General features: G+C 50.0%; 1 protein-coding gene and 1 non-coding gene across 2 annotated transcripts; both read right to left on the reverse strand.

Moving 5' to 3' along the window:
* Nucleotides 1-7,193: 7,193 nt before the first annotated feature.
* Nucleotides 7,194-7,338, reverse strand: LOC136156572 (U4 spliceosomal RNA). Its single transcript, XR_010661078.1, has one exon. It is a non-coding gene; the product is annotated as a U4 spliceosomal RNA (small nuclear RNA).
* Nucleotides 7,339-22,600: 15,262 nt separating this feature from the next.
* Nucleotides 22,601-47,493, reverse strand: A4GALT (alpha 1,4-galactosyltransferase (P1PK blood group)). Its single transcript, XM_065924090.1, has 3 exons — nt 47,294-47,493; nt 25,333-25,474; nt 22,601-23,860 (listed from the first exon to the last, which is right to left on the reverse strand). Exon 3 carries the CDS (start codon nt 23,818-23,820, stop codon nt 22,753-22,755), a length of 1,068 nt encoding a protein of 355 aa, XP_065780162.1. The 5' UTR covers nt 23,821-23,860; nt 25,333-25,474; nt 47,294-47,493; the 3' UTR covers nt 22,601-22,752.
* Between the last annotated feature and the right edge of the window lie 11,702 nt (nt 47,494-59,195).

Here is a 59,195-nt window from a genome sequence, read left to right on the forward strand (position 1 = left end):
AAGAAAGAAGAAAGACAGTGCTAAGTCTGACTCTTGCGATCCCATGAACTGTGGCTTGCCAGGCTCCTCTGTCCATGGGATTCTCCAGGCAAGAATACCGAAGTAGGTTTCCATTTCCTTCTCCAGGGGAATTTCCCTACCCAAAAATTGAACCCAGGTCTCCCGTGTTGCAGGCAGATGCTTTACCGACTGAGCTACACAGGAAGCCCAGACAAGCCCAGACATTCTGTATAATCCCTGCCCTAGTTCTAGAATCAGGCATTTCTCCAAGGAGACCAGGTTCCTTTTATTGGAGAAAGGCATTAGAAGCCAAGATCCGGCTGCGTGATACTCCATTGTATGGATAAATACTTTATTTATCCACCCATCTATTTATGAACATTTAAGCTGTTTTCCACTTATTGGCTATTATGAGTAATGCTACTATGAACAGCATTTGTGTACAAATTTTTCTGCGGGCATGTTTTCATTTCTCCTGGTGGCATACCTAGGAGTAGAGTTCCTGGGTCATATAATTCTATGTTTATCTTACTGAGGAACCACCAGTTTGCTAAAGCATTTTCCATAACCAGTTTGCTAAAGCATTTTCCATAACCACCAGCAGTGTAGGAGGGTTCCAATTTCTCCATGTTCTCACCAATGCTTGTTATCATCTGTCTTTTCGATTATAGCCATGCTCGTGGGTATGATGTGGTATTGACTTGTATTTCCCTAAGAGCTGATGATCTCAAGGGCCTCTTTTTATATGCTTGTTGGGCTTTTGTGTACCTTGGAGAAATGTCCATTCAGACCCTATGGGTGGTGTTCGTTGCTCAGTTGTGTTTGACTCTTTGCAACCCCACAGACTATAGCCCACCAGGCTCCTCTCTCCATGGGATTCTCCAGGCAAGAATCCTGGAGTGGACTGCCATTTCCTTCTCCAGAGGATGTTCCCAGCCCAGGGACTGAACCTGGGTCTCTTGCATTGCAGGCAGATTTTTTACCGCATGAGCTACAGGGAATTGCCCACTGTTAACTGGGTTGTCTTAATCATTGCTTTTGGGCACCCCTTCAATTTGGGGCCGGAGGAGACAGCCTCTTTGGCTTCACCCAGTCCTGACCTTAGTTTTAAAGAAACGAATGGGGGGGGGGGGTAATGGACTTGAGTGAGGGGCCATCTCATCCATTCCCAGAGGTTTTGGTCACCAGACGTGGGATGAGAATGGGGCAGTCACAAGGATGAGGAGTCCCAACTCCGGGGGTGGGGGGTGGATGCCCCAGTGTGTGTGGGGAGGAGGTGCTGGAGACCTCACTTGGCCCATAGAAAGGGAGTGGGAACTATCAGCGCATCTGGGCTTGAAGAGGTGACACAAAACAGGCACAACCTGCTGGCTTCTCTGGCACCCCTATCCCTCCATGCCTGCAGGTCACCCCCAGCTGAGCCAGCTCCAGGATGTCTGTCCCCAAACCGGTTTGTGCCTGTTGAGTCCTTTCCACTGTAACCCTTCAAGTAATTCAGTGTTACATAAACTGCTGAAACTTGAGGGCTAACAGAAGGATTATGGGAGTTTCTGTGAAAACAAACTTGAATCCCATGGAAAGGTCTGATATAGGTAACTTGCATTAAAAGTTTCTGCAGGATGGGAAATTCCCTGCTGGCCCAGTGGTTAAGACTCCATGCTTTCACTGCAGAGGGCATGGGTTCAAACCCTGCTTGGGGAACAAAGCCCTGCATGCTGCATGGTGCAGCAAAAAAAAAAAAAAAAAAAAAAAAAAAAACCCTTCAAATCAGGTGGGTGAAATGACTGCTTAATTCTGCACTCAGAAGGCTTCTTAAATCTCTGAAGATTTGAGTTCTCCCTGGGAGCCAAGCCTGGAGTCCCAGATACTGCCTGGTGGGGTTATTGTTGTTTAGCCACTCCGTCGTGTCTGACCCTTTTGCAACCCCATGGACTGTAGCCTGTCAGGCACTTCTGTCCATGGGATTTCCCAGGCAAGAATACTGGAATGGGTAGTCATTTCCTTCTCCAGGGGCCCTTCCTGACCCAGGGATCGAACCCACATCTCCTGCACTGGCAGGCAAATTCTTGACCACGGAATCACCAGGGAAGCCTCACCTGGTGGGGGTGGGTAACACCAAAAGCAAGGGCCTGTCTCCAGGGCAGCTCCAACCTCCAGAGACGTCTGGGGTCCTCATCAACAAATTCCGAAGGGATGTCCACTCACAGCAGTTAAGGCAAGCTGCTTAGACATGCATGCGCCTCTGAGTCCATGAGCTCCTTCACTAACAGACCATCCCCGTCCCACCAGGGAGAAGAGGGAGCCTGACCACGTGATGGCATCCCGTGTGGGGGGATGGATGGGAGAGACCCAGGGTCCGGGAGAGGAGAGGAGCTCGGTGGCGGCTGGGTTTCAGTCTCAGCTTGCCCACCGCGTCCCTGGACCCACACTGCAGCCCTGGGCGGGCTACAGACAGAGTTAACAGCCCAGTTTCCTGGGGCCATGACACGCCCACAGCAGGGCGGGAGCGGCCCCACCGCTGGTGTGTGGCCTGGCATTCGGGGCTCTTTTATGCTTCTGGCTCTGGCTCCAACCTTGTGGGGACAAGCACAGCATAAAGAAATGAGTCCAGGCTTTCCTGGTGGTCCATTGGTTAAGAATCCGCCTGCCGGTGCAGAGGACACGGGTTCGATTCCTGGTCCGGGAGGATCCCATCTAACTAAGCTTGTGTGCCACAACTTCTAAGCCCAAGTGCTGCACCTACTGAAGCCTGCTCGCCCTGGAGCCCAGGCTCCGCAACAAGAGAAGCTCATGCACCGCAACGAAGAGAAGACCCCACTCACCACAACTAGAGAAAGCCTGTGCACAGCAACAAAGACCCAGTCCAACCAAAAATAAATAACGAAATAAAATTTTAAAAATTTAGAAATGAGTCCAGAGAGAGCCCAGGGATGTGGGTCCTCCAGGAGACGGTCTCCAGGATTCAGAGCCTCAGTACAACTGGGGCTTGGATACAGGAAAGAACTCAGGTCTGGTGTCCAATAGACCCGGGTTCAAGGCCCTGCCCCTCCATGCACTGGCTGCGTGGCCAGGCTGGAGTCTCCCCCGCTGCCGCATGGAGACAATGACACATGCATCCTCTGTGGGACACCCCTCCTATGGGTCTGTGCTCTCTCCTCCACCGGGGGTACCTCTCAGGAGCCCAGTGCTTTGGCAACAGAACTGCTGCTCAGGCCCCTGACACCCCAGGGCTTTGCCATCCCAGACCCCAAGCCCAGGTACCAGCCAAGGTGTGGGTTCCTGGCCCCATGAGAAGGGGCCCAGGCTCTGGGATGCCAGGTGTGGGCAATGGGGGAAAGAGGGAAGCAGATCCCCACCCAGTCAAAGAGCTTTCACTGTCATGGTCACTTCGCCGCTCCAGGTCTCAATTTCCTCATCTGTGTAAGGGGATGATACTTCCTACCTGGTGGTATCATGGCTCAGAAGAGCACACCTCCCATTTCCCAAACTCCAGCCATCCCAGGGCCTGTGACAGGTTTGTTCCCCTGAGCCCCACCTCCTCTGTTAAGTCCTTAAATCGACTCGCTTTTTTCCTTAAAAAAGAAACTATGTCATCACAAGTAGAGGACAAGGATCCCTTGTCAGAAATAGAAAGTAACCATAAAGATAAGCACAGCGGAGATTATGGAACCACATTCGAGCTGTGCGCTGGGATGACCAGAGGCCTGAGGTGGGCTTGCTGTCCTCTGGACAGAAGGTGCTCAGAGGCGGCCAGGTGTCCTCGCCCTGAACTGAGCTTTCTCCTCCACAGAAGGTGGGAAAGAGACTTGAAAAGGTAGGTGCTTTCTATCCACAACAGTCCACATCAGTTAATGCCTGCCACAACTTGTCGTTGTTCACTCAGTCGTGTCCTACTCTTTGCGACCCCATGGGCTGCAGCACGCCAGGCTTCCCTGTCCATCACCATCTCCCAGAGTTGACTCAAACTCATGTCCATTGAGTCGGTGATGCCATCCAACCATCTCATCCTCTGCCATCCCTTTCGTCTCCTGCCTTCAATCTTGCCCATCATCAAGGTCTTTTCCAATGAGTCGGCTCTTCGCATCAGGTGGCAAAAGTACTGGAGCTTCAGCTTCAGCATCAGTCCTTCCAGTGAATATTCAGGACTAATTTCCTTTAGGATGGACTGGTTAGATCTCCTTGCAGTCCAAGGGACTCTCAAGAGTCTTCTCCAACACCACAGTTCAAAAGCATCAATTCTTTGGTGCTCACCCTTCTTTATGGTTCAACTCTCACCTCCATACATGACTATTGGAAAAACCATAGCTTTGATTATACAGACCTTTGTCAGTAAAGTGATTTCTCTGCTTTTTAATACACAGTTTAGATTTTGACTCAAGGACCCCCTGGCCCCAGTGGGCCGTGCCCACACTCAGGCGAGTCCCTCTATGTAAACTAAAGTGTGTCCTCTGTGTAAACTAAGATCTGGCTGCTCTAGGTTCTTGGTCAGTTGTTCGGGGTCTGGTTAATTGAAAGTCAAGTCCCACAGTCCACCCCTGCTGGGAATGCCAGGGGCAGAGGACCCCAGGGCAGCCCCCCTGAGGTTTGGTCCTGCGGATCCCTGTCCTGTCCAGACATACTTCTTTACCATGCTGTTGGTGCACCCCGCACACTGCAGGGAGACCCCTGTGGGCCTGCCTTCGGGAGTGCAGGGATGGGGTGCAGGCTCAGAAACAGGTGTGACAGAGGGAGATGGCGGAGGGGGGCACCAAGGAAGGCCAGGCAGCTCCCGCGAGCCTGTGAGCAGCCCCGGGAGGTCACCTGCGTGGGCCCTCGGCTTTAAGGCAAAGATGGAGAAGGAAAGGGAGGAGTAAAGGGGAGAAGAAAAAGGAGTTCCGGTGATGGAGGAGGTGAGGGGGCAGGGCCCAGGGCCTGGCTGGCCCGGTGAGAGGCCAGCGATGGGGCCAGACCGCCCGCGTCTTGATGTGTGACCTTGATCAGCACAGGCCAGGCCTCTCGCACTCAGGGCTGGGGAGGGCGAGCAAAAGATGTCACCTGGGGCGTCTCCCTCGGCCCCTGGGCCGGCGTGGAGGAGGAGCCGGTGAGCGGAAGCAATAGGGGGCAGTGGGGCCCAGAGCGCTCTGCAAGGCTCCCTTCACAACCTTGTTATCCGGCGCCCCCAGGTGGAAAATATGAGAATGACAGGGAATCCTGAAATAAATGAGAGAAAAGCCGCATTGCCCTCCCTTCCCCGGTGGGACAGCCACAGGCAACCCCATCTGAATCCCATCTCCACCTCTTACCTGTTCTGGGTTTTAGGCAGGCCACTGTAATTCTCAGCTTTGTCATTTGTAAAGTGGGATTCAATCCCAGGAGGTCATCAGCTAATTGGCTATCCCTCCCTGCCCCCCTGACGCCGTGTTTTCACTGGTGTGAACAGGAATGCAAAGGTGACCTTTCAGGTCCCAGAAAGTCTGCAGCAGGCTGGACTTCTAACACCCCTGCCACCACCCTCCCTGAATAACCCCAGGTAAGGATTGTGTAAGTCCTATGTGAAGAAAGATTTAAATAAAAAGACAGGCTTTATTCTTGAATGAGAAATCTAGTCAACATCATGAAAATGCCCATTTTTTTTTTTCTGAATTACTTGTTTAAAGAATCCAAACAGGATATTTAAAAATTAATCAAATGACTTATCTAGAAGAGTAAATGTGTGAAAATAGCTAGGAAAACCCTGAAAAGAAAGAGTAATGAGGAAGAACTGACTCTATTCGCTATTAAAAGATGTGATGCTTGTTATTATAATTTTCCACAGCAACTGAGCACTTAATGTTTCAGGCCCTTTTCCAAGGGCTTTATAAAGACTAAAGCATTTGATCTTCATGGCAACACTTGGTGGAAGTAGGGGCTTGATACATGGATCCTTTTCTCCTGCAAAGGTTCAGATCCACTGAGAGGAAGACAAGGAAGTCAGGGGTCAATATATCCTTATTTTACTGATAGAAGCTGGATTAGAGGCCAAGGCAGAGGCAGGGGCAACAATGGGCTTCTTTTTTCTTTAATATTTATTTATTTGACTGCTCTGGGCCTTAGTTTTGGGATATGGGATCTAGTTCCCTGGTCAGGGACTGAACTCAGGCAGCATTGGGAGCTTGGAGTCTTAGCCTCTCGATCACCAGGGAAGACTCGGCGTTTTTCTTTTCTTTTCTTTTTTTTTTTTTTACTGTGGTGGGTATTTGTTGCCGTGCATGGGTCTCCTCTAGTTGTGGCGAGTGGGGGCTACTCTTCTTTGGGGTGCTCAGGCTTCTCACTGTGGAGGCTTTTCTTGTGGAGCAGGGGCTCTGGGGCCTGTGGGCTCAGCAGTTGCAGCCCCTGGGCTCGGGAGCACAGGCTAAATGGTTGTGGCACATGGGCTTAGTTGCTCCACAGCATGTGAAATCTTCCCAGATCAGAAATTGAACCCGTGTCTCTTGCATGGACAGGCGAATTCTGTACCACTGAGCCACCATGGGCTTTTTAAAGTAGAACTCCATCAAGGGAATGAACAGACGAGTCAGACACTGGGAGAAAATATTTGAAAAACACATATCTGATAACTTACATGCAAAATATACAAAGAACTCTTCTAACTCAGCAGTAAGAAAAAAAAGAATGACCCAGTTTAAAATGGGCAAAAGATGGAGGCAGACCAAAGAAGATATACACATAGCACACAAGCATAGGAAAAGATGGCAATATAATCCATATTAGGCAATTGCAGATTAAAATGTGAGATACCACTGCAGGCCTATTAAAATCCAATGGCTCAAATCCAAAACACTGAAGAATGAAACAAAACCCACAGCTCCAAATACTAACGTGGAGGTGGAGCAACAGGAAGTCTCATTCATCGCTGGTAGAAATGCAAAGCAGCCCCTTTGGAAGACAGCTTGGTGGTTTCTTACAGAGCTAAACAGCCTTACTATATGATCCAGCAATCACACTCCAAGGTATTTACTCAAAGGACTTGAAAACTTATGTCCACACAAAAACATGCACATGGATACTTATAGCAGTTTTATGATTTCATAATTTATTAAATGATTACTAATCACTTAATAATCAAATGATTATTAAATTATTAATATTAAATGATTAATTTCATAATGTTTTCATAATTGCTGAAACCTAAAAAGCAGCCATGACATCTTTCCATAGGTGAATGGATAGTGAAATATACATCCATAAAGTGGAATATTATTCAGCAGTAAAATGAAATGTGGCTGTTAAGCCACCAAAAAGATGTCAAGTAACTTCAATTAGCAATAATCGCGCCTCGGATAAACCTCATTGGCTACGATACTGCCACTGCGCAAAGCTGATGTCAAGTAACTTCAAACTATCAATTAGTTAAAGAGGTCCATCTGGAAAGGCTATTTACTGTATGATTCCAGCTGTATGACATTCTGGAAAAGGCAAAACTCTACAGACAGTAAAATGATCAATGCCTGGGGTCCTAGGGGAACAGGGAGAAGGATGAACAGTGGATGTTCAGAGCACTGAAATTATTCTGTGTGATTCGCAATGGTGGACCGCTGACATGCATTCGTCTAAGCGCACAGCACTGTGCAGCACCAGGTGTGGACTCTTGTAAATTGTGTGTAAAGTGTGTGTGTGTGTGCCCAGTCACTCAGTCATGTCCGACTCTTTGCAACCCCACGGACTGTAGCCCTCCAGCTTCTATCCCTGGGATTCTTTAGGCAAGAACACCGGAGTGGGTTGCCATGTCCTCCTCCAGGGGATCTTCCCAACCCAGGGATCGAACCTGCGTCTCATTATGTCTCTGCATTGCAGGTGGGTTCTTTACCCACTAGCGCCACCTGGGAAGCCCTGTCCAATGCAGAGTGGACATCAATGGAACCGTTTGAGAGTCCAGAAACAGACCAAAGGATACCGGTGGCATTTCAAATCAAGGAGGAAAGATGATGAATTAGTCAATAAAGAGGCTGGGGGAGATTACTGAGATCTCCCCCCCCCCACAGTCTGTCACATGACCTAAAATTCCACCAACATAGCCCCTCTCGCTGAGTTAAGGTGCAGTCACGCTAGTCATTGTCAAACCCATTCTTAGAGCAGTGCTAACTTATCCTGTATTCTGTTCCCAGGGGCCTGGCTCATGAGTGGGTTACTGTGAGTAGGCAGTGGAAGGACCTAGTCCGGAAGGTGGGCATCCACGGGGGATTCTGGGAAATACCGATACTACCCCTGCCCTCGCTTCCCAGGTGGCTCAGGGGTGAAGAACCTGCCAATGCAGGAGACAAGGAGACTCTGGTTACATCCCGGGGTCAGGAAGATTCCCCTGCAGGGGAACCGGCAACCCACTCCAGTATCCTTGTCTGGGAAACGCCCTGGATGGAGGCGCCCGGTGGGCTGCAGTGCGTGGGCTCAGAGAGGACAGAGGACTGGGCAGGCGCGCGCACCCGCCCTGCAGCTAGCCTGAGCAGCAGGAGGGGTTGAGGGGGAGGCAAGGCCCGGGGAGCACCATCTGGGGGTGACCCAGGCGAGGGGAGGCGGGCAGAAGGTGGGCCATACTTCCAGAAAGGCCGCTGTGGACGCGTGTGCGAGCAGCTCAGGTGGATGTGTGTGAGCGCGCGTCGTGTGTGCCCAGGGTGTGCACGCGTCACCCAGGGGAGCGCGGGGAGTCTGACACAAGAGGCCGGGTCGTGGCGGATTCAGACCTGCCCTCCAGGCCGCTCCTTCGCCACTGTTCACCAGGAGGCGCCCGCTCTGATTCAGAGACCTACAGTCGTGGATGCTGGCAAGAGGCGGAGGGGGCGGGCTCTCGGGGGGCGCACCCGGCCAGAGGTCAGACTTAGGGGGCGCTTCAAGCCGGGGAACGTGCCCGCTGGGAGGCTCTGCCCTCCAGGGGGCGGCCTCGGGCCAGGAAAGGGCTCCCGGCGGCCGCGCCGGGTCCTGCGGTCTCTGCCTCCATCCACGTGGCCGCCCCTGGGAGGCGGGCGCGGGGATCCATGGGGGGGAGGGGGCTGACCCGCCGCGCCCCGCGTCCCCGCCGCTCCAGCTCTTCCAGTTCATTCGGCATCTGTCTGTCGGAGCCTGTGGACCCCTCGATGGGGAGGGGAGAGGACGCTGGACCCGAGGGCTGTGGGGCTCTGGGGAAACTGTCCCCGGGTGGGGTGCAGGGCCGAGGGAGGCTGCTGGGGAGGCCTGGGAGGACGCGGAGTTAAATGCTTGGCGGAAGGGTTCCAGGCCGGGGGCACAGCCCTGAGGTTGCGAGATCTGGGGGTCGTGGGGGGGGGGGGGCTAAGCCAGGGTGGGAGAGACCGGCTGGGGCGCCGGTGAGGGGCGGGGGTCCACCTGCCGAGACCTGCGTCCCCTGCCCCGCGGCCGTCGTCGAGGGCGCCCGCAGACTCCCCGGGAGGCGGCAGGTGTCCCCGGGCGCCTCTGAGCGCCCCTCCCCTTCACGTCTGCCCCCCAGGAGGCAGGACCGAGCTCCCCCAGCGCTGAAGACAAAAATCCTCCTCCTGTCCCCCTCCAGCTCCTTCCCGCGTCTGCCTTTCTCCGGTTTATTGCCCCGCTGCGCTCAGCTCGTCTAGCCGGGTACCCCTAGTGCTCCTGCGCCCCTGGTTCTCCAGAGGTCGGTGGGATGGAGAGCTTGCACGCAGGCCGCGCTGGGGTCCGCAGGACGAGACCTATGGACTGCTCGCCGCTGGCCGTCCCCACCTGGCGGGTTCACGGAGCTCAGAGCCCGGCACAGAGAACGTTCTTCATCCGCGTGAGCGTTTCTGAACTGCAGTCTCCCCACCACCCCCCAAAACCTCCCGTAGGTGCCAGTCCACCCCGCCTCCACACTGACTTCCACACTCTGGACTTTTCTTCCATGCCTTTCCACTTCCCTTCCTTCCAAACAGACTCCATCCTTTGACTAAAAATCTCGAAAGACACCCAGCCCTTGCTGTCTGCTACCGATTAGGAACTCTTAACACTCCCGTCCGGGTAACTTCTGTTTCTTGACGAAGTTCCAGCCACATAGCACCTTAGACCCAAAGGACCCAATAATGGTGCAACAGCCAGCTGGGGGTGAGGTCCTGAGGGTCTCCAAGTCCAGCCCTCCCCCTCTGCTCCCGCACTCCCCCCTACACTCACCCACCCCCACCTCCATCCTCCTAGGCAGGGGAAGGTGCTGAGCCCACTGGGAGGTGAGTGGGGCGTTCCTGAGCCAACATTTCCCAGGGGACTCCCTGCAACACTTGAGCCAGTGAGACCTGAGCCGGTGAGGCCCCAGGCAGATTTTGGAAGGTTCAAGCCACTGCAGAACCTCCTGTCATCTCAGGCCACTTGTCCTGGCCATTGGTGACGACGGCCACCTGTGCTTTCTGTGAAATCCTGCGGGGTTAGGGCAGAATTCTAAAGAGAGGGATGTGACTGAGGACAGAGGGGAAGCCTGAGCCTGCCTTTGACCTTGAGTTTGTTCCTTAACTTCCTGAGCCTCAGTTTCCTCATCTGTAAAATGAGAATAATTGTACCCATTCTGTCTCTGGCAACCTTTTTAATACCTCTGAGCTTCCATTTTCTCATCTCTAAAATGGAGTTAATTATAGCCTTTCCTGTCCTTATGGTTTTGCAATGAATTCCATTCATTCATCTGTTCATCAGATGATTAGGCTGATGATGAAAGGAGAATGTTCGCTATATGCCTGACGCTGTGCACACACCTTAACTCATCCGCTCCTTCGACCGCTCTGGGAGGAAGATGTCTATATCACCACCACTCCACAGATGGGGAAACGGAGGCCACCTGCTCACTCAGGGTCTACTCACAAGTGTCTGCTTTTATCCAACCTTGGCTACCTGCTGGGGTCCTAGTTTTTTCTTCAAATTTTATTTTCAGTTAATTAATTTTTATTGTTATTGGATGATAGTTGCTTTACAATGTGTTCGTTTCTGCCATACAGCTCTGGCGTATACATATATCCCCTTTTTTTGATTTCCTTCCCATTTAGGTCACACAGAGCCTGGGTAGAGTTCCCCGTTCTTACTAATTGTTTCATACATAGGATTGTATATATGTTAGCCCCAGTCTCCCAATTCTTCCCCCACCCTGCTCCTTTTCCTCTTGGTGTCCATGTGTTTGTTCTCTATGTCTATGTCTCTGTTTCTGTTTTGCAAATAAGTTGATCTACATCATTTTTCTAGATTCCACATGTATGTATTAATATATGATGTTTGTTTTTCTTGGGGTTCTATTTTCTTCAGCATCCAATAGCAATCTCCTCACGGTTCTTTAAGCTTCACTAACAGTTTCCTTGAGGCCCTTCCTACCATCTGGTTCCCAAACCAGTGCCCCATGTTTAAAGTTTTTATTTCAACAGCATCCTACTTGTACCTATCAATTTGCCTTCTGGTCATCTATTGCTGTGCATTTCACTGGTGGCTCAGTGGTAAAGGATCCACCTACAATGCAGGAGACGGGGATTCGATCCCTAGGTCAGGGAGATGCCCTGGATAAGGAAATGGCAACCCACTTCGGTATCCTTGCCTGGAATACCCCATGGACAGAGGAGCCTGGCAGGCTGCAGTCCATGGGGTCACAAAAGAGGCGGACACGACTTAGTGCTTAAACAGTAACATCTGTTGCTGCATTAAAAACTATCCCCCAAGTTAGCAGCTTAAAGGAACAATCATTTCTTTGCTCACAGTTTGCATTTCATAGGCTCGGCAGGATCATCCCTCAGCTCTACATGGCATCAACTGGGATAGCTGACTGCCCAGAAGATTCACTCCCCACAGGGCTCCCTCACAAGGCGGGGAGCTCAGTGGCGACTGTTGGATGACTAGGAGCCTAGTTGTCTTCCATGTGGGCCTGTCCAGGCAGCTGCTTAGGCTTCCTCACAGCATGGCATTCAGGTACAGAGGGAAGAAGTAGAAACTGCCTGTTTTCTTAAACGTCAGGCCCAGAGTGGCACACCCAGCACGTCTGCTGGGTCCCAGTCCCATCCCAGACTCAAGGGTTAGACGTAAGCTTCAGGTCTTGATGGAGGAGGGGCCTGTGTATATGGGGGGCTGGGACCGTTTGGGGTCATCTTTGGAGACTACCACATCCCTGATTTTACAGATGAGGAAACTGAGTTACAGGCAGGTAGGTAACTTGCCCAAAGCCATTTGTCTTGTAAGAAGAGAGCCCAGAATCAAGCCTAAACAATCCAGAGTCCACCAGCAGCCAAGTCCAATAGCCATTACATTTTTTTCTTGAGATGTGATTTTGGCATTAAGAACAAAGTGGAACTGTGCCCAAGATGCTAGCGAGTTCCAAATAAAACAAAATGTGACATTCTTCATGCTTCAGCACAATGAATTCTGGAAATTTGTGTCATAAAATGACTTGCATTTTTCCATAGAAGCCCTCTGTGGCAGACATGGCCAGTTTCTTCCTAATACCCATTTCTCTATCTTATACAGCAACAGATTTTTTGGTTGGGCACCTGGCTTCCCAACTAACAACTGTTTTTGGTTTTTTCCCCCCAGTTCCCCTTGAAAGCAGAAGTGATGAGAGTGATCTCTGAGTCAGATCTGCTGGCTGAGTATGGGTGCAATGGCAGGAGCCGGATGGAGCAACTGCTTTGGACCATGAGATGAAAACTGAGCGTGAATGGACAGACAGGGTAGCCAATGCCTGGGGTCTTTGAATGAATTTGGGGAGTGGCTAAATCCTTGAGCCCTGACTTCCCACCTCTGGCCTCTTACCTAAGAGAAAAGAGAAATAATTCTCCCTTCTTTTGTTGTTGTCATGTCCGCATCTTTGCCACCTTGTGGACTGCACCATGCCAGGCCTCCCTGTCCTTCACTGTCTTCCAGAGTTTGCTCAAACTCATGTCCATTGAGTTGGTGATGCCATCCAACCATCTCATCCTCCGTCGTCCCCTTCTCCCCTTGTCCTCAATCTTTCCCAGCATCAGGGTCTTCTCCAGTGAGTCAGCTCTTCACATCAAGTGACCAAAGTATTGGAGCTTCCGCTTCAGCATCAGTTCTTCTAATGAATACTCAGGATTGATTTCCTTTAGGATGCACTGGTTTGATCTCCTTGCTGTCCAAGGGGTTCTCAAGAGTCTACCTTCTTTAAGCCATTGTTAACTTCAGTGTTTGTTTTCACATATCAAATCATGGTAATTTATAGACAATCCAAATGGAAGGGAAAATGCTTGTCCAGGGATGTAACAGCTGGGCCAATAGGTCTAACGGTAACTTTCAGTCCTGAAATTCTGTGGCCTTTTGATGGGAAAGGGTTGGGCTGGGCTGAGGGCTTCCAGCAGTTTCTTGGCTCTGGACTGGATGCTGATCTTGTCTTCCTTTTCTTTGTGTGAATATTTTCCCTCAACCTTAGTTCTGACCTTCTGTAACTGAACTAGGGGTCAGACTATATTTAAAACCCAAATGGAAAGTAAGAAGCTGTTTGTAAATGAATTTTCCTTTCAGCCTCTCTGGGAAGTAGGGACAGTTGATGATCATTTTGCAATAGCCAGAAATCCATTTTGTGAAATGCTGGGTTTTGTTTGTTTTGTTCTCTGCCAAAACATTGTGAAGTAATTGGAGGTTTCATGAACTCTGATTAAGGAAAAAAAAATGCTTGTTTTTCCAGTATGGTTAGGATGTGGAGTTTCCTGGTGAAGAAATATTCAGGTTTATTTGGCTTCTCTTAGGTTTCTGGGTGTGTGGGGACTTTCCTGGTACAGGGAACAGAATGGGGAAGCTCAGGGGTTGGGGGAGACAAATGCAGAAGTGAAAGGGGAGGTGAGGTTGCCAGGAGATGGAGCCTGGAGTCCCAGCATGGTGAGGCTAAGCAGAGGCAGAAATGGAAGAGCGGGTGACAGGGCAGCATTGGCTGAGAACAGAGGTCTGAGGGCAGGGAAGCCAGATACTGGTTCCAGGGGCACAGTCCCCATGCTGCCCTCTCTCTGATCTTATCCAGGGGGACTCACCACCATGCTTCACCAGGAGTCAGACTGGCCACACACGGAAGTGGAAAGACCCATGTCAAAATGACACTGACTACACATGAATCATCCTGACTTAGAAGGTGTTTCCAGATCTTGTGAAGTGGGCTCAGTACACGCCCTTCCTCAAAGGCTGAATGTGGAGTGAATGAGTTACTGTATAAAAAGTGCTTAGGTGGTGCTGGTGGTAAAGAAGCTGCCTGCCAGTGCAGAAACGGAAGAGATGTGGGTTTGACCCCTGGCTTGGGAAGATTCCCCTGGAGGAGGGCATGGCAGCCCACTCCGGTATTCTTGCCTGGAGAATCACATGGACAGAGGAGTCTGGCGGGCTACGGTTCATAGGATTGCACAGAGTTGGACACGACTGAAGTGACTTAGCATGCCATGACGGTGCTTGGCTGAGAACAAGGGCTGGAAAATGTTAGCAGCCACTGCCGCCACCATCATCAATCATCACCATTATCATTGTCATCGTCCTCCCTTCCCCCCGCCCTCGTTTAAGCAGACAGTTATTCACTGAAGTCAGCTGTGGTCTTTCAGACCAAGAAAGTTTTGTCATGAGAGAGTTCCATGCTGCTTTATAAACAGTGGAAAGGCAAGACATGTCTGACTTCTAAAGGCAAATTGTGAGCTGTTTCAATTTCCCTGAAATTTGGGGACCTTCTGGTTTGGGACTTCTGTCTTTTAAGCATAAGTCAGCCTTGATACATATCTGTTGCATGACTTTCAAATTCAAGCCACTGACTTCGTTTGCCATAGTGCTTCCTGACCTGGCCTCACACTTCCCATCTCCTTTTTATTCATTTTAAAAAACTTAATTGTGGTAAAATGTGGATAATATAAAATGTATTCTCTCATTTAAAAATAATTTGTTTTTTGGCTGCAAGGCATATGGGATCTTAGTTCCCGGATCAAGTATTGAACCCGCGTCTTCTGCATTGGAAGCATGGAGTTTTGACAACTGGATCACCAGGGAAGTCCCCTCTCAGGCATTTTTAAGTATAAAGTTCAGTGGTGTTCAGTATAGGCTTCTCTGGTGGCTTAGTGCTAATGAACCCACCTGCCAATGCAAGAGATTCGGGTTCAATCCCTGGGTCAGGAAGATCCCTTGGAGAAGGAAATGGCAACCCACTTCAATACACTTGCCTGGAAAATCCCACGGACAAAGGAGCTTGCCTGGGGGGTGATAGTCCATGGGGTTGCAAAAGAGTCAGACACGTCTCAGCAACTGAACAACGACAACAATTTTTTAGTCCTTTCACATTGTTTTGGCTCGTCATTATTTTTGTTTTGAATATTATCTTGCAGGATCTTGATGGTAAAATTCTCTCTCTCTCAGCCATCACTATTCAATCCTTGTTTCCTTTCCAGTAAAATGAACTCTTCCTAAACATTTCAGCTAGGATGGGGATGGGGGATGGGGGATCACGTCTCACTCATGACTTTAAAGCAAGCTGGGGTCAGAGCTGCTGCTCCCCCTGCCCCTGTCCTGCTCGACAGCTGGGCGAGCACAAGTGTGCACACTTCATCTATAAGCCAGGACAGAGTGGGCCTTTCTTAACCTACTGTCTCTAAGGTGCTTTGCCATTCAGAAACAGCTCGTTCAGGACTTTCCTGGTGGTCTAGTGGCTAAGAATACACCTGCCAATGCAGGAGACACAGGTTCGATCCCTGGTTCAGGAAGATCCCACATCCCAGGGGGACACTAAACCCGTGGACCATGTCCTACTGATGCCCGCATGCTCTAAAGCCCTTGCTCTGCAGCAAGAGAAGCCTCTGCAGGAAGAGGACCCCGCTCACTGCAGCCAGAGAAAGCCCGAGCTCAGCAACAAAGGCCCAGCATTGCCAAAAAGAAATAAATAAAGTTTTTTTTAAAAAGTAAAAGAAACAGCTGGTCGAAGAGAATGGGGCATAACCTACACCATGAAGACTCAAGGTATGACTAGTTGGGAAGCAACACCTGAAAAACGGGGTCCTGACTTTAGAGGCTACACTGTCTGTGAATCGACCAACATGTCCTGTAACAAAACACACAGTCAGGAATCATGACTATACCCAGTGACTGCTTACAGAATTCTTGTTTCCTTTTCTTGAAACTTGCAGGGGGGATGTTTCCAACAGCGGACAGATCAATGGTTTCACTGAATTGGAAGCTGGGACTGCCACAAGGCCGTGTTAATCTCCTTATCCCTGGGACCAAAGTAAACAGATAAAGTAAATATATATAATATATAAAATATAAATTATACATTTTAAAATATTATTACCATATCATTTGCCCCCCCCTTTTTTTAGTATATTTACAGAATTAGGCAATCATCATTACTAATTTTAGAACAGTTTCATCATTCCAAAAAGAACCACCGTTCCTATTAGCAGTCACTTCCGTTCCTCACTCCCTCCAGCCCCTGGCAACCACTGATCTGTTTTCTGTCTCTATGGATTTGCCTATTTGGTACATTCTATATAAATAGAATCATATGATTCTATTAGAATCGTATGAATCTATTCATAACGATTCCAAAGTCTTTTCTGTCTGGCTTCTTTCACTCCGCATATTTTCAAAGTTCATCCGTGTTATGTCATGTGTCAATACTTCCTTCCGTTTTATTGCGGAATAATATTCCATTGTATGGACATATCCATTCATCAGTTGGTGGATATTTGGGTTGTTACCGCCTTTGGCTATAATGATGATACTGGTGGGACTTCCCTGGTGGTCCAGTGGCCAAGACTCTGCTGCCAATGCCTGGGGCCTGGGTTATATGTCTGGCTGGGGAATTCCATCCCACGTGCTGCAACTAAGATCCGGCACAGCCAAAAAAAAGAACATTCAAGTACGTGTTTTTGTGTGGATACATGTTTTCGGTTCTTTTGGGTATACACTGGTGAAGGGAATTTCTGGGTCGTGAGATAACTCCACGCTTAGCTTTTTGAGGAGTTGCCCAACTGTTTTCCAAAGCGGCTACACCATTTTATGTCCCCCAGCCATGTAAGGCATCTCTCTGACGCTGGTTGTTGCCTCACCTTTCTGATTATAGCCATCCTAGTGGGTGTGAAGTTGGTATCTCATTGTGGCTTTGGTTCCACTCCCCAGATGATTAATGATGTTGAACATCCTTTTACGTACTTTTGGGTCATTGTATATCTTCCTTGGAGAAATGTTTTCAAGTCCATTGTCCATTTTTAATTGCTTTTTGTTGTTTTCTTAGTTGTGAGAATTCTTTATATATTCCAGATTCAAGTCCCTTATCAGATATATAATTGATAAAAATTAATAATTGATTCCAGAGAATTCCATGGTGATCCAATGGCTGCACTTCCGCTGCACAGGGCATAGAGTTCCATCCCTGGTCAAGGAACTAAGATCCTACAAAACATGCAGTAGGATCCTACAAGCACTGCCCCCCCCCCCAAAAAAAAACAAATCATTCCATTCTGTGGGTTCTCTCTCTTTTTTTTTTTTTGCTGCACCAGGCAGCTTGTGGGATCTTAAGTTCCTTGACCAGGGACCTCAGAGTCCTAACCACTGGACCGCCAGGGAATTTGGTCTTTTCCCTTCCTTGATGGTGTCCTTTTGAAACAAAAAAACAAATTTAATTATAATGAAGTCCAATTCAACTATTTTCTTCTTTAGTCACTTGTGCTTTTAGTGTCATATTTAAACCACTGCTTAATCCAAACTGGTAAGGATTAAATCCTGTTTTCTTCTGAGTCTTATAGTTTTAACCCTTACATGACAATACATTTTGAATTGGTTTTCAAATATGATGTGTGTGGGGAGGTCCAACTTCATTCTTTTGTGTGTAGATATCCAGTTTTCTAGCACCATATGTTGAGAAAACTATTTTTTCCCCATTGAATTGTCTTGCCACCCATGTAAAAAGAATTGACCGTAAGTATAAGGGTTTATTTCTGGGCTCTTCAGGCAGCAGTGACACTCAGTCCCAGTTCTAGATTTTTCTCCAAACTCTGCATCCCACCTCCTCAGAGACTCTGGCCCCAGCTGACTGGTGGCCCCTCTTCAGAGGCCTGGGGCTGGGTCAACGGGATCCTTCCTCCAAGCTCCCGAGGCAGAAACACCAGAAGAGCTCATTTGCCTGGGCTGAAGAAACTGGCTCATCCCAGGTCGTTTCTTCAGGGACAGCTTGTCTCCAGTGACAGATCAATGTGGACCGTAAGGACCTAGAAACTTGCCCCAGCTCAGGACAGCTCTGCAAGTCCATCTCAGCATCAGGGAGTTGTCTGAGCCTTGTAAAGAGACTGCATCACAGTTCAACTTCTCCTTTAGTTGTCTCTAAGTTCTTAGAAATGATTATGAAGTAGAAATATCACATGCCCTGAGGGTGATTCTCAACAGGTCTTAAGCCAATTTTGGTCATTCCACTCCCTTTGCTAGTAATTGGAGCAGGAATGGACAGGTAATGCTATTCTGGCCACAGAGAGTTAGAGGAAGTCATTTGGAGAAGGGGATTTCTGAGTTTTCATAGATGAAAGGAAGAAACATTCTCTTTTCTGCCTTTTTGCTTTAGTGCCTAAGGGTGTGATGCTGGAGTAGTGGCAGCCATCTTGAGGCCATGAGGGAACAAGCCTGGGCCTATACTGGATCCTTGAAGACATGAAGACATTGGTGAGCTACTAAATCAATCAACCCTGGAGAAACCCCATCATCAGACTCCTTATTGCTTATGGTTGGCATTGTTAACTGTCCTCTAGTGGCCATTCTTCCTGTCATCCTTCTAGTAATAAACCCTGTTGAGTTTTAGTCAGACATCTGGGAGCCCCAGTTGCAGACCACACTTTCTAGCATCCTTGGCAGTTGGGTGTGGCCATGTGACTAAGTTCAGGCCAATGGGATGTAAACAGAAGTGATACCTTCAATTTCTGTATTAGTTCCTTAAGGATGTTTGCCTTCACGCTGCTATATATAAAATAGATAACTGATAAGGACCTATTGGACTCTACTCAATATTCTGTAATGACCTACAAGAGAGAAGAATCTAAAAAAGAGTGGATGTATGTATATGTGGGTTTCCCTCATGGTCCAGACAGTAAAGAATCACTTTCACTTTTCATATGTTTATGTATAGAACTCATTCACTTTGCTGTGCAGTAAAACTAACACTTCCTAGGTGGCTCTAGTGGTGAAGAATCTGACTGCCAGTGCAGGAGACATAAGAGATGCAGGTTTGATCCCTGAGTCAGGAAGATGCCCTGGAGGAGGAAATGGCAACCCACTCCAGTATCCTTGCCTGGAGAATCCCATTGACCGAGGAACTTGAAGGACTACAGTCCATAGGGTCACAAAGAATCAGACACCACTGAATAGACTTAGCACGCAGAAACTAACACAGCATTGTAAACCAACTATAATTAAAAAAAAAAAAAAAAAAGCATTTGCCTTGGGCATTCTCTTTCCCTGTTCCTACTAGCTGGAAAATTGCAACAGCTAGAGTCCTTTGGAGCCTCAGTGGTAAAGAATCCACCTGCAATGCAGGAATCACAGGTTTGATCCCTGGGTCGGGAAGATCTCCTGGAGGAGGAAATGGCAACCCACTCCAATATTCTTGCTTGGAGAATCCCATGGACAGAAGAGCCTGGTGGGCTACAGTCCATGGGGTCACAGAGTCAGACATGACTGAAGCGACTTAGCACACATGTAGTCTTTTGGAAGCCCCATCAGCCTTGGCACACTCACCTTGGAGCAATGATCTGAGACAGAAACAATCTTTTACTTTATTTAAGTGACTTTATTTTGGGGTCTTTTTGTTACAGTAGCTTCTCAAGTACCTTAGCCAATATATCATGTGGGATAATAAATGCTTTCTTGGGACTTACCTGGTGGTCCAGTGGTTAAGAATCCACCTTGCAACGCAGGGCATTCGGGTTTGATCCCTGGTCGGGGAACTAAGATCCCATATGCCTTGGAGCAACTAAGCCCGTGTACCACAACTAGAGTCTGTGTGCTGCAGAGAAAGATCCCATGTGACACAATGAAGATGTCTAGTGTTGCAACTAAGGCCTGATGCAGCCAAACAAATAAATCAATAAACACTTTGTAAAAATAAAAATAAAAAAATAAGTGCCCTCCTGATTTCAGCTACCTGAGTTGTTTCTAGCAGCCAGGACCTCCTCTCTGATCTTTCTTCCTCGGAAGTTGGTGGGGGCTGGTGTGGAGTTCCAATTTTTGTTGATGGTGGACTCTGTCTCCAAGGAATGTCTTCCTGTTTGAGGTTGTTTCCTCCCGAAATCCCACCAAGTTTAGTCTCACCTACCACCTTTCCCTCCTACTCCTGGTCCCGGTCCAGGGAAGGGGATGACCTCCCTGACCCCCACCGTGGAGCCTAGACTGCACTTAAGTCTTCTGTCCATTGTCAGGTCCTGAAGGCCTGTCCGGGCCTGTCCACCTAACAGCAGACTTCCCAGCATGCCTTGCACTAGCTGGTCCACAACAGACTTCCCAGCGTGCCTTGCGCTGGCTGGGCCACAGCAATTTCCCAGCATGCCTTGCACTGGCTGGTCCACTTTAGGACAGAGATTCAGGAACAAGTGAACCATGAAACCAGACTTCCAGGAACAGAGTCCTAAATTATCCCCCATCTTCTTTCTCGGATAGAGGACATTCTAATTTAATGTTTAAACAAGAAGTTGAATATTGATACAGCAGCAAGGGGGAATTATTCCCCTACCCCAGGGCTGCTGGAAATGCTACCTCCTTGCTTGCGTGTGACTGGTCAGCTTGGGGGGTTCATTAAATAATTGACAGAAAACCTGCCATTGGCCCCTGCTGGACCACACACTGCCCCCTAGTGGAGGGATGGGATCTCATCTCCAGACAAAAATGTAAAAACATCGATGTAAAAACATCGCCCAGAAACAAATAACAGGATTCCTAGGATCTGATTACTGTCGCCAGGGCAGCCTTCCACAGGAACCCACCTTCCTTTCTTCTCCTTTCTGAGAATTTAAGAGCGAATGCCCAACAAAGGTTCTGTCAGGGTCAGCGGACTGATGCTGCCAGGCATCAGGTGATGGTGAACTTGGGACGGGGCAGAAGGAAGCAGAGGGTCTCTCTGGAATCCAGTCCAGGCCCAGGGGCCCAGGAAGGGTTCTGGATTGGGGGTGCTGCACCCAGAGGTGATGAGGAAGGCAAGCTCTCACCCCAGGTTGTACTATTGAGGTAAAATCTACTAATTTTCAAAAGATTTTAAAAGACAGGTGAGATGATGCTGTGGGTGAAGAACTACCTCATACATTCATTGTTTCAATCAAAAACATCACCTGCTCTTGATTACCCCTAGAACCAGGGACCTCACCTCCTTACCAGGCTGCCCACGACCTTCTATTGGCAGGATCCAGAGGCCCGTAAACACCTCTGCCTTGGCTGCCAAAGAGCAGCCTGCTGAGCCCGAGTTCCTGACAGTATCCCCAGTCCTCTGTCCTATGGGGAGGGCTTCTGCAGCCTGCTGGAAGGCCCAGCTCTCACAGGAAGCCTCCTTCCTCAACACAAACCAGCTGGGGCCTCACCCTGTGAGATTTTCCTCTGGCCCATCCCTGGGGCTGCCAGCATGTCACTGTAGTCTCTCCAAGGTTCTCAGTCAGACAGCCAGTGTGAGCCGGGAGGGACCCCACAGGCCTCGCACCTCCCTCCCTGGGCTTCCTCTAACCTAGGAGGCACATGCCTGGGTGGTGGGTTCCTCATCTGGCTCTATTCAGGCCAGAACAGAATCAGGCTGATTATGGGGTGGAGGTAGGGATGCTGGGGGGGACCCAACCGAGACTGTCTGAGCCTTGAAAAATGAGGTAGGAAGGCAGGCTCCTCCCCTTGCCCACCACAGTCACTCTCCGGCACCCAGGCCCAGAGCCCGCCCAGTGGCCAAGTCCCTGGACCCCTCTGACCAAGGCAGGCCGTGTGCACTCAGGCGAGTCACCAGCACTGCCCGCCCAGATGCCTGCCCACAGCTGCAGGGTGGGGCTCACAAGAGCAGTGCGAATGAATGCATTTCAGCCACCAGAAAGCGCTGGATGTGGGTGAGTCACTTTATTGTGTTTACTGCGGGCAGGGTAGGGGGTGTTTTCTTTAAAATGCTTTTCCTGAGCCGAAAGGACTCCAGGCCCCTTGCCTCTGAGTGGGCAGCTGGCCCGTGTCATTCCTGTAACATCTCTGGGAGAAAGGACGGGGTGGGCAGTCAGGGCCTTCCCCAAAGAGCTCCCCAGGCCAACTATGCCGGCTGCGCCCCACCACCCCACCTCCCCTGGAAAAAGAAACCAAAACCCCGAAAGCACCCCACCCCTTGGGCTCCTGAAGCTGGGTCTGCCGCCCGGCCCTCCCCCCCCACCAGCTGCCTCCTCCCCTTCCTTCCTATCTGCTTCTCCGTGCTCCCCTCAGTGCTCCCCCCACCCCACCCCCACCCCCGACTTCGTGGGCACTTCAGCCCAGCCTGCCACCCTGCAAGGTGCTCTCATATTCGCTGGGCTTGCCCATTGTGAACAAGACCCAGGGGTGCTCACCCAGCCCACTCCAGCTCATTCTGTCTGGAGACGGTTCCCCCACCACTGGTCGTCTCAACCCTGTGATGGTGCTTGGGCCCAGGGGCCGCAGCGCGCCCTCCAGTAACAGTTCTCTGGCCAACAATTACTCGTCCTCCCCACCACCTGCCCCAGATCCCGGGGCTGCAGCAGCCCAGCCTCCCCATCTCCACCCTTCCCATCTCACCTCCCCCAGGAAGGCAGGCACCCAGAGCCCCTCTCCGCCATGTGCAGAGAGGTGAGCCGGCAGGCCCCCTCACAAGTACATCTTCATGGCCTCGTGCGTCGTGGGGCAGTAGCGGGCGTGGAGCTGGGCCAGCAGGGCCCTGGATGTGGCCTCGAAGCGCGTGCCCTGGCTCTTCTTGTTCCACACGTGGACTGCGAAGGTGGCATTGAGCAGCCGGGTCAGCTCCTCCGGGCTGATGTCTTCGAAGTACTTCTTCCAGTTCTGCCAGGGGACGGGGTAGAAGGCCTCGGGGGGCAGGGTGGTGACGCCGCGGCAGGCGCGGCTCTCGCTCAGGCTGCGGATGGAGCACCACTTCTTGAAGACCCGCGTGAGCAGCTGCGGGCCCTGGTGGCCCCAGATCCAGCCATTATAGTGGGCCACGAAGTCGCGCATGCACTGCGCCATGAACTCATGGTGCCGCTCGAAGGCCAGAAAGGCGCCGTTGAGGACGTAGCGGGACTGGGTGCCCAGCGCGTTGGTCAGGTTCCTCAGGTCCTTGAGGACGATGAAGTCCGTGTCCAGGTAGATGCCGCCGAACTTCCACAGCAGCGCGATCCTGGAGGCGTCCGAGAGCACCGGCAGCAGATAGGGCTCCCAGCGCCGCTGCACGGCCACGTACCAGGCGGCCAGGGGCGTGTCCCGGAAGAGCTCCCCCAGGTCCAGGGGGCGCATCTGGACGTTGGGGAAGCAGCCCAGGAGCGAGAGGCCCAGGTGCCGCGGGCGGGAGGCGTTTCCGCCAGGCAGTCCCTTCATCAGGACCACCACCGGGGACTCGGGGTGCGCCCTGGCGGCTGACTCCACGGAGCACATGAACAGGAAGTTGGGGTTCGTCCGGTCGGAGGTCTCCAGGAAGAAGATGTTGCCTGGAGGCGGGGTGCCGGAGGGCAGCGGGGTTGGGGGGACCACGTGGGGGCAGGGGACGTCGACAGGCAGGTTAGAGAGCTGTCCTCGGCCCCCGGGCTCTCCCACGACGTGCCAGTAGACCATGATGGAGACAAAGAACGTGAACTTGAAGCTGATGACGAACAGGGTGCAGACCCGCTGCCTCGGGGTGCCCCGGAGCAGCCGCAGCAGGCAGTCAGGGGGCGCGGACGTCATCTCCCCGGATGTCAGGAGCCTTCAGCAGGAATCGGCTGGTCTGTAAGAGATGAGCACCACACTCAGGCAGCCTGCTGGCTTCCCCAGCCCAAGAACACTGCCCACAGACACCAGCCATGGCTGACGCCGGCTTCCAGACCCCACGGGCCGCCAGGTGCTCAGGGCCCCCTCTCTGACCTCAGCTGTGAAGTGGGAGCAGCAGGCCATGGGCTGAGATCTGGGCAGGGTCCCTTCCACTCTGACGTACCGGTGAGCTCCCCAAGGGCTGGGCCAGCGCCACCCACAATGTGAGGCCAACATGGGCCCAGGGCAGGCTCTGGCCTCTCTGCAAGGTCTGTCCCCTCTGAACTGCCAGCCTGGTGGCCTGTGATGTGAGTTCCCAGTGCAGGCATCTCTCAGCCTCATTCGGTTCCACCAGCCGGGCCTGGAGCTGGTCTGAGGAAGGGCTGCCTGCAGCCACAGGGACTTTCAGCAGGAGGCCTTGGGGGCTGGGTGCTGGCATGCAAACTTACTCAGAAGCAGGACGGGTGGACTCCAGGCACGTGGGCATGCTTGCTGGGTCCCCAAGCCCTTGGGGTGGACATAACAGAGTCTCCTGGGCCCCTGACTTCCCTAGCCCTTGCCTGGAGGGAGAGGGACGGGAGGTTGTGCTATATAAGCTGTCACTCTGTCACCTGACTAGCACTGCGGCCCTCGGACCCTCACTCTCTCTTGATGCCCAGGCTGTGGCTGGCCAGCAGCAGGAACATTCCCGGGTGCCTTGCAGGAGGTTGGGAGGAACAGGAGAGGCTTGTGGTGGGACCAGGTGAATCCTGGGACACATGGGACCTGCGTCTGCCTGAACCAGCTGCAGGATGGTCATACTGGAGCAAGGATTATATTCATTCACTCAGCGAATACTGACTGCCCACCATGCACATGTCAGGGGGCCTTCTCAGCATTTCAAACATATTAACTCATTAAATACAGCCACCCTGTGGGGCGGAAATCATCCTCCTTTTACATGGTGAGGACACCAAGGCACAGAGAAGTTCGGTAACTCATGCAGAGTCCTCTGGTCCGCCAGTAGCAGGGCGGGGGGTTTGAGGCCAGGCCACCTGGCTCTAGGTCTGTGCTTTCACCACTGCGCCATCCTGCCCTGCAGAGAGATGGCACAACCGTGTGAACGTGCTAGCGCTTGGGGACTCTGTACACGTCGACCTGGACAGTACTCACTATTAACAGAACGCTGGCCAGCGTTTACTGTCCTGAATCTACATCCACCCAGCCCTCAATAATGCCAGGGTGCAGTTGCATAGTTTCCACTTTCGAGGCCAGGAAGCTTGGGTGCAAGCGGGCGGGGCACTGGGTGTAGCCTGGGAGCCTGGGGGAGCCAGAGTCAACCCTTCCCCAGGACAGAGGGGTCTTGTGGTCACAGCGGGGTCCCAGGAGGCTGTGACTTGTCCACTGGGGCCCGTCCCTCCTCAAAGCTGAGGTCGGGAACCACAGCCATGGCATGGGTTGGAAACTGACCAGCCTGGGCAGCCCATGGTGGCGAGGTGGGGAACTGGGCAGCCTGGTCGGCCTCCTGGAGACACACCCTGGGTCAGCAGCCAGCCTTCTCTGTCAGCAGGAACTGGGTCCTTCCGCATGCTCTCCATGCCCGCAAATCCATCTGCAAAAGATGGCAAGAGACAGAGTGAGGCTCTGCCCCTGGGGGAACATGCTGGGGAGAAGAGAAGAGTTAGGTGCAGCTCCACCTTGGAGGAGTGCTCGGCTTCAAGGGGAGACCATGTGGAGAGAGGCAATCAACCCGATGATGGCAGAACTGGAGCCAAGGGGCCAGCAGAGAGGGAGCAGGCGGCTTCCTGGAGGAGGTGACACTTGATGAGAAGGGAGTCAGCCGTGAGTGCAGAGGAGACCTGCACACCTCTCTCTCCCCAGGGCCTGGCTGAGCATCAGGTACACAGCAGTCAACAGGAAACGGGCTCACCGCCTGATTCACCCACTCAACAGCCAAGAAAGAAACAAAAGAAAGTGAAGTCGCTCAGTCGTGTCTGACTCTTGAGACCCCATGGACTATAAGCTACCATGCTCCTCCGTCCATGGGATTTTCCAGGCAACAGCCAGGGGGACGATTTAAAAATGCAAGTCTGGCTAGGCTGCTCCTCTGCTCAGACGATGAGTGAGGTGGGAGGCCCAGTTCATGAGGGGTGGCATGTTCCCCCACCCTGACCTCACACCCGCTTCTCTCCCCATCACCACCTGGCCTTCTGGTTCTTCCTCAAACCCATCTCCCAATGCTGACGTCTCAGGGCCTCCGCACCTGCTGCTCCCTCTGCTCGGAATGCTCTTCCTATAGATGTTCACAGAGCTGGCTCCTTCATCTTCCCCCGTCCTCCCCGCCCCAGCCCCTCTAAGATTCCAGCTTCCCCACCGCCCCTCAGCCTCCTCCTCTGGTCTGCTCTCCCTAGTACTTATTCTAATATACTGTACATTTCTGTACTTGTCTGTTTTGGTTATTTATTTGGAATGTAACCCCTATGAGGATAGGTATTTTCGTATGTCTGGTGTAGGTTTATTGTTTATTTTTTTAGTGCCTAGAATAGTGCCTGGGTCTTGGTATGTAATAAATAAATAGTAAGTGAGTGACTCAGCGTGTGGGTGTGTACACACGTAAAGGAGCAAGTGAGTGAACGAAGGGGCCAATCAGTGAGTGATCAGTGAATGAATGAATCAACAGATGAATGAGTTAGCAAATCAACGAGTGAGGAAATAGTGAGCACATGAGGGAGGAAACTGGGGGGTGTCAAAGAGAGCTGCCTGGGATCCCCCAGCCAGGTTGTGAATGGTAGAGCCGTTGATGTCAACCCATAACCATGTGTTCCCCGGGCCCTGGTTTTCCCCTACAGGGAGAGAGGCTATTTCGGTCCTGAGTATTTTTAATTCTCTGTGAACCACACTGCTGAGCAGGCACAGACCGGCGGCGGATGGAGCGAGGCCGGGGCTGTGTGGGGGCCCGGAGGGTCCTGGCTCTCCCGTGGGGTGTTTTTTCGGGATGGGGATAGGAGCCTGTCGAGGAGGCAGGATGTGCTGGCCGTGGCTGAGGGAGCCAGACGCGAGCAGCAGCACCGTATTTGGTGCCGGAGCCCAAGCCCCGGGAATGGAAACCGTTTATGACGCGAAGCTGGCCGCAGCCCAGTAGCCGTGTGACCTCAGGCCCAAAGCACTCTCCATCCCCGGGAGAGCCTCACAGTCCAAGTCCTGGCCTTTGTCAGTGCAGCCTGGCGCGTTCCTGCCACCTCCTCCTATCTCCCGGCCACCACCTCCAGCCCTGCCTTGGGGAGATATTCCCTGTTAGCACCTAACTGCGGTCATGTCCCGGCTCTGTCCTTCTGTGGCTCTCCATCATCAAGACCCGCCATGGTCCAGCTCAGGGAGGAAGGAAGGGTAAGAAGTGCAGGCTGGCGGAGACAGAGGGCTAAAAGTCTGACCAGTCCCCTTCTGAGCTGGCCCTCAGCACAGGCTCCGTGGATCCCACCTCAGGAGCATGGCATCAAGGGCATCAAGCTCACATATCTAGAAAAGGCTCCTGGACCTGGCGCTCATCACCCCCAACTGTGGCCTACACCCAACTCTGCTCCCCGATTAGGGAGGCTCCACCTCTGACCCTCGCTGGGCTCCTGGGTCCAGCCCATGGCAGAGAAAAGGGCTATAAGTCATTTGTAACTGGGGTCCCCAGGGGAGACGGGGTGGCCGTCTGCTGGTCTGGGTTGTCCAGCATGCATTCCCACTTCTGATAACCGCACCCCAATTTCCTTTGGGGACCCGCCCCTGCCCCACAGACTCCACTCCCAACCCTGGGGGTGGACACAGGATTCAGGTCGGGTACTGGCTGTGCAGCGCTCCCCAGCCACAGTCTCTGCTCCCAGAGCCCAGGAGGTGCCATGGATGCTGGTGGCCTGCTCATCGGGGGAGCACGAGGACAAGACCCGGTAAACGCGGGACAGGGCTCTCTGGCACTTACTGGGTTTAGGAGCGACCAACTATCCCAAGCTAGAGACGACTTGCCCAGCCCCTCACACGAGAGGGGGAGAAATGGAGGCTTAGTGATGCCCATTCCCACGCAGAGAATCACAGTCGAGGCGGGACTAGAACTCAGCTCTCACACCAGTCCATATGCAACTAGATGTCAGGGTTGCAGTTTCTCCAGTGTTTCCCTCCCATGGGCCCTGGGAGCCAGGACCCAGCTCTGGACTCAGCAGATGCAAGGGACTACCTGTCCTTAACTTCTGTGATAGTCACTTAATTAAAAAAAAAAAGATTTAAAAAAATTTTTATAATTTTTTTTGGCCTTGCCACATGGCCTGTGGGATCTTAGTTCCCTGACCAAGGATTGGATCCAAGCCACCTGCAGTGGAAGTGTGGAGTCTTAACCACTGGACTGCCAGGGAAGTCCTCCCTTCTTTTTATTAATTTATTTTATTCATTTATTCATTTGGCTGTGCTGGGTCTGTTACAGCACATGGGGTCTTTGATCTTCACTGTGGCCTGTGAGATCTAGTTCTGTGACCAGGGATCAAACCTGGGCCCCCTGCATCGGGAGCACGGAGTCTTAGCCACTGGACCACCAGGGAAGTCTCCGACAGGTCACCTAAGACCGGGGGCCTCAGTTTCCTCACCTGTGGGAGGGGAGCGCAGAGGCTGCCCTGGGTACCACATGCATCTCTACCTGCCTCTCTACCTGCACGTGGCCCTTGCTGGCTCTGCTCTCGGTTGGGGGCAGTGTAGGGTTTGGAAACCAATGCCTGTGGGCAGATATCCATAGGAAGGATGGGGGAGGCACTGCCAGAGGATTCTTCTCCTTCCTGGAGACCCCCAGGACGGCAGAGATAGCAGCTGGCGGAACCTTGTTCTCTGACGTGGAGGGCAGACCCTGACCGGAGAGGAGAGAAGAGCCTAGGAGCCAAAGGATGGCACCTTCCAGAGGTTTCTCCAATCAACCAATCAGCAATCCATCGATGCCTCAACTCCACTCGCCTCTTCCTCTCTCCGCCTTTCTGTCCCTGGCCCCTCTCTCGGTCCCTCCTACCCATTCCTCCCCTCTGCTATCCCACCTGGTCTGTCTGTCTCCATCTCTTTCCCTCTCAAACAACCCCGGGGTGCCCTTTTGGTCCTTGACCCCATGATACTGCAGGGGTGCAAGGGGAGGACAGAGAGGCAGACAGGGGCCAAAGGCCAGGTTGACCACATTCAAAGGACCCAGATAGGCAGCTGAGCCTCCCCTCGCCCCAAGGAAGCTCTTCCCCAGGCATGGGACGAAAAGGCCCCAGTTAGCACCTATGCCCCATATCAAGTCAAAGACACAGGGGTTCATTAAGTACCGGGAGGTTTAGGGCTGGAGACCTGGCAGGGGAGGGGGGTGCCATGGGCGACAGAAGAGATAGAGGAGGACTTCCCTTGTGGTCCAGGGCTCAAGACTGCCCTTCCATCACAGGGGGCTGGGGTTCCATCTCTGGTCAGGGAACAAGATCCCACATGACAAAAAGGCACGGCCAAACACAAGTAAATAAAATAAAATGGTTAATTAAAAAAAGAAGAGATCAGAGAGTCAACTGCATCCTTCTGCTTGAGGATGCATCTCATGGGGGTCAGGAGGCCCTGACCGGCCCCGGCTCGGGTCAGTGTTTCTCAGTTCAGCCTGATCCCCAGTGAGGGCTGCAGGATTACTCCGGCTCACCCCAGCACCCGTTCCCCTGTTCAACCTTCAGGAAACGTAAGTGACTTGTCCAAGGGGCTGTGCTAGTGGCAGTGGGGCTGGAGGGTGCTTGCTGGTCTGCCCAGCCCCGCTGGATTTGCTCTGTGACTTTAGGTAATTCCCTTTCCTTTGTTGGGCCTCAGATTTCCTTCTGCACCGCGGGGAAGCGAGAGCCGGACTAACCGAAAGTTCTAACTGTGGGAACGCAGGGCCTGTGCTGATCTACCTCCTTGATAAGTTAATGGCTGAGCAGATATGGAGGCTAGACACCGAGGGATCTATCAAGTCAAAGACCTGGGGGCAGGTCACCCAGCCAGGAAATGGAGTATAGAATTCAAACCCAGGTCCCTGCAGACAGCTTCTGTTCCGCCACTGATTGGCTCTGTGACCTTGGGCCTGTACCTGCCCCCATGCCCTTCACATTCGTAAAATTGAGGGGGGTGGGCTTTTGGTCTTAGAATTCAGACCCTCCTCGGTGAGAAAAATCAGTATCTCCAGCTTCCAAACCCCACTTGGAGGATCTGCTGTATGGTCCTCACATGGACCTCACCCCCACTCTTTGAGGGCATAAATGATTTCTACTCAAGAAGTAAGACTGACGGATACTAGGAGGCAATGATCCTTGTACAAGTGGCTGTTTTCAGAGCCAAGGTTACAAAATGTTCCCCCTCCAAAGCCTGTAAGTTATTCCGAGGACAGAAATTCCTGAAGCCAGGAATCAACAGGCAGCGGCTTGCTTTTGGGGGGTTACAACAGACAGAAAAATAGGAGGAAACCTCTGTTTCCAAGAAGAATAAGGCATATTCTTAGTTCTGAGTCTTCCCTCTTCTACTGATGTCAGACTGAGCAATGAGGGAAAGGAAAAAAATAAACCACAAGCTACAGCATTAGGGAGAGAAACCAGGAGCAGGAAAAACTCATAAACTCCAAGTCACATGTAAGTGTTGCACAAGGCACCTGAGACCAGCAGATACGGCAGTGGGGGCGGGGGAGAGCGTGGTACCAGGGGTACCCACTAGTGCAAGATCACAGCGATCACCACTTCTAAAAGGAAGACGAGGGATGCCTTGTTGGTCCAGTAGTTAAGACTCTGCTTCCAATGCAGGGGGCATGGGTACGATCTCTGTTGGGGAACTAAAATCCCACATACCATCCAGTGCGGCCAAAAAATAAACAAATTAAAAAAAGGAAGATGAATAAGACAGGAGCCAAGGGCTTAATGAACCAGGAGGATTCAAGGTTGGAGATGGTGGCCTCTTCAATCAGGTTGGGTTCTGAGAGGCAACAGAAGAGGAGTTGCAGAGAAAGACTGTATATTAAAGGAACAATCTAGATCGGGATGGGGAATACGTGTAACTATGGCTGATTCATATCAATGTATGACAAAACCCACTGAAAAATTTAAATAAATAAATAAATAAATAAATAAATAAATAAATAAATAAAATCCTAAAGGAACAATCTATTCCTGTAAAAACAGAGGGAGTCTTTCAGTAGAGAAATCTAGAGAAAGACGCTGGCCTCTCTCCCAATTTCCATCAAAACCTCCTGCTAGTTGCTGGTCCAGGAAAATTCTGCTAATTCAAATAGAGGGAAAAAAAAATTTGTTAAAGGCACAAACACAACATCCATCCAAAGATGCTACATGAATGAAGAGGGAAAGGAACACTGGTGTTCCCTTATGTAAAAAGATGAGTCACTATAAAAATATCGCCACAAAACAAACAGAAATTCTAATCCAAAATGGCAGCATGAATTGAAAACAATTAAAATTTAAAAAATCCTGAGAAAAAAGTAATTCCCACTTGAAGGAAGACCAGAAAGCAGAAATACAACCACTGGAGAAGTTCTTGAAAAAGATATGAGGACAACAAGTGAGAACTGATAGACCTCAGGAAAGAACTAGAAGAAAAAGACAAAAACATTTCAGAAATGAAGACCAAACTACAGGAAACACAAAGAGAGTAGACTTCATATGAAGTGCAGTAAGAGGTCCAGAGATTAAAATGAGAAAAGGGAACAAAACCAAATAGAAATAAAGAGATGAAAGAATTCAAGAAGATGGAGAAAAGATGTAAAGGAGATCCAACAAATGCATAACTAGGGTTTCTAAAGAAGATGAAAACAGTGGACCAGAATAAATATTTAAAATTATAATTCAGAAAAACTTCTCTGAAATAAGGGAAGATTTCATTTCATGAATCGAAAAGGTACCTTATGTAGTACTGGAGATTAGTGACCCAAAATGGTAAGTCCCAAGACATTTTCTAGTAAAATGAATGAACTTTATAGACACAAAAATAAATCTTTAGGCAGCTACCGGTGGCTCAGATGGTAAAGAAACTGCCTGCAATACAAGAAACCCAGGTTCAATCCCTGGGTTGGGAAGATCCCCTGGAGGAGGGAATACCCACTCCAGTATTCTTGCCTGGAGAATCTCACGGACAGAGGAGCCTAGCGGGCTACAGTCCGTAGGGTCCCAAAGAGTCAGACATGATTGAGTGACTGAGCACGCACACAGAAAGATCTATGAAGGAAACAGAGTCAGCTTGTATCAGATTTCTCAGCAGACATTAAATGACAGATAGCAGAGCAACACCTACAGGATCCTCAAGGAAAGAAAGTGTGAGCCAAGTATTAATATACGTCATCCCTTGGTATCCATGCAGGGAAGTGGTTCCAGGACTCCCACAGCCGCCAAAATCCACAGATACTCAAGTGCATGACATAAAATGGTGTAGTATTTGCATATAAGCTAGACACATTTCCCAAATTCTCTAAATCATCTCTAGATTATTTACAATACCCAATATAAGGTGAAAAGTGAAAGTGTTCGTCGCTCAGCAATGTAAACGCAAGCGTGCAGCACATTCAGGTTTCCCTTTTTGGAATGTTCTGGAATTTTTTTCCTTTTAATATTTTAGACCCATAGTTTGTTGAGTCTGTGGATGTGGAACCCAGAGATTTGGAGGGTTGAGTGTATAGCCAAGCTGTTCTTTAAACATAAAGGTTATACACCACGTTTCAAAATATAAGGACTTGGGCACTAATGTATTATAAGGAATAAAGACAGAAAACCAAATGGTGACTGGACTAACTTTAGTAACAGGACTGAGTACATTTAACTTCAGTTCCTCTCCACCCATCAAAAGGGTAGGAATAAGGATGACAGGGTGGAATGACAATGGTATCTAGTCAGACAACGTGAAAATGTGAACAAAAATTTGGTAGGATGGGCAAAAAGGTGGAAGGCAGAACAAACTCAGTGGTTGCCTCATCTCTAATTGTTGGGGGTAAAAACGAAAGCGGTAAAAGTGTGAGCATGTTTAAAGTGCAAAGGGGATACGGAGGATAACACTCCCCAATGTTAGTGCGTTTACTAAGATGCATCATTATGTTATATACCACTAAAAGAATAAAAACGCTGCCAATTAAGCAAAGCTACTCTGCTTTCTTATTATGTAGGATTTTTCTTCTGCAAGAATTTTTTTTTTAAGTCAGATTTTTAAATCACCTATCACATCTGTGTACTTATAGGAAAGAATAAATAAGTGAAATAAATAAAGTTTTAGTAAGGTGTTTCTGAAATTTCACCACACGTAAAAACTAATCCTTCTGAATGAGCTCACCTCAGTGTCACCGATGCCTGTGTTTTCCTACGTGGTAACATCAAGCCCAGTTTACATTATGAACTTGAGTGTGGGAGGATTTAGCTGTGGGGGATTCCCTGCATGGATACTAAGGGACAACCATATATTAATCTTTGGCTCACACTTTCCATCACCTGGGGATGGTGCAGTACTTCTTCAAAGGGTGCTTTGCTCTTGCCTCGGAAGGTTTTTTTCCGAGCTGTGGACATCTCTTCAGGTTATCATGTCACTGCATGAGCAGGAAGTGGCAAGTGTCGGGAACACTGCCTGACTGAGAGCTTCCAGAAGCACTGGATGGAAACAGTATACACCTTACTCAGAACAGAATCAGTTGAAATGAGTAATGACTAGAGAAAGGGGAGGATGGAGAAGAAACAAGTTAAATGTATTGTTGTTCATAGAAGAGAAACAATAGACACTATCTAAAGAAAGAACTAAGAGTATTATATGAAGGATTAAAAAAACCTAAAATGTAGCCACTAGAACAAAAATACAAGCTTTCCCAAACATCAGAAAGTTTGTTACTTTTTGTTTTGGGTTGTTTGTTTGCTTGTTTTCATCAGAATATAGCCCTCCCAGGGGCTTCCCCAGTGGTCCAGTGGCTAAGACTCCGTGCTCCCAAGGCAGGGGGACTGGGTTCAGTCCCTGGTTAGGGAACTAGATCCCACATGTCACAACAAAAGATCCCACCTGCTGCAACTAAGGATCTCTCATGCTTGCAACTAAGGCCCGGTACAACCAAACAAGTAAATACACATGTGTATATATTATATATAAAAAAGAATGTGGCTCCCCCACAAGCACAAAGGCACGCACAAGTATGTACACAGCATGACTGGAAAGATCACAGACATCAGCCATATCAATAGATATAAACAGATTTAACTTATCTATACAAAGGAAAAGTTTTTTTTTTAGTTTAGATCACAAGCAAATTCCAACTCTATCTTGTATTTGAGAGACATACATTAAAAAAGTGATCTAGAAGGTTAAAAGTAAAAGAATGAGCAAAGGTTTAAAGACACATACAAGCAAAAACAAAGCTGAAGCCATAATCTTAGTATCTGACAATGGGAATTGAAGCCAGGCATCACTAAATGAGCCAAAGGAAAGCCACTTAGAATGCTAAGTGGTATAATTCACAAGGCATCAAAAACACTGCAGCAATTTTCAGGAAGAAGAAATTACAGGGATGTCAGGATAAACAGATGGCAACACACTAATAACAGACTTTAATTCACCTTTCTGAGCCCAAGAACCAAGTAGATCAAACACAAAATAATTCAGAAGATCTACAAAATATATCAAAAAGTACTATTCTATATCAAATTCTTGATCTTAATAATAGATAATTCACTTTCTTTTCAAGAGCAGATGGAACATTTATGAAAATTGAAAACCTCAACAAAGCCCATAAACATAAAAAATACATTTTATAAATACAAAGCAGTATGACGAGAAATTAACATAAAAGTTAGGAAATTTTTTTAAAAACAAAACCGCTCTCTTGGATAATTCTTAAGTCAAAAGGGAAGTACAAATGGGATTTGTGGCATTTCTAGAAAACAGCCATATCAAAATACCAAGAACCTGAATCTATAAGACACAGCTGCAGATTTATCAGAAGAATGTTTATAGCCTCCAGTACATGTGACAAGTAAAACAGGACCGATAAGAAGAAAGCAAGCAGCAGGCAAAAAATGGTAGAAAAAGAACCTAAACATTTTCTTAAAATGTTAGAAAATAAACAAGAAGACTAAGGAAAGAAAAATTATCGTAGAAAAAAGTCAGGAAGCAGATAAACAGTAGAACTAAGACATAAGGCCAAAAAACTGGCTCTTTGGAAAAAATTCAATGAAATATATAAATCACCATTAACCTAATTAAGAAAATAAGAGAGTGAGGAAATGAGGGGTGAGCACCTAGTACAAACTAAGTCATGCCAAACGGGAAAGGAACCAAAGAAGCAGAGGAAAACTTTTTTTTTAATCATAAGATAGTACTTTGCAAATAACATTTGAAACCTGAAAAAAATAATTTCTAGACAAATGTAATAAATCAAGACTGCTCCCAGAACAGTCAGTCTAGACAGGCAAACTTTTACATAAGAAATAGAATTATACAAGATCATTAAGAAGCAAAAGCAACAGGACAAGATATTTTTAGAGAGGAATTTTATGAATTTATATAAAAGATCTCAATGCTTTTAAAGGTGTTACATAACAAAATATAAGAAGGAACACTTAAAAAAAAATTAAGTATGGTGGTTTAGTCGCTAAGTCATATTGAACTCTTGCAATCACATGGACTGTAGCCCACCAGGCTCCTCCATCCACGGGATTTTCCAGGCAAGAATACTGGAGTCGATTGTCATTTCCTTCTCCAGGGTACCTTCCTGACCCAGGGGTCGAATCCAGGTCTCCTGCATTGCAGGCGGATGGATTCTTTACTGACTGAGCCGCCACAGAAGTCTAAGTATAAAGAATTTAAATTAGTATAATATGGACATCAAAACCTGACAAAGACTACACAAGACACTCTACTAACCACTATCACTTATGAATACTACTGTAAAAATCCTAAATAAAAAAAGCAAATAGAATTCAACAGCACATCAAAAGAATGAAAAATCAAAACCAGTGGGTTGGCACTTCCCTGGTGGCCCAGTGGCTAAGACTCCACACTCCCAACGCAGGGGCCCTGGGTCAATCCCTGGTCAGGGGACTAGATCCCACATGCCACAACACAACAAAACCAAACCAAATGGGTTTATTCTTGGAATGCAAGGATGGTTCAATATTAGGATGTCTTTAATATAATTCACCATATTCATAGATCTAAGGAGAAAAAACCATACTATTATCCCCAGAAAGGCTAAAGTAATTTGACAAGATTTCCAACACCTTTCTGGATAAATTAGTAATCAATGGAAACTTCCTTAACAAAATTATGTATATCAACATCAAAGTCAAGAGCCAGCTTCATACAGGAGTATGAACACTCAGCTTCATACATGAGTAAACTCTTGCTGAAGATAGGAAAAGGACAAAGTGTCCAGCACCCTCATGGGCACTGGAGGTATTCATCAAGGCAACTCGACAAGAGAAAGAAATTAGAGCTATAAAACCAAATGAAAGTGAAAATTGCTCGGTCATGTCTGACTCTTTGCCACCCCATGGACTGTAGCCTGCCAGGCTCCTCTGTCCATGGAATACTCTAGGCAAGAATACTAGAGTGGGTTGCCATTCCCTTCTCTAGGAGATCTTCCTGACCCAGGAATTGAACCTGGGTCTCCGACACTGCAGGCAGATTCTTTACTGTCTGAGCTACCAGCAAAGGTATGATACAAACAGGGGCAGGGAGGGAAAACCAACCCAACCCCCCGAATAGAAAAAGCTAAAATTACTGCTATTTTTATACGATACTACTACATACCTAGAAAAGTCATGAGAAACTGCTGAAAAATTCCTAATAATTAAAAAATACCATAAGGTGATAGGAAACAGACAGACACATACACAAATATAAAAAAGCAGCTAGAAGCAGAAGATACAATGAAAAGACTCCTACTTACAACCACCACCACAATACTTAGGGTTAAACTTAACAAAAGATGTTCAACATTCATGTGAACAACAATTTAAAGCTGCCGACAATAAAAAGTAAGTACACTTGAACAAGTGAAAACTTGCACTATGTTTTTGGATAGAAGATTCAGGTTTTTAAAGATGTCGATTTTCTCTTAGCCAACATATAAACTGCACTCGGTTCTGCAATTCAACAAATGGATTCTAAAGTTTATCTAGAAAAATAAGCAAGGGACTTCTCTGGTGGTACAGTGGTAAAGGATCTGCCTGCTCATGTAGGGGACATGGGAACAATCCCTGGTCAGGGAAGATTCCACACACCACAAGGCAACTAAGCCCATGAGCTACCACTACTGAAGCCCACGCACCTAGATAGAGCCTGTGCTCTGCAACGAGAGAAGCCACTGCAATGAGAAGTCTGAGCCCCACAACTAGAGAGTAACCCCCACTCGCTGCAGAGAAACGAGGACTCAGCACAGCCAAATACATAAATAAAATAAAATAGAATTTAAAAAAGAAAGTCTACAAGCAATAAATGCTGGAGAGGGTGTGGAGAAAAGGGAACCCTCTTACACTGTTGGTGGGAATGCAAACTAGTACAGCCGCTATGGAGAACAGTGTGGAGATTCCTTAAAAAACTGGAAATAGAACTGCCATATGACCCAACAATCCCACTTCTGGGCACACACACCAAGGAAACCAGATCTGAAAGAGACACATGCACCCGAATGTTCATCGCAGCACTGTTTATAATAGCCAGGACATGGAAGCAACCTAGATGCCCATCAGCAGACAAATGGATAAGGAAGCTGTGGAACATATACACCATGGAATATTACTCAGCCATTAAAAAGAATTCATTTAAATCAGTTCTAATGAGATGGATGAAACCGGAGCCCATTATACAGAGTGAAGTAAGCCAGAAAGATAAAGACCATTACAGTATACTAACACATATATATGGAATTTAGAAAGATGGTAATGATAACCCTACATGCAAAACAGAAAAAGAGACACAGAACAGTACAGACTTTTGGACTCTGTGGGAGAAGGCGAGGGTGGGATGTTTCGAGAGAACAGCATCAAAACATGTATATTATCTATGGTGAAACAGATCACCAGCCCAGGTTGGATGCATGAGACAAGTGCTTGGACCTGGTGCACTGGGAGGACCCAGAGGGATCGGGTAGAGAGGGAGGTGGAAGGAGGGGTCGGGATGGGGAACACATGTAAATCCATGGCTGATTCATGTCAATGTATGACAAAAACCACTACAATATTGTAAAGTAATTAGCCTCCAACTAATAAAAATAAATGAAAAAAAAAAAAAGCAAGAACCTACAGAAAACTCTGAGGAAAGGAACACAAGAAGAAGGACTGGTCTTTTAGAGATTGACACATGAAGCACCAATATTTAAAAGAACCTAGTTTTTGCATATAAACAAGGCATTGCAACAAATCACAGAAAGAGTATGGTATTCGCATATCCAACACAGGCAGCATCTCCAAATGCTCGAGTAAAAATGGAGTTTTTGATACGACTGCTGGGCAAGCAGGGAAGGGGGAAAAAGGATCAGATGAGCTGGTATCTCAGAATATGCCCAAGATAAATCCTAAATGTAAAATAATAAATGTTTCAGACAAAACATGGGTGAATTCCTTAATAAACTTAGAGTTGGGATGGTTTTCTTAATTATGCATGAAATCCAGAAGTCATGAAAAGGAAAAATTTCCCTGCAACCTTTCGCCAAATACCGAGAAAGTAAAAAATACAAGTGACATCTTGGGATGGCTTTCGTTTCTCTCAGATTCCAGATGTCTCATTTTTCTAACTTAGAAAGCAATCCCACAAATCAAGGAGAAAAAATCAACAATCCAAAGGAAAACGAGCCAAGGTCACATCACACACACACACACACACACACACACACACACACACACACTGATGCTTAAACAGGTAAGCCAAGATGAGGGAGCTTTTTGTAAGTAAGAAAAATGCAAGTCAAAACAGTCAGATAGCATCTTTCACCCATCAGATGTGCAAGAATCTAAAACTTCGAACAACACATCCTTCAGGCAAGGCTCTGAGGAAAGGGGCACCCATACAGTGCTGGTACGGGTGGAGGGTGCGTGACCAACATCTATCAGAATTACACACTCACATGCCCTTTCACCTCGCGTCCCACTCTGTGAGTTTATCCTACAGATAAGTGACATCTGTACCGGTCACGGGTTTGTTTGCAACCGCAAATGATTAGAAACAACCCAAGGTCTTCCTTGAAGGGACTGGTTAAACACACAGTGACACCGATATCTTGGAAAACAATGTCTGCTCCCGGGGGCCAGAAACAAGGTCACTCTGACTCATGCCTGGTCTCGCATGGACAGCACAGACCCTCGCCTATCATAGGTGCTTAATACATATTTTCTGAAAGAATGAATGAATGATCCCTAAACTGTCCAGAAAGCCAGGACCAAATGAACAACTAATCTAGGGGAGTGGCATCTGCAACGTGGTAAACCCTGAGCCCGTGCAGAGGACAACTGTCAGAATGTGTAACTGATGTGTCCCGCCTCACCATCTAAGGGCACAAAATATGGTCCCTTATATTCAAGTACCTGAGTATGCACCTGTCCCAGGAGAGAAAGGGGACCTTCCCAACACGACATAGCTAGTACCTGGTGGGGGGAAGGGGTCGGGGGGGGGGTGGCGCCAGGATCTACTGTCATGTATGTCTGCATCTGAAAGTCTCAGAGGCTTTTTTCTTCCCTGAGGCCATGCCGGCCCCCCCAAGGTCACTCTGCAGTAGAGCCTGGGCTCCGCTCTCAGGATCAGGGTGAAGTCACCTTCTGCTCAGCGCAGGGAGTGATAACTCACCATGGACCTGGACACCTAGACATCTGCTCTTAGCGACCCTGGACTGGGAGGACCAGGGGCGGGGTTGTGGAATGGTTATGGATGGCTTCTCTTGAAAAGCTGACACGTGTGCCGACACCAGAAGGAGGTGAGGCAGCAGCTGGATGGATTTCCGGGGAAAGGGTGCCCAGGGAAGAAAGTCAGTGAGTGCAAAGGCCCTGGGGCATGTGTGCCTGAGGTGCTGACCGTGGAGTCACCGAGGTACCAGGAGAGGCCAGAGAGATAAAGGGGAGCCTGGGCTGGGGTGGGGAGGGGGCTTGCGGGCCACTGGGAGGACTAGACAGCTGATTGGCAGGGGCTGCCATCGGGCACTTTTGAGGAGGAAAGGGTTACAGCGTGACTTTTTTTTGGGGGGGGTCACCCTGTATGGCTTGTAGAATCCTAGTTCCCCACCTTGGCAGTGAGAGCCCCAAATCCTAACCACTGGACTGCCAGGGAATTCCCTAGTGTGACTTATGTCTTAAAGAAATCTTTAAGACCTGGCTGCTTTTTGAGTCTAAATCACAGGGGATGTGTAGCAACAGGAATGTGTTACAGGGCTATTGTGATGATCTGGGGAGAGGGAAGTGGAGACAGGGAAGTAGGGGGAGAGCTCCGCTAAACAGATTTCCCCTCTACCACCCCTTCCCTCCCCCCAGCCCAGCTCAGCTCTCTCCATCTCTCGGTCCCTGTCCTGGGATGCCTGGGATGCGCCACCCCAGCCTCCTCCTGCTGCAGCCCCACACAAGCCCGCAGACCCCACAGTGCTGAGGTCCTGCAAGCTCTGCCCCCCTAGCCTTGCCCGCTCTGGGTGCATGACCTCCAGACTAGCAAGCTGATGTCTGCCCTATTGCTGAAGCCACCAGGCTCTGGAAGTTCCAGGTTTCTGCAACCTGCTCTTTCCTCTTCCCAAAGCATCTCTCCATGCTCCCCTGGAACCTCCTGAGCAGAAAAGGTACGAAGGAAGCTTACCATCTGCCCGGAACACACCGCCTACCAGGCACCCCGCTGAACACCACGCGTCCTGGGTCTCCATGTCCACTGCGGTGGCCCCTCTTAGGAGTGAAAAACTGAGGTGCAGAGCCAAGGGGCTGCTGGGCTAGTGAAGGCGGGAGGCAGGATCGGCACCAGCCAGGTATGCGTCCCCCAGCCTCAGACTCTCCTTCCTCCACCTCTCCCGACCTAGGAATCTGCCCAGATAGTGACTCTTACTGTGGCCCATGGGCTGGGCCCCCATTTCTGCACACACTCACACCAGGAGGAGCGCGTGGCTACCTTTCAAAGGAGTATGAACAGCACTCACCCCAAACCCTGTGCTTCCCCCACACCCAGACCCCTGGCAGACCTTCGGAGCCCCTGAGCAAGTCCCGTGGGGAACCGCCGGGGTGAATGTGGTCTTGGAGTGAACTGAGATAGCAGGAAAGTGGGCACCAAGCCAGACGCTGCCCACTCAGCCTGATATTAAACCAGGAGGGCCTGGCATTCAGCAGGTGCACGATAAGTGCGTGATGACTGACAGTAGTGAGATTACAGGACAGCCATCCCGATATATCCTCAATGCCTTTGAAAATGATGGTTAAAAACTTGCAAGAAAAAACAGCTCTTCTCTATTGCTCAAGGCACCAGGCTCTGGGAACACCAAGTTTCTGAAACAAACTCTTTCTTCTTCCCAAAATGTCCCTCCACCTTCCCAACCCAGCAACCTCTCAATCATGGTGGGGAAGATGAGCTGCTATTTGCCAAGAATCCATCAAAATACTGTCATGGTTTTCTTCATACCTTTGAGTATTGCCTCTGTGTTTCCACAGTGCGTATACACAGACACTTAGCCAACAGTGGGATCACGGCTGGTGGGGCTCCCAGTTCTTCTAGCGGGATGTGTGTGTAAGTGTGCGTGTGTGCGTGCGTGCCTGGGGGGCAGGGGAGGGGACACCCAGTCACCACCCTCAGGGAACAGTTCTTGCTTTGCTCTTTATCGTGAAGGTTTGAGGTGAGGGTATGTGACACGTCAGCATTTTGGCATATGCTTTCCAGTCCTTTTCAGCCGCCTCCACTCACACGGAGCAGTGTTTACACAGGCTGTGTCCGGGAGGCGCACAGAAGGTGATCCTTACCCACACTGTTCTACACCTTGTTTTATTTTTCACCTAAAAATATGCGGGGCCCCTGTCTCCTAAAACCAGGTGGTGGTAGTTACATACAGACCCATTTCCTAAAACTCATCAAACTGGACGCATGCAATGGGGTGTAAATTCTACTTGAATTAAACTCTGAAAATACATGCCATGCCTCTGTTATGTCAGTAGACACAGCTCCACACCCTACCTCTCCAGGGTAACCCTCCTTGACCGCTGGAGGGGCATATCCTTGCAGCTCAGCCAGTCAAGAATCCGCCTGCAGTGCACAGACCTGGATTCAATCTCTGGGTTGGGAAGATCCCCTGGAGAAGAGAAACGCTACCCACTCCAGTAATCTGCCTGGAGAATTCCATGGACTGTATAGTCCATGAGGTTGCACAGAGTCAGACTCAACTGAGCGACTTTCACTTTTCACTTTGACTGCTGAAAATGTAGCTTCTATCTTTTTGCTTTTATAGACAATATTGTGGTATCTTAGCACTTACATCTCTCAACACATCCTTAATTACTTCTGTAGGACTGTTTCTAGAAATGAGCTGCTTAGGTCAAAGGAAATACAAATCGGTTCTCCATACAGGTCATCACTGGTCTCAAGAACTTAAAAAGTCCAAGTTCTCTCCAGTGTCAGGGCTTGTCCTCCTTTCCATCCTCTCATCCAGAAGAGAGATGGGTGTGGCCGAGTTAGCATTTATTAAAAGCTCCCCGTCAGGAATGGAGCTCTGTGGTTTAATACTAACAACAGTGTATATTTCCTGAGAGCTTACCATGCAGAGCCACTGGTTGGAGTGGTTTTTCCTTCAGTAACTTGTTTAATCTTTCCAATAGCTGCGTGAAGCAGGTCCTGTTATTATCAATTACAGTTTAAGAATTGGAAACCGAGGCCCAGCTGGGATTCAAACACCCTCTGCTAGGTGAAATAACTCTGTCTGTAACTCAGTCCCATTCAACTGGGACTGCGCTTTGGCCAGGGGCTCAGATCTTGCTGTGGTCAAGAAGAGACAGCTGACTCTCAGTTCCTCATCTGTAAGGCTGACGGCTCAAGAGGGCTGAGGGGGTTTAAAAAAAAGATCGGGTTAACAAAAGCCCTGGAATCAGGTGGGGGCTTGATCAATGGAAAGAAAAGTGAAAGTGTCAGTCAAGTCCGACTCCCACCAGGCTCCTCTGTCCACGGAATTCTTCAGGCAAGGATACTGGAGTGGGTTGCCATTCCCTTTTCCAGGGGATCTTCCGGACACAGCGATCAAAGCCAGGTCTCCTGCACTGAAGGTGGATTCTTTCCTGTCTAAGTCAGAAACCTGCCCTCAAATCAGGAGATTGCTTTGGAAGCTGCTGGAAAAAAGCAACTGATGACTACAGACACTTGGGGAGGGCTTGGGGCGGGTGTCTCTGGGCCCCATATCTGTATCTGGCACAATGGTGTCTGCACTTTCAAATAAAGCCGTTCATGGGATGGAAGGGCTACTTTTCTGTTTTACTTTCACGTCTACCCAGCAACTCAGACTTTGCACAGGGTGACATCCAGAAGCCGTGTGCCCCTGCAGCACTGGGCGACAGAAGAGCGTGTGGGCCCTGCCCTGAGTGGAGGGGGCCCTCCTAGTCCCTGTGGCCAGCTCTGCGGAGCTGGAAGCCCCTGGCCCCACTGGGGTCTGTCCAGAGGGAAGACAAACAGAGGCAGGCAGGAGAGGAAGGGATGCTCGCTCACCAAGCTCCAGACACAGGAAGATGGGTACTGTATCCCGCTAGCTACTAGAGATGGAGGCTCGGAGAGGACTCTCAAGGGCAGGTGGTGAGTGCAGGGGGCAAGGCACTTCCCTCCCCTCTGGAGTCTGTCGATGGGGATGATAACACCTCCTACCTCCCAGGGAAACAAGGAGGACTCAAGGGAAACGAGGCCGGCAAACAGCACAGGGCGCTGGGGGCCTCAGGTCCAGAACCCGCTGATGATGCTTTTTTTACTTTCTTCTCTGGGAAGATCAAAGCCGATTCATAAGATGCCTCCCAGCCCCTCCCTCATACCTCCTGTCCTCACCAGCTCAGAAGGCCCCCCTCTGGACCAGTTCCAGCCCTCTCCCGCCTCCAGCATCCTCTGGGACTTCAACTACCGACCTGCCCCTCCCTCTTCAGGGACTTCAGCCACTCCCTCGCCTGACTCTTTCCCATCAGCTTATAAATGCAGCCAAGCCTCCCTTATCCAAAAGCACAGATACAGTAAAATAAAAATTTAAAACGTGCTGCTCAAATACACACACCATCAGCAGCAAAAATAGTAATAGCCTAGTCATAACCTGGGAGAAGATCTTTGCCACCAAGAGACCAGACAAGGGACAAGTGTCTCACTGATGAACTCAACAAGTGAATAAGAAACACCCAAAGATACTAGATGTTCATACTCTTTGATCCCAGTCATTTCAATTCCAGGAAATAACAGGAAATGCACATTCACAGCCTAAGTAAGTACACAATGGCACTTGTTTCTCTGGAGAGCCAGAGCTACACTGACTACCAGGTAATTCCCTCTCCAGAAGAAAATATCTGGCGATGCATAAATTTATCTATGAACTCAATGTAATACTATCTAAAAGAGCCAAATATTAAAAAAAAAAACCCAAACAAAACCTAAATGTCAAATGAAATTCATTAACTAAATATGATGTCACAATATCTAAGCATTGAAAAATATAGAAAAAGAATTTGAGAAAGATGAGGAATATGCAACGTTTGTATAAACAAGATATCCAAATATGTTGTTGTTGTTTAGTCGCTCAGTCATGTCTGATTCTTTGCAACACTGTGGACTGGATCCCACCAGGCTCCTCCATCCATGGGATTTCCCAGGCAAAAGTACTGGAGTGGGTTGCCATTTCCTTCTCCAGGGGATCTTCCCAACCGAGGGATGGAGGCTGAGTCCCCGGCATTGTCAGGCGGGTTCTTTATCACTGAGCTACCAGGGAAGCCCATTCAAACATGTATCAATGTGTTTTTTAAAAAGTCTGGCAAATTTTAATAACAGTTATCTCCAAGTGATAACTGGTGGCTCAGACAGTCGTTTGATCTCAGGGTTGGAAGATCTCCTGGAGGAGGGCATGGCAACCCACTCCAGTATTCTTGCCGGGAGAATCCCCATGGACAGAGGCGCTTGGGGTCTATGGTCCATGGGGTCACAGAGTCAGACATGACTGAGTGACTAAGCACAGCACAGCTCCAAGTGATGGGAATATGGAGTTTTACCCCCTACTTTCAGTTCATTCATTCAAGCAAAAGGCAGTAAACATCTACTATGTCAGACTGTGCTCTAGGCTTCTGGCACGGTTCCTCCCTAGGGCCAGGAGCTTCCAATCTGGAGAGGAGGAGGAAGGCAATGGGATGCAGGGCAGATCAGTCAACTGGAGGTACCTGGCCGGGAGAAAGTGCATTCCAGACAGCGCAGTAATGAGCACAGCTTGGGTGGCCGGATTGAAGGTGGGACCATCCCCACCAGGACGTGGGGCACCTGGTGGGATGAGGGTGGGGGGACGGGGTGGGGAAGAGCTGTTTTCACAGATTAAGCTCCCCTTTTCTCATCCACCCCTCTTCCCATCTGGTTACAAATGCCCCCGGCAGCCACCTTGTCTCACTCTGCCCTGGTACCAACTCTGACACACGGGGAACAGCATTCTCCGCTGCCCTGGGTCCCTGAAGAGCCGGACGGCCCTCCATGGCCCTGTGGAAGGGGCTGACGGGGGGCTGACTTGATGATGTGGTGTGTCACCACTTCCTTAAGTTCCAAGTAAATCACCTTCCCCGGAGCAGCTCAGCTGCTAAAGAATCAGCCTGCAATGCAGGAGACCCTGGTTCAATTCCTGGATTGGGAAGTTCCCCTGGAGAAGGGACAGGCTACCCACTCCAGTATTCTTGTCTGGAGAATCCCCATGAGCAGAGGAGCCTGGCGGGCTACAGTCCATGGGGGTCGCAAAGAGTTGGACATGACGGAGCGACTAAGCACAAGTCACACTGAAAGATTCTGCCAACCCCCGCACACACCAGGAGCAGGCCCACTAGCCCAGGCAGCTACAGGGCCTCAACGGGTACAAGGAAGCAAAACAAAATGTCAAAGAATTTCCACTTCGGCGCTTGTCCTCTAACATGGAGCGGCCACAGCGAACAAGCAGGGACAGGAAACAGGTTTGGAAGGAAAAGGAGCAACTGAGAAAGTTCCATCTTGACTCTCCTTTTTTATTTTTTATTTGGGCCTGGTGTGGCTGCCGGGCTCTCTGGCAGTGGGAACAGGGGTGTGAGCAGGAGGGGACAGTGGCGGCCAGCCTGGGCCCTGCTTTGTCGCTCTGGGCAGGGTGATTCCCCCATCTTGGGGAGGCGGTAACGAAGGAGGACTCCTTGGGCAGCTGGGGTCGGGGCGGAGGGGGCGCCGGAGGGGTAGCACACCAGATGCCCCGGGGAGTTTGAAGGAGGAGGGCACAAAGCGATTCCAGAGACCCCCAAAGGGCCGCCACGGAGCCGCCGATCACTCCAGGGAGTCCTCCCGGGAGAGGGCCGCGAGGTCAGGGGAGGTGGCTCCTAGCCCTCCCACAGCTGGGGGGCTCGGCTGCGTCTGGCCGGGAGGTGGGAACCTCCATCTCGCACGTGTCAGAAGCGGAAACTGAGGCCAGGGGACTCGGCTAGCGCCAAGGGGCGTGGACTGAGACTGGACATCCCCGGAAAGAGCCTCTGCCAGCGCACCACAGCTCCCGCTGGGACTCGACGTTTCCCATCTGGAGGAGAGAAGCATGCCGGAAAGAGGGGGTGGTCTGCGGATCCCGAGCCCCGAGACGGAGCGCTTAGACCCTGCCCTCCCCACTTCCCAGTTCCGACCCGGGCGGTCTCTCCACCTGGAGAGAGCCCTTCCCCAATTCGCCGTCCAAAGCTTCAGCATCCTCAAAGGCCCAGGGGGACGCCTCCCACCGCCTGCAGTCTTCCCCCAGCAGGCTGCTCCCCCCGACTCCTCTCACCGGCGGCTCCCCTCGGGGCCAGCGGCGATCGCGGCCGGCGGCGAGGCCTCCGGGACTTATGCGCTCCCCCAGGCAGAGCCGCGCGGCTCGCCCAAGGGCGCAGCGTGGGCCGGGGGAGCCGGCCCTCGGACCCGGGCTTCTCGCCCCCATGGCCTCTCTGCTCCTGCCGCGGGGACCCCCGCCCGGGCGGCGCTGCCCGGAGGGCTCCCGGGCGGGGCGCGCCCTCCCTTCTCGGGCTGGGCTTCCAGCCCGGCCGCCGCGCTCAACTTTGGGTGCCTCTGGGGCCGAGGCGGCGGTCGGGGGAAACGGAGCGCACAATCCGTGCGCACGCGAGCGACCCTCCGGAACAGGTGGTCCCGGCGGGAGGCGGCCGAGCCTTCCGCAGCCCCTGCCCCTTCCTTCTCTCGGAGCGCGCCTCCTCGCCCCGGCCCGGGGCGCCCAGGGCGCCCCCCGGTCTGTACCCCGGAGCCCGGCCACTCGTACCTCTGGCTCCTGCGACTCCAGGCGGCGGACAACGCGGCCCCGCGAGCCGGGCGGGCTGCAGTCGGGCGGCAGGCGGCGGGCGGGCAGGGCCGGGAGACCTGCAGGCGGAGCGCGGCCGGGGCGGGGTCAGCGCCGCCCCGCCCTGCCCCGCCCGCCCCGAGGGGGTCCTGCGAGCCCTCGCGGCTCGCCGCGCCCGGGGCTGGACCCCCATCAGCCCGCGGGCCCACAGGTACGGAGCACTCCCTGTACCTCCCTGCCGCGTCGTCTTTGGGTTTACGATCCCTTCCCCACCCCCCATTTAACAGATGGGCCGAACGAGGCTCAGAGCGGTTAAGTGATTTCCACGTCAAGCAGCTGGGCAAGGGCAGTGGCGGCATTTGAACTCGGGCCTGCCTGTTGCCTCTGTCCCTCCTCCCTCCATCACCGGGTTACCGGTGCTAAACGCTTTGCCTGCATCCATCCAGTGTTGCACAACCTTCCTGCCCTGATCTTTTCCCTCTCACTCGCTGGTCCACTGCACACGCGCCGCGCTGTCCTCACTTTCTCCTCACCCATCCTCTCACTCAGGATGACCAGGGGAAGCCCACTTGTCCACTTGTCCACAAGATCCCACCCTTCAAGCCGATGCCGATCAAGTGATTCTGCTCTCTTTCCCCTCTGTCCAATCATTCCCATCTGTTCACACATGGTTACTTCTCCTATCCTAAAACCGAAACCAGAGGGGGGAGGATAAAAACCACCAAAAACTGTCTTAGGATCCCTCCGCCCCCTCCATCTACTGCTGTCTCATTTCCCCTTCCCTTTACGCAAAAGCCGTCCAAGAGCTGTTTCTCCAGGCTGTCTTCAGTCTCCCTCCTTCCATTCTCCTTAAAAACCCACCTAATCGGGCTCTTGTCCCTCCTCCCACTGGTCCCCCAGAACTGTCCTGCCGGGCTCCAGTGGTGTACGGTCACTGGATACAGCGCAAGGTCTCTGTTCTGTCCTCCTGGTCTCTCCAGCAGGATTTGTCCCTGCTGCCCACTCCCTCTTCTCCGATGCACCCTCCTCTCTTGGCTGCCCTAACACCACACTTGCCTGGTTCTCCTTTTCTCCTCCTTGGTGACCCCCATTCTCCTTTGTAGCAGCCCCCAGCTTCTAAATGTCATGCCAGCCTGCAGCTTCTATCTGCTGAGGACACCCGGGAGCCTGGCCCTCTTCCGAAGCTCATAGATCTGTGTGCTGGAGACTTCCCTTATCTCGCTCCATCCAACGTCTCTATCTTCTTTTCCCAGAGTTGTCATCCTGCATCTTCCTCTCAGTTACTGAAAACTCCATTTTCTAGGTGGTTGTTGTCTAGTCGCTAAGTTCTGTCCAACTCTTGGGTGACCCAGTGGACTGGAGTCCTCCAGGCTCCTCCGTCTATGGGATTCTCCAGGCAAGAATCCTGGAGTGGGTTGCCATTTCCCTCTCCAGAGTATCTTCCCAACCCAGGGATTGAACCCAATCTCCAGCATTAGCAGAAGGATTCTTTACCCCTGAGCCACCTGGGAAGCCCATTTTCTAGGTACTCCAGCTCTGGGAGATGATGAAGGATAGGGATGCATGCAGTCCATGGGGTCGCGAACAATCGGACATGACTGAGCAACTGAACAACAAAAACAACCGGCAAAAAACCCCTGGCTTCCTTGCTCTGCCGGTCACCACACACCCCACACCCAGTCCAACAGCGAATTCCATGGGCTCCACCTTGAAAACACCCCCGAAATCTGACATTTCTCACCCCACCCTCTTGTCCAAGCCCCCAGCCCCTCCCCAGGCCGAGTGCAGGGGCCTCTTCTCACTCTTAGCCCTGCCTCCCCCAGCCCCCTGTCCAAACAGCAGCCAGACGGATGATGGCAGAACTAGATCCAGCTCACAGCCCTCCTCTGCCCCACACCCTCCACTGAACTCAGCCCACCACAGGCTCCCCACTGAACTCAGAAAAAAACCTCACCCCTGCCCTCTAGCCACATCCTCTTCCTCTCCGTGGGCTGGGTTAGCCATACTTGCCTCCCTGCTGGCTCTCACCCCTTCCAGGGCCTTTGCTATTGCCACTCCTCTGCCTGGAACAGCCTTGACTACATATCCTTGCAGCTACTTCTCTCCAGGTTCAAGCTTCCAGGTTCAGCTCCTCTGTGAGACTTCCTTGACCTCCAGACACACCTATTTTGCACTCCCCACCGCCTTCCTTTCCCCACTCCCCCCCACATGCTTTTCAGCATCGCCGCCCGTCTCACTTGTTCCATGTTTCTCCCCTGCACTCATTTTATTGCCAACCCCCTGCCCTAGAATGTGTTCGCAGAGCAGGGGGTCCCGCTGACTTATTATACTTGTTCCCTGCTGTGATCTCCTCCTGAAACGGTATCTGGACCAGTAACTGGGCAACTCAGCAACTATGTGTGGAATGGATCAGCTTGTACCCCTTCACCGCTGCTGATATTATAATATTTTTCCTTTATGTTGGCTGTGTGTGTGTGCTGAGTCGCTTCAGTCCTGTCCGACTCTCTGCACCCCTATGAACTGTAGCCGCCAGGCTCCTCTTCCATGGAATTCTCCAAGCAAGACTACTGGAGTGGGTGGCCATGCCCTCCTCCAGGGGATCTTCCTGAGCCAGGGATAGAACCTGCTGCATCTGTTGTCTCCTGCATTGGCAGGTGAGTTCTTTACCACTAGCGCCACCTGGGAAGCCCCTTATGTTGGCTATTTGATTCTAATAAACTTATTTTGAAAGGAAACTTTATATTACTGCCCTAGGTGGAGCACCACTATCACTAGCCTAGAACAAAACAGTAGAGATGAGAATAAAACTGTTCTAAGGCTTTGGGGGTCTCATTGCCTGTCTAAGGGCAGAGCCACTTCCTGCCCTCTTCCTGTGAAAAAGTGAGATTCACAAGGTATAGAAAGGCTGTGAAGGCATGCCAGCACCTAGTAGAGACCAACTCTGGACCTGGACCTTAGCAGAGAACTTTAAAAAAAAAATGAAATCCGGAATCGAGAGGGCAATGACTTTCTCCTGGAAGCCATCTCCAGCGCTGTGCTCAGATGTCCCCAGGGAATCTACCGCCTTGCAGCTTGACTAATTGAACAACAGCCCTCTGAGATCATGCCATCATCACCCCCCATCTTACAGATGAGAATGCTGAGGCCCAGGCAGAAGCCCGCCCAAGCTCACAGAGCACATAACGTGGGCAGAGACTGGAATTTCCGTTTGCCAGGTCCCAGGTCCTCAGTGGCCTCTGAGGCCACGTTTCCTCTCATCTGAGCTGGCCTGGCTGCTGGGGCAGTTGTTGGGGGAGCTTGAGGGGGCTGGCCACAGTTTACCCATCTATAAAGTGCTGCCTGAGAAGCATAGCCTGGCCCCCCAGGGACTTTTGTGGAAGTCTGGGAGAGAAGGGTATCCTTTCTTCTGTGTGGGTATGGGGTGTACTCTCTTTCTTCTGGAGGAGGAGTGTAGAGACCAGAGCTGTGTTGCTGTCTGGCCACCACAAGAAGGGAGGGCCCATCTCAGAACAGAGCCCATCCCCAGGGAGGCTAGACACAGGCCGGGGAACATCCCCGGAGCCTCTGTGTCCTTCAGGGCTCGGTCTGATTGGCCCTTGGCTTCCCCTTTATACAGCTTGGTTCAACCAGATGGTCTGGATTCTTTTCCCCTTGAACACAGAAGAGTCCTAATTGATACAGCTCTCACAGCAGCACTTTCTGCTCCACCCGGAGCCTCTCCCATTATAACAAAAAGGACAAGAAAACAAAACGCCAAGTCCACCCATTACCTCCAGTTCTCTCCCGCCTCCAACCAAGTTTGTCCAAAGAGTCGTCTCCGCGTGCTGTTTCTGATCCTGGCCTCCCCGGTCCCCCTAGCTTGTCTCCTGCTTGTGGCCCAGTCCCACCAAGACAGGATTAACAACAGCATCCTTAACCTTTGTTCACAAAACAACAAGCTGAAAGAATTGACTGTCAACTTAAGATCTCAAAAATAAAAAGTATCTCCAGCCCTGTTTCTGACAAGAGTGACCCAAAAGCCACAGTAGCCTCTGGTCTGCCACCCCCAAGTCTCAGCGGGCACCCCAGTGCTGAGACTTTGGTTTCTAAGACCTTCTCCACCAAAGGAAAATGGATTCCTTGGAACATAAATAAATATATGAAAGTGAAAGTCACTTAGTCGTGTCTGACTCTTTGCGACCCCATGGACTATACAGTCCACGGAATTCTCCAGGCCAGAATACTGGAGTGGGTAAGCCTTTCCCTTCTCCAGGGGATCTTCCCAATCCAGGGATCAAACCCAGGTCTGGAGCATTGCAGGAGGATTCTTTAACAGCTGAGCCACAAGCGAAGCCCAAATAAATAAATATATACATATATATATGTATACATTAATGATTCAGAGTGCCCTGTTGTGGCAGGAAGGAAGGCCACTCTCAGAAATATTAGGGAAGCAAGGGAAAGATGAGGGAAGATTAGAACTCCCCCCCAACGCTAGTCAACCCATAGCAATATAGGCATCAAAGGTGTTAATGGAAATAATTACAGTTAATTTGAATAAATAAATTCACTCCGTGAAAAGCCATGGCTATAATGACTCTTTAAAATGAAACATGAGCATAGCGCCTTCAAAGGGGCTTGTAGTATAAGAAAGATGACTGCTATATGACTTGTTTGGATTTTTATGGAGTTTATTAAGTTGGGATGTGTTGCTTTGTGTATCTTCTTTTTTTATTAGTGTTAACTAATTGGAGAGACATGTTTGCTTTGTATGTGCAATTACAAGGTAATTATAATTCTCTTGAAGGAGTGGGGGAGGCAGGAACTGTACCACAGAAAGAGCAGTAACTCATGGTGACCGCACAGAACCTCAGGCAGGAGAGGCTCCTTTAGGTTCACAACATGGGTCAGTCCCAGTTATCCCGGGAAAGAAGGGTTCACAGAAAATATCCACAATGATTAATTAGCTAAGTGTCACTCCAGGAGAAGAACTGACGCTTACGAACTCTAGAGAAGACTCTTGAGAGTTCCTTGGACAGCAAATAGATCAAACCAGCCAATCCTAAAGGAAATCAACCTTCAATACTCATTGGAAGGGCTGATACTGAAGCTGAAGCTCCAATACTTTGGCCACCTATTGCAAACAGCCAACTCATTAGAAAAGACCCTGATGCTGGGAAAGATTGAAGGCAGAAGAAGAGGGCGACAGAGGATGAGATGGTTGGATGACAGCATCAACTCAATGGACACGAACTTGGGCAAACTCCAGGAGATGGTGAGGGACAGGGAGGGCTGGCATGTTGCAGTCCATGGTGTCACAAAGAGTCGGACATGACTTGGCAACTGAACACACACATACACACACACACTCACACATTCTCCAGGAGAGGCAGTCAAACTCTGGTGTCCTAGCCAAAGACCAAGGTCAAACATCCGGATACAGTGACCTCAGTTAGTTTTGGAAGATTATCACAAACATGAGAGGGTATCCAGATTTCACCAGCAAAGCCCTGGAGAGAAACCACAAATATGGCAAAATCCCTAAGAAGAAATAAAAGCCAGGATGGAAATGATGCTCGTGGTCTTGACATTTTACAAGAGTTTTACGTATAATTGTTATAACAGTGTTGTTCTTGGATGCAGCCATAAAAAATTCTGTAATTGCACTTTAAATCGACTGAGGGTTACTTACTCAAGTTTGTAATCACATTTGGTACTCAAGAAAAATTGGATTTTTAAATTTTATTTGTGAGATAGAAGAGCTTTCGGGTCTGCCTAGATCTGGGGAATGAGACGTCTTGATAGCAACAACTGCATCAATTAATGCAGTGGGTGGTTTATAGGCTGCCTCTCTGATTCTCCTGGTGGCATTTGACAGCCGGCCATGAATTATCCGTGCCTTTGGCCTCCTGCCCCTCGGACTGGTCATCTTCTGGTGGATTTTTCTTTCTCAACCTACCACTGCCGCACACAGGAGCCCCTCAGCCCTTTTCTAGCCCCTTCTCCCTTTGCCTTGCATGTTGCCCAGGTGTCTCCTACACCTGTGGCCAGGCCTCCACCTCACCCTGGCCTCTTTCCAAAGCTGAGACCTTGTTCAGACCGCAATGGAGTTGTAGATACTCAGGGCAACCACTTGCTCAACCTCATGAAATGGCAGCATCAACTCCCTTGGACCCTCGTCTCTCCCACTGCCTTAACCAATCAACCACCCAGTTCAGTCTTGCTCAACTCACCTTCTCACTCTTTCAAACACGCCTTCTCCTTCCTGTCCCCCTACAACAGCCCTCAGGCAGCTGTCAATCCATCCCTCGGCACTCTCTGAGCCCTCACAGTGTTTAAGGTCCTAGAAACACAAGATGGACCAGGTCGTGCCATTTGGAGCCTGTGCCAGCCCTTCTCAAGCTTCACTGAGCACACGAGTTCCGGGGGACTGGTTAAAATGCAAATTTTGATGCTACGGGTCTGAGGTGGGGCCTGCGACTCTGCATTTCCAAGAGGCTCCCAGGTACTGCTGCTGCTGCTAGTGATTCCAGACTTATTCTTTGAGTAACAGGGTCCCGGGTTACACAGGGGTTTGGAGTCTTGCCAAAGAGCGTGGGCAGAGGGCCTTGGAGGGCCTGGGGTGGAGAGTTCTTTTGACCCAGTTAAGGCCTTCTCCAGGGCAAAAGCAGTCATCTGGGTTCTTTCATCAAGTCATCTTCCCTAGGACAGGGCTCTTCTCCTATTCCTGGCTGGATAGGGGAATTTCCCATGATGCTCAGTGAGCCTCTTGCCTCCTGAGCTTGATAACTAAGATGCACGAGGCTTTCACCCCATCTCCAGAGAAGAAACCAAACACTGTGGCCCTCAACCCCTTTCCCTCTCACAGCATCCACCCCAACCTCTGAAAGGGCCTTGGTCTGACCAGCCCTGTGCCCCTCGCCCTCCAGCAACTCCTGAATGGTCTCCTGCTTCTAAGACAGCCAATTTAATTTTTCTTCTGAACTTCCCAAAGCTCCCAGGGTTGAGGATGAACCCCAGTCCCTTACACTGTCCACCAAAGACCGCCCTCCTGGGCTTCCCCACTGCCTTCCCACCCAGGGTTCACAGGTGGGCTCCAACTAAGACAATACATCCTTTCCCCCCTGCTTCTCTGTTCTCCTGCTGGTCATCTCCCCATGAATGTCCCTCCCTACTCCTTGACTGACCCTCTAACTTCGTGAGATTTTACAGTGTTTACATTCATTTAATTTCTATACAAGCTTAGGAAGAACGTGTTATGTTGTCCATTTTATAGACAACACATCTAAGGCTCAGAGAGGCTTGGCCAGTGACCTCCGGTCACACAGCCAGGAAAGCATCGAGTGGGGATTAGAGCTAAGCCTTTCAACCTATCCTTCTGTTGGACCACTAGAGTTTTTGTTTTTGAGCATCTCCTTGTGAGCCATACTTCGTGTGTGTGTGTGTGTGTGTGTGTGTTCCTGCCTGGAGAATCACATGGACAAAGGACCCTGGCAGGCTACAGTCCACAGGGTCATAAAGAGTCGGACACAACTGAGCGACTTAGCATGCATGTATGTTCATTTGCTCAGTCGTGCCTGACTCTTTGCAACCCTATGAACTGTAACTCGCCAGGCTCCTCTGTCCATGGGATTTTCCAGGCAAGAAAATGAGGGGGTTGTCACACCTTCCTCCAGGGGATCTTCCCAACCCAGGGATGGAACCAGTGTCTCCTGCATTGGAGGAGGATTCTTTACCACTGAGCCACTGGGGAAGCCTGTGAGCCCTACTTGATGGAGGGTTATACAAGGTGTGATGTGAGCCCCCAAAGAGGCTCCTCCACCTGGTACATGCTTGAGCTGACTGATGTCAGCATCTCTTCCCAGCTCAAGTTCAGTGATATCACATTGGTAGAGTGAAATTGGCTATGCTGGGAATATTTACACCATGGAAATTGACAAACACTGCACATCAGGACTTCCTGCAGATCCTGTGGTTAACACGCGGCTGCAGTTCACCCGGGTCTGGGAGATGGAGACAGCCTCCGACTTCCGAGCTGACGACATCCGAGCTGGCAGAATGAGTGGGGGGAGGGGTGGGCAAGTGTTAACTTCACCTGGAACATTCGACCTGCCTGCTTATGGCTCACTCAAAAGTGAGCAAGAACCCTTGATCTATCCTAGAAAAGAAGTAAGTGATTTCAGAGGAGAAGAATGCTGGGAGTGCAGAAGGGATTCTGGAGGGAGGACCAAGCAGGTGCAAGGGTCACCTGGCCTTGTGTTACCAGCTGGGAGAAACAGAGTTTATCCCACATACACTTGGAGGCTACTGGCTGTGTGCAGGCAGGAGGGGGACCCAGTGAACGTTTTCAGGGAGGCTGAGATTTGTGCCAGCCCCTTGAGACAGGAAACCTGACCTGTGGATTAGCTTGGGGGAGAAAGATGGTGAATTCAACTTAACGCGTGAGTGAGGTGTATTTAAGGCACCCGTGCCATCCAGGTGGGGGGCAAAGGAAGAAGGATATTGGTGCTAGGGCCCCAAGCATGGGTCTGGGCTGTCGGAGGTCATTGGCTTAAAGTGATGGACACCCGGGCAGAGCCCTGAGGGGCAACAGGTTCAAGGTCCATCAGGAGGGTTGCCGAATGTTTGCCATCAGGGTGGTGACTTTTTTTTTTCTCTTAGAAATAATGAGAACTTCCAGTTTTGGGGTCGAGCGTGTAAAGGACTTTGAAGTCATCATTCCCATTCTCACAACAAGAGAAAAAATCTCACTGAAAAATAAAAATTAAAAATTAAAAAAAAAAAAAAGAGAGAAAAAATCTGAACAAGCTGAAAATCAGTAACTTCTCAGATCTGTCAGAGAACTGAGGTCGCAGGGCAAAGCAGCGGCCTGAAGACCGGAGGGAGAGGTGGGTGCTCAGGATCACAGCTGTACCTGGGCAGAGGCCCGCAGCTGGGGCCGGCGCTGGTCGGACAGTTACTCTGCAGGCGGCTCAGAGTAGACGAGCCTGGGAGTTAAAGACTTTAAGGAACTCACACGGTGCTTTGGGCAGGAAGAGAGAAAACCAAGCATTTTGAAACACATTCTGAAATACACAAGCCATGTTGAAATACATTCCATCTGTCGTGTAGGGAAAGTAAGAATGGCCCATCTACCCTCTTAAGGTTGCCAGCCGAGACTGACATAAAACAGTAAGAGCGGAAAAGCAGACGAATTTTATTTACATAGAAGTGGGAGCCCTCACAGCAAAGAGACCCAGAGAAGTGATGAGATCCAAATGTTCTATATACTCTGTTAAAGAAAGAGCAGCAATTGTGGACAAGTAACCCAGTAATTCTTGCCTGAAGAATCCCCATGGACAGAGGAGCCTGGCTGGCTACAGTCCTCAGGGGCGGCAACAAAGTGCAACGAAATGACCTGGGAGGACTATAGGGAGCTGAGAGATATTGTATTGATAATAGGGTCTGTTTGCATAGACTTCTCTTAACCCCCAGCCTCAGGTGATAGGAATGCATTCTCTTCCTGGAACGCAGAGGACGTCTTTCACTTGGAAATTTTGCCTCTTGCTTTCAGGAAAAAAAGCAAAGTCAGAATGAGCCCTTCATTCAAATGCTGTTTCTCAAATGTTTTGAAGTCAAAATAGCAGGTCAGAGTGGCGAGTTTGGGGTGGGGAGGTGGATGTCCTGAGGCCCTTCAGTAACCAAGGCAGCCCTTGGCTGGGAGCCAGAGGCTTATCCCACCTAGGAAAGGGAAATTAGTCAATTCCACTCACTCTAACCTTCTGTTCCTACAAAAGGGAAGAAAAACAGGCTATGAAACTCCCCTGAAGGTCACAGCCCAGGGACTCTGGCCTATCCAAAATAAAAACAACAACCACAGAGATTTAAATAAAAGCTTATAGAAAGTTTCTCCTTCATAACCTTTCCAAACAGAAAGCACTGGGCCCAGATTTTATCACTGGTGGATTCTACCAATCATTTGGAGAAGAAATGGCACCAATTCTTTCTAATCTCGCTTTCAAGCGAATGCAGGTGCAGACATACATCACTCGTTCCCCCTTCATATTAGGCAGAAAGTGCCTGACCCTATGAGGTCAAACTAGGATTATTGCATTAGTAGAAGGGTGGTGACATTTTTCTTCCATCTAATGGTTTCAGGCATATCTTGTGGTTTTACTTATGTTTTTATCATTAAGCAAGCCTACTTCACTGAACAGTGTTCCAATAGCTTTCTTGAGCAATCATTAATTTACAGTGGTTCCCCAAAAGTTTCCTAGCTTTCCTTCTCTATCTATAGTCCTCTGCTGGGACTGCTACAGCTATCTGTATAACTGTTGCAGGAAGGGGGACGCCTTCCAGGGCCCGAAACTGGGCTCTTGTCTAACACTCAGAAATGAATTGTCCGAGGAGACACATGCTGACAAAGCAAGAGATTTTATTGGGAAAGCGCACCCGGGTGGAGAGCAGGAGGGTAAGGGAACCCAGGAGAACTGCTCTGCCGCATGGCTCGCAGTCTTGGGTTTTATGGTGATGGGATTCGTTTCCGGGTGGTCTTTGGCCAATCATTCTAATTCAGAGTCTTTCCTGGTGGCGCACGCATCGCTCAGCCAAGATGGATGCTACCGAGAGGGATTCTGGGAAGTGGACGGACAGGTAGTGTCTCCTCTCGATCTTTCCCGAACTCTTCCGGCTGGTGGTGGCTTATTAGTTCCGTATTCCTTATCAGGATCTCCTGCCATAAAACAACTCATGCAAATGGTTACTATGGTGCCTGGCCAGGGTGGGCGGTTTCAGTCAGTGTGCTTCCCCTAACAACTCCCCCCTGAGAGACTTCACACTCAAGATGCTTCTTGGGAATTGGGGCGGAGGTCTCTTTCTTCTGTAACTTCTTCCTGCTGTGCCTGGGCGTAGGCCTGCCTAGCAGAGCAGAAGTCTCTCTCTACCTGATCTAAGTTGGGGTGTTTTACATCTGAAACCAGCTTTTACTCTTGTAATAACAGCGACTTAGTTTGAAACTGTCAGCGCCTCTCAGAGGTAAAATAGACAGGGGCCAAACAGGAGACCTAACAGGATGGTCATCACTGGTCCCCAGAAACAGGAGGCACCGCTGGGATGATTGGCTGGTGGTCAAGCGACAGAGCTGTGTTCTAAGAATCTTATGTTTAGTCTGAAGTTACCATCTTCCACCTGGGTGGGGGCTCTAGTTCTGTAGAAGAACTCAAAAGACATTGTTATGCATTTTTTTTTTTTTTTTTTTTTTTTGAGTAGGAACCAGGACCTGTCTCAAGGCTGTACCACCATTTGATTGTTTCCCCTCTGTTTCTATATTTTTTTCCTTCTCTGATTGGCAATTGTTTGAATCTACCCGTTGGAACTCAGGGAAGGTCAAGGAGGCTGAATAAAGCCTATATTTTACAGTACAGCAGATCTGTACTCCAGAGTCGCCACTCCGCAGAGTCCTGTTCAGTTTTATTTAGGGAACAGGGCAACTATGACTGTGATAACTTTTTGTCAAAATGGGGCATAGGATCGCCTCAGCTTGGAGAAGAGACACTGAATTGGAAGTATTCCTGAGTTCTAAGTCTTAAATCTGAGTCTTGTATGATTAAAATCTCAATCTCTTGGTCTGCCATTTTGTTGTAACATACCCAGTTAGTAGTAGCTGGAGAAGGGATAACTGGAGTTTTAATAGACAAAGTAAATCTCTTTCTTTTAGAAGAATAGGCCTGAAATCCAGTCCGGACCTGGCACTTCAGGGAGACTTGTAGCCAGGTGGCCAGTTGCCTAGTTTTATAAAAAGTAAGATAGAAGTTACTAGCTTCCAGCAGACACTTTTGAGAATGGTAGCATCTAAGCCTGACACGACTCAGAAAACTCAAGTGTCTAGCAATACAATGTCTAATCTGAAATTATACCCATAGTAACA

This window comes from Muntiacus reevesi, chromosome 1 (genome assembly GCF_963930625.1).
Source record: "Muntiacus reevesi chromosome 1, mMunRee1.1, whole genome shotgun sequence".
Classification (NCBI taxonomy): domain Eukaryota; kingdom Metazoa; phylum Chordata; class Mammalia; order Artiodactyla; family Cervidae; genus Muntiacus; species Muntiacus reevesi.

Bases quoted from the DNA above. Each gene is read 5' to 3' on its own strand.
- A4GALT (XM_065924090.1), bottom strand. From the start codon at position 23,820: ATGACGTCCGCGCCCCCTGACTGCCTGCTGCGGCTGCTCCGGGGCACC.